At 44.2% G+C, this 72,089-nt stretch overlaps 2 protein-coding genes across 2 annotated transcripts; one reads left to right on the top strand and one right to left on the bottom strand.

The window, feature by feature from the left end:
* Positions 1-16,703: 16,703 nt before the first annotated feature.
* LOC119181657 (uncharacterized) lies at positions 16,704-33,074 on the top strand. The gene is made up of 7 exons (XM_037432904.2): positions 16,704-16,965; positions 18,790-18,992; positions 22,207-22,283; positions 24,950-25,040; positions 27,616-27,774; positions 31,161-31,277; positions 32,798-33,074. Exons 1-7 carry the CDS (start codon positions 16,704-16,706, stop codon positions 32,939-32,941), a joined length of 1,053 nt encoding a protein of 350 aa, XP_037288801.2. The 3' UTR covers positions 32,942-33,074.
* Positions 33,075-35,393: 2,319 nt separating this feature from the next.
* On the bottom strand, positions 35,394-68,639 carry LOC119180609 (uncharacterized). The gene is made up of 15 exons (XM_075875745.1): positions 68,470-68,639; positions 67,063-67,089; positions 66,389-66,415; positions 65,720-65,746; positions 63,915-63,941; positions 63,200-63,226; positions 57,462-57,488; positions 53,985-54,011; positions 53,088-53,114; positions 43,521-43,547; positions 42,020-42,043; positions 41,149-41,172; positions 39,582-39,605; positions 39,414-39,453; positions 35,394-35,543 (listed from the first exon to the last, which is right to left on the bottom strand). Exons 1-15 carry the CDS (start codon positions 68,582-68,584, stop codon positions 35,501-35,503), a joined length of 513 nt encoding a protein of 170 aa, XP_075731860.1. The 5' UTR covers positions 68,585-68,639; the 3' UTR covers positions 35,394-35,500.
* Between the last annotated feature and the right edge of the window lie 3,450 nt (positions 68,640-72,089).

Raw genomic sequence — 72,089 nt, 5'->3', positions numbered from 1 at the left:
ACGATATGCCGTTTATCTGGGAAAACGAGCAACAAGCAGCTTTTGATGAGCGGTGACAGCGCATGCAATCAGCGCCCGTTGCTCATTTCGACGACGATACTGACATGGAGGTCCATACTGACGGTGGTAACGTTGGTCTCGGCGCGGTGCTCGTTTGGCATCATGGTGACATCGAAAGAGTGATAGCCTACGCCAGCTGCTCTCTATCCCGTGCCGAGGCCAATTATTCCACTATGAAGAAAGAGGGCCTCGCAGTCTTGTGGGCAATCGCCAAGTTTCGCCCGTACCTTTATGGTCGTCCCTTCAAGATAGTGATGGACCACCACGCCCTCTGTTAGTTGGCAAGCCTGCGTGACCCTTCAGGACGGCTAGCACGGTGGAGCTTGCGGCTGCAGGAATTTGACATCACCATCGTCTATAAGTCCGGCCGTAAGCATGAAGACGCTGACACAATACCAGTACTTTGGCCCATATGAAGTGTTACGCCGCGTCAGTGACGTGAACTACGAAGTCGTTCCTTACTCAACGCCACATGCACGGATCAGGACACGACCGAGGCGGGACTTCGTTCATGTGTTGCGCATGAAACTATTTATTGCGCGTTGTTCGTAACCTTTTTCTTCACCGTAAACCACTCTTTGTGCTTTTTATTTATTTTTGTAAACTTGCCTTGCATCTTCGTTCATTGACTTTTCCTATATTGGAACGCTCGTTAATTTCTTCTTTCACCTTAATCGAATTTCCTGTTTCTTTTTTTTTCACGTGCCTATGTTGTAGCATCGCGGTGGTGCTAGGTACTTTTCTTTTCCTTTTTTTGGGGAATTTTTTTTAAAGGTGGGATGATGCGACCCGCACGTAGTGGGTCGATGGCAAGGGTGGCTCTTAATCTGGAGGAAAAAAAAGATAATCGCGTGCCTATTCTCTGCTCGAGAGCCAGACGCGACTGACGCATCGCCCTGGAGCTAGCTGCTCAATGGTTTGAGCAGCTAGCTCCAGTACTTCTGAATCATCGTGATAATATAACCGGGCAGTTACGCGTGGGCCGTACAATACAATACATCCTTCACTAAGTCAGCACGTGGCCAGCTCAGGCCTCGTAGCTCTTGCAAAGATACAATTTGCTTGTTTAAACGAGTATGAAAAATTAAAGAAATAATTAATTAATAAATATTTAATGTTGTGTGGAACGTATTTCATTCTAAGAGCCCGTTTAGGGCAAGTTGGCATTGTTGAGTGCAATCGGTAGCAATAATTGCCGTAAAACTGTAAGAGGGTATAGCAGATTGGACGAGTTAAAAAATGCTCATGACGGCCAGCGCAAACTAAACACGGAGGAAAGTAGAAGCCGACTACACAAACCCTGTGTCATTGCTTTTTTCTCTCGTCTATCACGTGTTTTGCTTGCGCAGGCTGTCATGCCACAAAAGTTTCGTTATGCGTCACGTTCAGGCTCAAATTGCAAATGACGACAGTTTGAAAAGTTCAGCATACATTTTATGGAGTACCTCATTGCAAGCATAAAGAGGTGCATGTTTCATAATATCTTTGAAAATTTCGGATGTGTGCGGTAATGCGCTAAATGAAATATATGGCCTTGTGATCCTATCGGCTTTCTCAGAGCACGTCATTGGCCTTAGGTAGAATTTAAACAAGCGATATCAACTTTTTATGCCTGCGACTATCTGCAAAGTTTTTGCAGAGGTTAGTCGAAGAGAAACTATTAAACTCAGGCTGGTAGGTTAATACTAAATTACGTGCTATGCGTAGCGATGACCATAGCCTAAATAGTTATAGTAACTCAGAACTATTGTTTTGACAGTGATGCGCTCTACCTCATCTAAACAGGTGTACGACTATTATCATTATTCTACTTGCAGTTCAAAGGGCGCGGTCTGCATGCGGTACCTCGTCCTAATGATTGTGATGTTCTTCAGCATGTTCCTCTTTGGAATCGCATTCTATTTCGTCTTTCTTCACAAGGGTAAGTGAGCTGCCACAATACAAAATTACCGATATTACAACGCCAGGAATGTAGTCTTCGAGAGTAGCCATTGAGAAAACCGGCGTCTTCTTAAACAACATTAATCCTTACCTGACGAATCACAGTTTTCCACCTTCATTCAGGAGAATTACGGCTTCGGTTTTCTCTCTAAGCAATATAAAGATTATATGACGAATGTAGAGTTTATTACTGTTAGCCTGAGGGAAAAACTGGCTCTAAGACTGCTGTATGCACGGAAGTGCTGGGAGTGTGTCAGATTTGGATTAACATCGCTCACGAACACACGGGCACTTCGAAGACGTGTCTCGTTAGAGGAGTTCCCTGCGTAAATATAGTTAACTTTGTCTTAACGCATGCCCTAATTAAATAAGTTTTTTACGTGATACCGCGAAAAAAAACTTTCATTGAACTTTGGAGCACTTGTGCTTCAATTTACAATGTTCTAAAACGTACAAAGGCCGCTATGGGCCGCTAAAACAGGAAAACGAACAAGTTTAGCGTTAGGTGTGTGGCAGTTCTTTGTGGCAGTTCGTCGGTCATTCCTTCTTTTTGCCGTTTCTTTGCGTCGTAAATTTCACTCGTCAATCGCTGTGGTACAGGGGTTATGGTGCTTCTTTGATGGAGGCCAAGTGGTCGAGGCTTATGTACTCTGTGATGTCAGTACACGTTAAAAAAAGAAAGACCATGGTTAAAAATTTTGGAGCCCCCCACAGCGCGAACTCCCATAATCTTATCATGTAGTTTTGAGACATAACACCCCGTATATTATTATTGTATGGGAGCTTTTATTGTATGATGTACGAGCGAATAAGTCGCATACACGGAGACGTTTATTTTTGGTGAACTTTTTTTGGGCGGCAGCACCGACTGAACTTAGCTCACGTGTAGTATAGTTAATAATACAAAAGGTGACTTAAAACGTGGTCTAAATAATCACCTGTTGGCTTGGTTTGTCAAACAACACACTAATGTTATTGTTTGGAATGATCAGCGACGCAAGGTTAATTTTATTTTAAGATGATGGGTTTCTTCCTTGAGGATACGTTTCTGCATAACCTCTATCTCTTCCCGTAACATGCTTCATTTAGCTTAACAGGCGATTTTTAAAAATGACTTAGGTGATTTTGAGCGTATCTATCTATCTATCTATCTATCTATCTATCTATCTATCTATCTATCTATCTATCTATCTATCTATCTATCTATCTATCTATCTATCTATCTATCTATCTATCTGTCTATCTGTCTGTCTGTCTGTCTGTCTGTCTGTCTGTCTGTCTGTCTGTCTGTCTGTCTGTCTGTCTGTCTGTCTGTCTATCTATCTATCTATCTATCTATCTATCTATCTATCTATCTATCTATCTATCTATCTATCTATCTATCTATCTATCTATCTATCTATCTATCTATCTGTCTGTCTGTCTGTCTGTCTGTCTGTCTGTCTGTCTGTCTGTGTGTGCGTGTGCGTGTGCGTGTGTGTGTGTGTGTGTGTGTGTGTGTGTCAGCATACGGCTTTTAGCTCTCCTGGCCGTTCCGGTAACGGTATCGGTACCAAAATTGGTATGGGATAACATGACTGTATGACAAGCATGAGTGGCTAGTCATAGCATGGAAATCATGACATGTATGTCATGAATGTCATGATTCACATTTCGTTGTCTTGGTGCTTTTGCGGTGGATACGTTCACCTGACATGTTTCAAAACTGGTGTGGTATGGCATGACTGCATGGTGAACACAAGCGACAGACGCTAACGTGGAAATGATGACATACATGTCATGTAAGTCATGACTACACGGCACGCTCATCGTGCACCCGCGGCCTTTTCGCTAGCTTCTCATATACCATATTTGGTATCACAGGACGTGAACGAATGACGAAAATATGTGATTGGTGTAAACATGATAATCTTGAGATGCGCGTTATGTAACATGACTACATGCCACGCTTATGATGCGCTCGCTGCCGTTTCGCTAGCTCCACACATAACAAATTAGGTATTACGGGACGTGAATGGATGATGAAGGTATGTGATTGGTGCAAACATGATAATCATAAGATGCGTGTCATGTAACAACATGTCTACATGCCACACTCACGATGCGCTCATGGCCGCTTCGCTAGCTTCACACATGCCAAATTGGGTATTACGTCACGTGAACGGATGACAAATGTATGTGACTGGTGTAAACCTGATAATCATGAGATGCGTGTCCTGTAAGAACTTGACTTCATGCTACACTCAAGAAGCCAATACACATCCCGGCTGTGGCGGCTGCATTTCCGATGGAGGCGGAAATGTTGTAGGCCCGTGTGCTCAGATTTGGGTGCACATTAAAGAACCCCAGGTGGTCGAAATTTCTGGAGCCCTCCACTACGGCGTCTCTCATAATCATATGGTGGTTTTAGGACGTTAAACCCCACAAATCAATCAATCAAGAAGCCAATACACCTCTACGCCCGGCGTGCGTGTGCGCCGCCGTTCATTTCGTCGCCGGCGATGCCACGCCGGGCTGCGTTGCTTTGACGCATGCGCGTTTGAGCGTGCCTGGCGTGCCTCTGTCACGAAGGGAAGCAGACGCGGTGCTGTCTGGGTAACGTCGTTGGCGCGAAATGCAGCATGTCGCATTTCGCGCCGGCTGGCGCCGGGCCGTGCCGATGGACGCTGGCCGCGCCGGTTTCGCCTGGCGTCAGACTATGGAAGGCTCGCGTTTTGCTAGCGTAGCGTCGCTGCGCCCAGCGTGCGCGCGCGTCAACGTTACGTGCCCTCGAAACAGTTTCGCTAGCTTCGCATATACCAAGTTTGGTATTACGGAACATGAATGGACGACGAAGCTATGCGACTGGTGCAAACATAATTATCATGACACGTCAACATACCACGCTCATGATGCGGTCGCGGCTATTTCGCTAGCTCCACATATATTAAATTCCGTATCACGTGTCGTGAGTAGACGACGAAGGTAAGTGACACGTCCAAACGTGATAATCATGGCATGCGTGCCATGGGAAACTTGACTACATGCTACGCTCATAGCACGCTTGCGGCCGCTTCGTCAGCTCCACATATACCAAACTTGGTATCAGGTGACGTAAGTAGATGACGAAGGTAAATGACACGTCCAAATATGATATTCATGACATGGAAGTCATGCACGGCATAATTTACCTCCGCCTCGTAACGTTGTGCTAATTTTGAATTGACATATCAACCTTTCACATTTGTGCTTCTCATATCGTCGATTCCCACTCTACACGGGATCTGCAATTTTTTTTTTCGTTTATTTACAGAGAAAAAGAAGACCGAAGGTGAGGGGAACTGGCAATTTCTCACAATGCACAGTCAGCATTAGTTGTGTGCCTTGCCGTCAAATACAAAGAATACCAATGCCTTCATCTTTTTTTCGCAGACCCCGATGTTATTTCACCTGAACAGTGTAAGTGAACTCTTGACTTGCTTATTGTTTTTTTTTCTTTTTATTGATATGCAGTGCACGTGGCAGCCTTCAATGCTTGCCCGAATTTCGGTTTGCTAGCGTATACTCTTCTTTATATGATACACCTTGAACACCCCAAAAATGACCCCTGAATGTAAGGACGACTGATCCAATAAACATATCCAGGAACCTCTAACTGACGCGGTTACGCATCGTGTAATCAGGCAGAACCTCAATTTGAAATCGTTGTTACATACAGTTAAAAGGTGATATAAAGAAACCCTAAGTCACACTGTTCCCGATGTAATGAATCTTCCATTCCCTGCATATGCCCGCAACCTTCGTGCCCTCTTTAACCCGGAATAACGAAACTAACGTGGCTTAGAACTCGAGGTGACAAACCTGTTCATAGAATAAATCAGTGAAACGGGGTGTATTCTTTCAAGTGGCAAGTGTAAGGTTCCAGCAAGTTAGACGCGAGCGCAAGATGAAGAGAGACGCACGGTACAAGAATTATTGTCTTTGTTCATTTTCTGCATTTTTTCACATGTGGACGGTCACACGTGGGGCAGTGTGGCCGTTGCGTTAATGCACGCTTAACTTATCCGTGCACAGAACTGCAGTTTCGGCGGGAAACAGAGTTTTAATTTTAAAAATCGCGAAATATTTTGCAGAAAAGGATTTTATGGCAACAAACAAAAATGGGCAACTTTAGTTCAAAAGATATGAGGTTGTCACTTGAGGGGACCGCCAAGCAGTAAGGGTACCATGGCCGCTTCGGTGAAAGTACAGGTATTAATTTTTATATTCCTTGAAATTAACTACTCGTACATCATAGATGATTTCCTGCACTATCAACAAAGTAGGGACAGCACATACTTCTATATTTATAAAAGAAATTCTCGGGTCCACCGTCTAGCGTGCCTTAAAGAAAGCACCAACCGGAAGAAAGGAAAGTTAACATGTCATACTGAAGCCCAAATGAAGTACCGTAATTTCTGTCAAATTGCTAAATGCTTTAAAATATGCACCATTTATTATCCGACAAGGAAAGATCACGTGTTTGAAGAAAAAAAATAAAAAGGTGGTCACTGGAGGTGACCACCGTGTTGGAAGGAGATTTAAGGGAGCACAATTTGCTAAACATTCCGAGCACTTCACGTCTGGCATCGCACTGTGCAGCACGTGTGGCCTTTCACTTGTTTTTTTTTTTGATACCGAAATTTTGTCGAAACATAGTCCCCATATAACTAGGGAAATGACAAAAGTGTTCCATATTAAACGAATAGCTGACGCATGCGTCCATGAGGCACCGATATAATTCATAGAAACAAAGTTCGCATATCTTCTCAGCACATGTACCGTTAGTTAAATCATACGCTATGTAACCTTTTTTTTTCAATTTTACGACTTCTGTGTAATGTTGATATGTTTCTTTGTTGTTTTTTGTCGCTTCCACATTCACGTGTTGTTCAAATAAAACTTTTAGCTGCGAGTCTTCACTCTTCTGTATCCCTTATATGCTCTTCCGTTTCCATCGTTCTCACATCGTAGCCAAAAGTGCTGCCTCACCAACTAGAACAACTTTCAAAACATCATCATCCTTATCAGCCTGACTTCTTACACTGCAGGACAAAGGCCTCTCCCATGTTCCGCCCGTAAACTCCGTCCTGTTCTTGCTGCTGCCATTTTATACCCACGAACTTCGTAATCTCATCTGCCCACCTTACTTTCTGTCTCCCCCTAACCCGTTCGCCTTCTCTGGGAATACAGTTAGTTACATTTAATGACCAGCGGTCATCCTGTCTACGCGCTATACATGCCCGGCCCATGTCCATTTCTTCTTCTTGATTTGAACTATCATATCCTTATCCCGGTTTGTTCCCTAATTTACTCTGCTCTCTTCTTGCCTCTTAAGGTTACAACCAACACTTTCCTTTCCAATACTCGCTGCGTCGTCCTCAATTTAAGCTGAATCCTCTTTGTAAGTCCCCAGGTTTTGCTCCGTAGCTAAGTACTGGCAAGATGCAGCTGTTATATACCTTCCTCTTGAGAGATAGTGGCGATCTACCAGTCATGATTCGAGAGTGCTTGCCATATGTGTAACAGCGCCTTCTTATTCTTCTAGTTACTTCAATGTCGTGGTTAGGCTCCGCAGTTATTACCTGTCCTAAGTAGGCACAGTCATTTACAACTTCAAGTGCACAGCTTCAAGTGCACTATTACTTATGTCAAAGCACTGCTCTCTTTTGAGGTTGTTGTTCATTACTTTCTTTTTGTCAGGTTAATTTTAAGACCTACCTTCCTGCTCTCATTGTCTAACTTCGTAATCATGAGTTGCAATTCGTCCCCTGAGTTACTCAACAATGCAATGTTAAACTGCCAATACCGTATAGGCATTTTAAGAGCCTCGCGCTTGCTTAGAGTTGTTTCTGAATGAACGAAGTTTGTACGGCAGAGTAAGGTCATCTGATCTTCGAAAAGCGCTGTCAGCGCTCAAATTTTTTCCTGTATGTGTTAGCTGATCATGAATACACGTTATACGGCCTGGAAACACTCGCAAGTAAAGTCTTGACCTGAAAATTTTGTTCGAATCTCTGAAGTGTTCCTACTGACCCGAGAAAAATTGCTGAGAATATCGGGGCTACACTTGTAGCTATGTACCTACGAATAGTCATCGTCCTAAGGTCGACTATATTTTCCGCTGACTGAAGGCCTCTCCTGATTTACTGTAATGAGTCATGTTCTGCGCATGGTTTTCTATACAAACGTACTGCCGTGCGATCTTCCTTTATGATTCACCTAATAATTTGTGTTGTTTTACGTGCCAAAATCTTGATATTAGTACGCATGCAAGCCTAAGTTTAGGGCTTAGAAAATCTCGGGCACCTTGGGTGCGTTGACGCACACCCATTCTAAGTGCACGGGTATCTATGATTTGACACGAATCGAAATGTAACCATCGTTGGTCGACATCGAACCCGCGACTTTACGGTCAGCAGCCGATCGCTGTAGCTACTGTGTCACTGAGGCGTCTGAATGTATCAAGCCTGGTATAATGACCAATAAATCTGACAAAGTACCTTGTGGATCTATGCTGACGTATTGAACTGCGTCGCTTGTGAACTTGAGACAAGGTTTATTTTGTGACGGCTTGTATAAATTGGTGTTTCCTTTTTTTTTACAGGCGACATAATTGATTTTACACGTAAGTCTTAGTTACGAAAGAGTGAGATACATAGAAGCTTGTTGTTTCTTTGTTTCAGGGCAACATTACTATAACTAACAGACAAGAAAACTAAGATGAGTATGAAGGGGGCCTATTCATAGTAATTGTGCTATAAATATGCAAAAAGTAAAGTGGATGAAAAGATAACTGGTCGCTGGCGGGGAACGGAACCTTAGACTATGGAATGAGAGTACGTGTTCCAGTGCTTGAAGTTGTCGGCTCGGAGGTCACAAGTTCGGTTCCTGCCATGCCAGCGGCAAGCTATATTTTAATCGACTTTACTACACACACACACACACACACACACACACACACACACACACACACACACACACACACACACACATATATATATATATATATATATATATATATATATATATATATATATATATATATATATATATATATATATATATATATATATATATATATATATATATATATATATATATATGAATTACCCCTGATAACTTCCCCTAGTGCTTCTTTCTTGCTTCCTTGTCTGTGACTTTCTAATGAGTTACGACATCGTATCTTCGAGAATTCGGTTTCACATTCTTTATTATCACTGACACGCGTGAAATGTGATCTATCATTAGTGATCACTTTACAAAGGCTGTTCTGTGAGACAAAAAAGTTTCTTTTTCTCCATGCCCGTCCATGCTTCACCAGCTGAGTGCCTAGACGAGACGGCTGTTGCGAACTGTGTTACAAAAGGTGTGCCACTGAACTGCAGCTATCTGCATTTCACTTAGCGTTTCATGGCCTCCGGAATCGGCATATATTCTTTGGACCAATCTGCGATGTCAACTGTAAACGTCGTCGCGTCACTTCACAATGACGTGGCGAAGCCGCCAATTTCGGTGATACGTAACGTCATCGCGCCATCACACAATCAGCTCGTTATGTAATACCATCATTGCCTCCGAAGAGGTCACGTGACTTTTTTTTTTGTTCGGCGATGGTCGCCACAAAATAAAGCAGGGGTGCCATTTACAGGTATGTGCAAAACATATTCTGCATCGGCGCAAGTGTTATGGAAAAGCTTAATCTTTAGTGTGCTCATGATTTGGCGGGTAATCATGGGCTGGTTTGTTGGCATTATTTTGTTGAGTGCCTATAGAAGCTGTTGCGTTCGTTAAAATGATATAATTCAGTATATGAGCTCCAATTACAATGCTTCAAGCGGTTGATCGGTTGACGCATCTACCGCGTGCAAGCTTGCCCGGCTAAGACCTTTTTGCTATCAGTTTCGACATTTGTGGACATCAGTACTCGTGCCTTTGTCACCCATAGTGTCCTTTGCCCGAACTACAAGAGCGAGCGACAGTGTTAACTTTAACGGCTGGTTTAAAAAACATCAAAGGGCGGCGAGAAGGGAAGCAACCCCCCCCCCCCCCCCCCCTAAAAAAGCAATTTCACTCGTGAAAGCATTCGCTTTCGGGCCATTTTTTTTACATGGCTTCAAAGAACGTCAAGCTGACCTTGGAATCCAAACTACAACTTGTTTAGAATAAATATCTACGCGGACCGAGGGAGAAAAAAATGGAGCGTGGTCTAGCGAAATTTCAGCTAACGCCGTTACTTGAAAGAAGGTATTGCACGCATCTCGGTGTGTCATTTCCGAAAGAGATTCGACTTGACATCCAGACTGATGCTGATCTCTAGAGGATTTGACAGCCAGACTGATGCTGATCTCTAGAGTGAGTAGAATCAGGACGCTAGTTATTATGCGGAGCTTTTTTTGTTTAAACACACGGCGACCCCACGGCGTGCCTCGCGAAATAAATGCCAAAGTCCACTCACGTCTGTGTAGCTTACCCGAACGAACCGTTACCAATCGCAAGGGGCGGCAAGATGATGTGGGTACCATTTATAGAAGTTATGAAGAAAATGACCTGCATGCTGTGCCGCTAGCGATGGGGGTCCGCTGGCTGTGTGTTTCTTTATACCCCTGATCCTCGTGTGATCACACTTGCGCAAGCATCTAAGCGTTGGTACAGTCACAACGAGAAAAGATTAGCACTAGTGACCGATAATCGGATTGCGATCAGTTGCAACCCGTGGTACGTTTGTCCCCGAGTACGCCGATGCCGAGAGCGTCATTGTTTATTATCGTATAGTTCGTATACTTGCTTAATCGCGTATTTCAGCCTGTCATTGTGTGCTTCCTTGCTCTGTGTATGTGTTCTTTCATGGCTAAGAAATGTAATTAAGCGTCAAGAAAATTTCATGTTTCAAAGCATGGCAGGGAAGACGGTGGAAAGCACTTCAATAAAAAAAAACTACTTTTTTTTGGGAGGGGGGGTCGCTGTCCTGTGCTTGCTGCTGCAATTTTATACCCACGAACTTCGTAATCTCATGTGCCCACCTTACTTTCTGGCTTATGCGATAAAGATAAAGCGACCCGCAACTGTTCCGGTAAAGAAGAAAAAAAAATCATGCGCGCGCGCAAGTATGCTGATAACAAAAGCACAAGCGCTTATTTGAGATGTGGGCTTCCGAATGGTCCAAAAGCAAGACAGGCTGCTTTGTGCCGGCCATCCCTGCATTGGAAATAGAATGCGCTCGACACTCACGCTATCGGAGCCCTCGAAAAGAACAGCACCACGTGCCGCAATTTTCCCGCATCGGTCACTGCTGACTTGAGTGTATTTTTTTCCCGTTGCGACCTTGCACCTGTTCTGCGTACCACGCAGTGTTCTTTGCCATCTCCACGCCTGCATGTTTCTACAAGTTTACCAGCTATCTTAACACTTGAATGTTATATGCGTTAATGTACCGGTTCAGGTATCTCAAAGTAGCTTGCTTTTATTCTTTCAATTGTAGTGTGCTGTTCTACGCCTGTCGTTATTGAACAGAACAGGTTTTGCGCAAAACTCAGTGTTTCGGTCATGGCCAAATTATGTAGGTCGTGAAACTTGGAGCGAAAAGTGGTAGAAGATCTATTGTCACAGACATCAACAACCATTGTGCGATTCAAATGCGACTATAGGCGAGAAGGAGGAAAATAAATAAAAGCCATACCGAAGAAAACTTTTTCTTTAAAACACTCAGATTTTATATACGCCCTAGCAAAGTAAGTATATTCTGTATCTAGCACTTGACTAAATACTTGATTGACCCATTTCTTAGTCCAGGACCAAAAATGGGGGCCGTACGCAGAGAACCTGCTATTTGGAGCTAGTGATAGTTCAGCACATTGTTAGGACGAGGCATCGCTCAGTTTCGAGCGGCGGTCCCACGCTCGCCTTCTGTAGTTCAGTTTTTTGCCTATGTGTTGCTTACTGCCTTGACGCTTTGGAGCTTACTAAGCTCACAGAATATTGCGGCGTCCACAGCTTCGTAAAACAGACGCCTGGCGCACTGTAGATAGGCGCCCGCTTTGTTTTACCTGCGGAGGTGTGGGCCACATTTCCTGCCATTGCTGGCAACGCGTAGATATGTTTCAACCTCTTCGGCAATGGTCTGACGATCGACGCGCCAACGACGGCTACGCACCACGCCGGGACACTCATTCTCAAGGACTCCCCTTGTATCAGTCCCTATTTGACAACCGCTGTGCCAATAATGACGACAGTGTGCCTGATTACCAGCCAGGTTTGGGACGTCGACCACGCTCTCCGTCTCCGGCATATTCGCTTTCGTCGCGCCACCGAACTACAGCCGACGTCAGTGGAAGGAGGTCACCAAGTCCACGCCGGGGAAACTGAAGGCGGCGACCTCCGGGGGTGAGGTTGCAGGCCGTCAAGGCGACGAAAAAAAGCCCCCGTTATTTGTACCACAGGACGCCGTAAAGCCGAGAAGTTGTAACACCGACGAAACTGTGACCACAGATCTTACCGTTTTGGTAGACGGACAGCAAGTAACAGCCTTAGTTGACACCGGCGCCGACTTTTATATCATAAGTGAAAACCTTGCCGTACGCCTCAAAAAAGTGAAGACTACGTGGACGGGACCTCACCTGAGGACAGCAGGCGGCCAGCTGTTGATGCCTGTCGGAAGGTGTACAGCAAGACTCGACATCGGTGGCTCTTCTTTCGTGTTCGTGGCGACGTTCGTCATCCTCACCTCGTGTTGCAAGGACTTGATCATAAGGATGAACTTCTTAAGAGAATATGGTGCCGTCATCAACATCCCGGACCGTTCAATTACATTCCGCAACAGCCCTGGTTTAGTTGACTGTTCAGACGCAATAAGCAACACTTTACGTATAATTGATGATGATGTGGTCGTCCCGCCCCGGTCATGTACTCTTGTTTCAGTAGAAGGCGACGAAGCGTTTGATGGCGAAGGCATTGCTGTCCCAATTGGCTCGCTGCTATTTAGTCATGGCATTTTGGTCGCACGAGGTATCGTCCGTCTCACTGGTGGACGCACGAATTTACTTCTGACGAACTTTAGTGCTGAGCGCCGGCACCTTTCGAAGGGCACAGCTATCGCTTCGTACGACAATATTGTAGAAATGCGAGGCAGTTTATGTTTGTCGGTATTGGACGAAGAGCCTTATCAAGAACCAGAACCCATTCTCGATGTCGGCACCACTCTGTCAAAGGACGAGCGACAGAGACTTCTTCAGCTGCTAGCCGAATTCCGCGACTGCTTTTCAACGACATCACGAGTTGGTCGAACACCTTTGACAAAGCACCGAATAATCACCGAGGACACGGTGAGACCTATTCACCAGAACCCTTATCGCGTAGCTTCAAAAGAACGCGAAGCCATACAACAACAAGTCGCAAAAATGCTTGCTGATGACGTCATTCAACCGTCGCAGAGCCCCTGGGCATCGCCTGTAGTGCTAGTAAAGAAAAAGGACGGCACCCTGCGTTTTTGCGTGGACTACAGGAAGCTGAATCGGGTGACCAAGAAAGATGTGTACCCGCTCCCACGTATTGATGACTCCCTTGACAGACTTCGGCACGCTCGCTACTTTTCTTCCAATGGACCTGAGGAGTGGTTACTGGCAGATCGAGGTAGACCCAAGAGACCGAGAGAAAACCGCTTTTGTGACCCCAGATGGTTTATACGAATTTAAAGTCTTGCCTTTCGGTTTGTGCTCCGCGCCCGCAACTTTTCAAAGGCTTATGGACACAGTACTTTCGGGATTGAAGTGGAAGACGTGCCTAGTCTATCTGGACGACGTTATAGTGTTTTCGACCACTTTTGACGAGCATCTCAAAAGGCTGGAAGTTGTTTTACGTGCCATACGGTTCGCGGGCCTAACATTGAAACCAGAAAAGTGCCATTTCTGTTTTCACGAACTTCAGTTTCTCGGTCACGTCGTCAGCAACGCAGGTGTCCGGCCCGATCCTGGAAAAATTGCCGCCGTCGCACAGTTCCCAGTACCCTCCAATAAGAAGGCTGTCAGACGCTTCCTAGGCCTTTGTGCCTATTATCGCCGGTTTATCGCAGACTTCGCCCGCATCGCGTCGCCACTAACTCGTCTCACAAGAGATGATGTTGCCTTTGAGTGGAAAGAAGAACAGGAGGCTGCCTTTAATGACCTGCGTCAACGTCTCCAAACGCCTCCTGTGCTCGCCCACTTCGACGAAGAAGCCCCGACGATGCTTCACACAGACGCTAGCAATGTAGGTCTTGGGGCTGTGCTTGTGCAACGGCAAGAGGACACAGAAAGAGTGATCGCCTATACAAGCCGAACGCTAACACGCGCAGAGGCTAACTATTCAACAACAGAGAAAGAATGCCTCGCCGTAGTATGGGCAGTAATGAAATTTAGCCCGTACTTGTATGGCCGACACTTCAAAGTTATTAGTGACCATCACTCCCTTTGCTGGTTAACTAACCTAAAGGTCCCACCGGCTGATTAGCGCGTTGCAGCCTAAAACGGCAAGAGTTTGACATGACGGTCGTGCACAAGTCAGGCAAGCGACATATGGACGCTGACTGTCTGTCCCGTTCACCCATTGAGTCGGCAACCCTACCCGAGGAGGAGGAAACGGCATTTCTCGGTGTCCTCGACACGACCGCCATTGCGCAGCAACAACGTGACGACACTGAGTTGCTTGGCTTAATTAACTACTTGGAAGGCATATCTCAGAAGGCGCCAAGAGTTTTCGCAAGAGTATTGTCACCGTTTTGTTTAAGGGGCGGAGTACTTTACAAAAGAAACTTTTCGTCGACAGGATCCGCCTATCTGCTCGTCATACCAGCAGCCCTTCGTACCGAAATACTCAAAGCATGCCACAACGAGGTGACCTCTGGCCATTTGGGTTACATGAGAACGTTGGCCAGAGTACAGCAAAGGTATTACTGGCCGAGACTAACCACAGCCGTGAAGCACCACGTTCGTACCTGTCTCGACTGCCAGCGACGCAAGTCACCACCGACTAAACCAGCTGGCCTACTGCAACCCGTGCAGGTCCCAACAGCTCCATTCTACCAGATAGGCATGGACATTTTGGGCCCACTTCCTATTTCCACTGCAGGAAACCGCTGGGTTATCGTCGCGACGGATTATCTGACCCGTTATGCCGAGACAAAAGCTATTCAGAGAGGTACAGCAGCAGAGGTGGCAAGATTTTTCATCGAAAATATTGTACTGAGGCATGGTGCACCAACCGTCGTGATCACAGACAGAGGAACCGCATTTACGGCAGCTCTCTTGGATCACGTCCTGATGCTGAGTGGAACAACGCATCGTAAGACCACTGCCTACCACCCACAAACAAACAGGCTGACGGAGCGTCTGAACAAAACCATTGAAGACATGCTTTCGATGTACGTAGACATTGAACACAAAAATTGGGATGAAATCTTGCCATACATAACGTTTGCGTACAACACGGCCAAGTAAGAAACGACCCGCATGACCCCGTTCAGCCTCGTTCATGGACGAGAAGTACGAACTATGTTAGATGCGATGCTGCTGCACGAAAGTGACGACATCGACCCAGACGCCAACACGTTTACGGAATGCGCCGAAGAACCTAGGCAACTGGCACGTTTACGGATCCGCCAGCACCAAGAGTACGATGCAGGCCGCTACAATGCTCACCGCAGAGCAGTTGTCTATCAAACTGGCGACAAAGTATGGATTTGGACACCCGTACGGAAACGAGGACTATCAGAAAAAGTCTTAAGAAGATACTTTGGGCTATACCGAGTGCTGCGACAACTGAGTGACGTCACTTACGAAGTTGTTACCGACAATTCGTGTAGTACCAATCGTCGCCAGCACCATCCTGAACTCGTTCACGTAGTGCGCATGAAGCCTTACGTCAGCGAGTGATTGCGTGAGACTTATCTTTTAACAAAAACTGCATTACTGACTTCCATCGGGTCGATGCTCTTTGAGAGGGAGGCAAATGACCCATGTCTACATGTGGACAAAAACGATGATGAGGGGATTTAGCGGACACCAGGTAGTGGGCCTCTGGCTTGACGCGAGAACGAAGAAGATCTTGTGGCTCAGCTGTTGAGAACACGCTGCTTTTGCTGCCTCAAGGCGTACTTGTGCTTTGTTCCCGTTGTACTGCGACAATATGTAGATAGCTGCTCCTGTGACTGGTGACTGCATTCGTTGGGACACGGCCTTCGTGCCTCCGTTATGCATGATGGTAAATACTGCACGCTACGCAAAAGAACGCTGTTCTCTAATGTTGTCAAAGTTATATTCTCAAGGCTGCGGCCTCGCTACAGTGTTTTTTTTTGTAAGTTGCCAAACGTCAGTTTTAGAGCTGTAGTGCTGTTGTTCTCGTGAACAGTTGTACCGCAATTTGACAGCAAAGTATTAGGTACATTTTAAAAATACACTTTTTGGCTAATTAAACAATCTTCATTCTCCAATGTTTCTTGTATGTCTTTCATAAATCTTGCGCACACAATCGATGAGCTGAAAGGCGCGATGAAATCGCGCAGTAAATAAAATCATGTAAAAATCAGCAATTAAAAAAACTTTCAGTTTCGCGCGATGTAAATAAAGCAAATGGCGACGTCGTCACCGGTTGTTGTTGACCCGTCGTATTTTATTTTTTTATTTGCTGCTAGTTGTCCCCGCGATACGTAGATGATGACGGTGATAACAATCCGCCAGTTACTTGATACACGGGCTCTTGCTGAAGTTACACCACCAGTTTACGTACGCCTTCGTTTCCACGACGTGAAAGCTGACGCACCGTTTGCCCTCGTAGCCGTGAACGAGAATCCCCCGCTGATATGTTCCCTGGATGGTCACGAAAAAGTGCTGAAGTACCCGGAGCTCCTCTGTTCGCACATCGTATTCTTGTCGGCTGTTGTGGTCAGCGCCAGCCAGGTGAAGCCGGCAGATGGACGTGAGTGCACCATTTGCATTTTGAAGGGGAAAAAAATGACGGTTTCACCACAAGGGTGAAGCGGTCAGCGTGACATCGATGAATTGGGTGTTTCTGATACTATAAGCAAGTCTAGCAGATAACTTTTGTTTGTTTCATTGATTTGGCACAACTCTGCAAAACGGGGGTCGAAGCGAATACAGCCGCTCCAGGGAGTGGAGCGGCGTTCGTGCTCTGTGTCGTCCGAATCGCAAACTAAAACATGTACAACACGCGTATGAGCCGTCTAATGAAGGCTTCCGAGATATTGTGCTCCAGCCGTCAAGACCGAAGTTCTCTTGCGACCCCAGCGACACGCCAAAGGCGGCCTTTCATGCTTTTTCTCCCGATGAAAAGCGGGCGGGGGCGTTCGATGACTCCTCTCTGTATGCTTGCCGCGGAGCCATCGATGACAGGCCTCGCGCGCTGCTCGATCTTATCGCAGGCGCGCTTCTCGCGATATAGAAGGCCATCTCGTTAACTATGTGCTGCAGCCGTGCTCGTACCCAGCCCTCGCGCGCTTACACTATAGCGTGTTTAGCATGTGACGCACTGGGTGACTCTACGAGTTGGACTTTGTAATCAAGTCGACGGCGACGACAATAACCCGCTGATAGTGTCTCGTTGCCGTAAAATGTGAGAAAAGGAGCTGTCGGGGCACCAGGAAAATTCTAACGATAAGTACATGCAATAAATAGATGTTCGAAAAGCGTAATGATGGACAAAATAAAACGGTACATATCCTTATAAACATTGTAATATTAATGTTCTCACTTCGTTCACTTATTCGAAGAAAAAGAAAAGGCGCTTTATTACGTTCCACAGTGAAACGTTTCTTTTTTGTACTCCGCTGTGGCTAGGCACCGTACAGACAGGCTGCATCTGGCACAAAATAACCGAGTGTAGTATAGCAGAGTGAAATTTACCAGAACATATAAGAGTGCATTACGAAATGTAAATTCGGTATCCTTCTATATAGGAGCTCCGCCATATTGGTCTAGTAGCTAAGGTACTCGGCTGCTGACCCGCAGGTCGCGGGATTGAATCCCGGCTGCGGTGGCTGCATTTTTAATGGAGGCGAAAATGCTGCAGCTCCATCTGCTTAGTTTTAGGTGCACGTCAAAGAAACCCAGGTGGTCAAAATTTCTGGAGCCCTCCTCTACGGCGTCTTTGATAACCATATGGTAGTTTTGGGACGTTAAACTCCACGTATCAATCATATCCTTTCATAGCATGCGAATTCCGAAAAATACACAGGCCGAGTGCAAATGGGGCGCCTAAACAATTTTGTATGGTCTTGTGGGGCCGTTGGCTTGTGTAATTTATGCTTTGTGTTTACCCAACCAGCTACACTCATATCAATACCTTTTGTTCTCATAAAATAATTCATTGCCTTGCGGCTTTCGTTTGTGCCCTCGTTCAGCGATGGAGGCCTGCGAGCTCACATTTGAGTACACCTGATGAAATCACCCCAGCTAGTCAACATTCTCAAAGGTCTGCCCTGCGGTGTCCCTAATATTCATAGGGAGTTTTCGGAACGTACAATTTCAGTAATTTTATGCCTCGGTGAATGAGTGGCTAGCGTGGTCCACTGCTGATCCAAATTTCACGAGTTCGATTTCGACCGCGGCGGTCGCAATTTGGTGGAAGCGTGGTATAAGGGCGTGTGTACGTACGTGTCAACAGACACCAGATTGTCAAAATTTCTGAAACCCTCCACTATGGCGTCTCTCATAATCATGTCATGGCATAGTGGGACGTCAAACCACAGGTGACAAAAATCGCCAGTTAATATTATTGTTTCAGTGGATGCTGGCTTGCGGCGATTCAAGGATCTCAGGAGGATTTACGGCCGCGTAAAGAAGCTGTTGTCCTTCAATGTGGCCGAGATAAGCGCTTTCAGCATGAACGACATCCACACGGCCTACCTCTCGATTGCCAGCGATTGGCTCGATGGCATCGACATCCGCTACATGAGCGGCAACGAGCCGTCACTCCATCTCTTTAAGGTACGTGCAAGCCCAAGGGCTTATAACACCAGTTAGAAACACCGTTTGGCTGCACGGGTTAAACGATAAATGCGATAGCGACCAATTGAACAGTTCGACAAAGAAAGGGCTGCAGAGAACACTTCTGGGAACATGGCTTGTTGCTGCAATAGTTGGTTCATATACTTAAGAAAACAAAACAAAAAAAAAAGGCGAAACAAGGACAGGGACGAAGTGAATACACAAACTGACAGACATGAACGCCAATTTCCAACTGCTAATTAAAACAAAGCACACCAATTTATGTTGACTGTCGAGCTAGGTAACCTCACTATAGATTTATGTAAAACTAGCGATTCATCGCGAGCCACTGATACAGAGTCAGGGTGCGCGCTGTAAAACGCAGTGACTCGAGCGGCGAAAAGATGCCAGAGCGCATGAACACGTGCTAAGCAAAACAGGCAGCGCACAGTCAAAACTTTAAATGTCTACAGACCACAAGCTATCTCTTAAAAAGGTGCCTTATTTGTGACTTCAATCTAGTGATGTGGCACGAAAGCATGGCTGCTTGCTTTTTATCAGGAATGCCTGAATTGTCTCCTTTTCAGCGCGGCTGCTTGCTATCCGAAGAAATGTGGTTTGGTTGAAAAGTGGCGTACGACCACAGCGCTTACATTGGTCGGCCAAGTGCTTGCCCATACTGCTGCTGACCGCGGATGCAATATGAGCGAACACTTGGCAGACTACTGCGTGCAATACGTCAGCAGAAACAATATGTCAGCAGAAACATTGGCCTAATTGGCCGATGTACAGCCATGTCTACTGTTAAAGGGAACACCTGTGTGCCCAGTATGTTTAGATTACGCTGTTTTACGGAAGCATATTAGCTTATATATTGGCACTTGTTGTTGAAAGTCCTGACTCATCACACGCTGGTGATGAGCATGCAAATCGCCGCCGCGATGGTCTAGTGGCTAAGGCACTCGGCTGGTGACCCCGCAGGTCGCGTGTTCGTATCCCGGCTGCGGCGGCTGCATTTCCGATGGAGGCGGAAATGTTGTAGGCCCGTGTGCTCAGATTTGGGTGCTCGTTAAAGAACCCCAGGTGGTCGAAATTTCCAGAGCCCTCCACTACGGCGTCTCTCATAATCATATGGTGGTTTTGGGACGTTAAACCCCACATATCAATCAACAATGTGCATGCAAATTGTTCTCATAACCACTTGCTCTTAGAAGGCCAACAATGTTGATGCTGTGTATTCGTGTTCCCCTTGACAGTGGATGGTACTGTACGCCGCGTACAGCAGCTTAGTTGATTATTATACAGAACATTGCTGACATACTCAGTGTATCGTGGGGCGTGGTTCTCGAAGCATGCCGTAGCCTATCAAAGGGCAAACTCTGGCCAGTTGGCATGATGTATAAAACACAATGCGCACACTACATCTGTCTGCGATCTTTTTAGGCGCACGTAATACCTTGCGTTCACCAGCTCTTGCACAATGTACAGAACGCCTCGTTTGGCTGCCTGTGGCCTGGTACCCATTTTTGCAAAACGAAGCTCAGCACACTTCCCGCTGTTTACTTCACATCCTTTAACCTTCTTGACTCGTACTTGAAATTGGCTCATGAAGTTAACAAAAATCTCTTGTTTTATCCGATACAAATGTCAAAACATAACAACGAACAAAGTCACAGGTGTGTTTGAAGCAGCAAGCACGAAGACTAGGCAAATCTGCGCACTAACCATTGTCCCAAAGCGGCCCCTCAATGAAACATTCGGCGCTTTCACCTTGAAAAAACGTAAACAGAGCACTTGTTCAACCTTGCAAAAACGAAGTCTACGCGTTTAACGATATGGTTCTTGTGAGCCACATTGTCCCAATTGAGCCACATTGTCCCAATTGTGGCTCAACGATCGCAGCGCCAGAGTTCCCTCTACTGAATACAGAGTTTTATTGCAGGGTACGAAACCGCCTGGGGCCCCACATGCGTGGGGGTGCGGTGTTGCGTAGCCAACAGGACCTAGTTCTAGAAACGTTGAACCGGAGTGCCTCATAGTGGCGCGTATACGCGAACGCGAGCCGGACGAAGGTCACACGTGCTCACAGCGCCATAGCGTCTTGTCTTGTATGAATTGCTTTTTTTAGTTTTACAATTTAAAATGTTGGAGCAAGCACGCATAGTGACATGCAGTGAATCAGTTCCAATAAATCATTCCAAATTAATATGACAAAGTTATCAACTCGAGACGAACATTTTTTTTTTCCGTATGTGCCACAGTTGCAACGGAGGCCACCGATGCATAGCAATCCAGGCGAGCGGTCGTTGTCTGACAATGGTGCTACTATGTGTTAACGGCGTACACAAATAGGCTTGTAAGAATCAGCGTCGTCTATTTCCGTGGACCGTGAGAGTTCATCATGCCGCCGTTGCGTTGTCAGCGTTGCAACGTGCCCTGTGACCAGCTGCTCTACCTTGATGGCTTTGGCCAGCCTCAGTTTAGCCTGCCGTAAACGTGCGTGACGTTACGGGTAACATGATCCGCCAAGGACACCTTATCTCAACTATAGGAAGCCAGTGGTGGAAGCGATGTTTGTGGCCGCGCGGACGCACAGCCCCGGCGACTCGGGGGCGACCCATGTGCTTGGGGCTTCGCGCATGTGCAGTTCTGCCGCCCCAACGTCTTCTTTAAGCAATTCGCTTGGCTATCCAGCAATAAACCTGTCCAAGTTTAGGAAAATTGATGGTCCCCACTTCCTCATTTGCCCCATTAGCCAAAGCCGTAGGAAAACGGGAAATGAATGCAAAAAATAAGAAATAAATAAGAAACAACGGAATAAATAAAACCGTTAAGCGATTATGTGCTTCTCATAGCCACATTCCTCTGGTTCCCGACTTTTTGCGGGTAAACCTGTCAAGTAAACAATAAATCAATCGATCGATCATTGTTCAATCAATTATTGTTCTTATAAGCAGTTGTTATAATTAAAAGGCCCGCAGGCGTTAAAGGGACTCGGCTTGTACAGCGCAGGTTTAAGTGGTGATCGTTGGGAGATACTTTCGTCCTTCCCTAGATATGAAATATGGTGAGTGTAATGTCGAGCATATAAGTTTGTCTGTACGGGCTCAAAAAGTAAAATCCTGCTCCGTTCTACAGCTTACCGTTGATTGTACAGAGTACAAAAAGTAGTATTGTAATGCTCATTATGTACCATTTCCCATCGTCTTTCCAGGATCTGCGGAAACTCGCTGACGGCAAGGGCTATATCATTCACGGCATATTCGACAGCGTCAAGATGGACGTGATGAAGTAAGCCATTGTCAACCTCTCCGGTGACCAATAAGACACGACGGATAAAGTTGTTCACCGAAAAAAAAAAACATTAATGAGGGAAAGATAGAAGAGGGAAGTGACGAACACTCATTAGTGTGGTATTATCAGTAAAGTCGACATTTTGGCGTGAAGACTGGTCTGAGTAGTATTATCTTGTTGACACGTTAGCACAGAATGAAGTGGGATATTGTTGGTGGTTCACGATTTGTTCTTGCGCTGCAGATAACGAGGCAAGTTGTGGACTGCAGGACAGGTGGCCCTGTAGTTCACACTTGTCCTGTAGTTTCTGTATCGTCCTTGTCTGGTCATCGACAGCGCTACGAGAAATCATGACACGCCAGATTCTGCACCATTACTTGTTCAAGTATTCCCCATAACCAGGAACAGAAATGATATTCACACTGCCCAACTATTACTTTTACTAGAAAGGATGGTGTGTTTTTCCCCCTGATTTTGGCTACCTGAAGTAAACCATGGCGTTAAATTATAGTACCTAGATTTTGTTTCCTTCGTGGACCCAATGAAATGTCACCTCTCGCGTTACGATCGTGGTCGCGTTAAAATAGAACAAATACGGTGGTGCCCTTGCTGAAGGAATGCCATTTTCTCATACCCAAATTTGTAATGCAGATGGGCAATGAAAAGAATTGCGAAGATGTGAAGAGTGTGGCGCGCTGTTCTCACCACGCTTTGTCATTGGAGGGAATAAGAAGGTGCTGGGTGGGACTCTAGAGGCATGTTACCCCTATCAAGGCTACAACCACTTGAAAATACGTGCAATACAGCAATTCATGCAGTTGACGCATAATCGCGTATTTCGCTTCCATTTCCGCTGTACTCGTATGGTAATGTGGTAGTCAGTGGCAACGAATGGATACCAAGGGGAGAGATACGCAGCCGAGACAAGACGAGGGTTGGTAATCGACATTAAACTGAGAAAGGCAGCCGAGAACTACATTAAGCTGAGCTAGTTTGTAACGAATCATATTTTCAGAAAGTAGGCGCACAAGCAGAGACACTGGGAAGGTCGTTTGATCATGTTACGGTGTTGAGCTTGCACGTAGATCTGCTCCTGTTAAAAGTATGCAAAAACAAAATGGCTTGTTTTACTAGACGATGGCCCAAGGTCGATTTTGCCTCCCGGGACTTCTCTAATGCCTGATTATATTACATTATTAAGTGATCTAGCTGTTCAAATTGAAACTTTAATGTTTTAATGTACCATTTCATTTCTCCCTTTCCAAATGTGGCCTCAATGGCCGGGAAGGTGACCCGGGCCTTTGAGCAGAGCAGCACGATACCTTTGAAAACTGTGGTACCGTAGAGGTTTCTCCAACGCTAAGATGTGTCGTAAATGTTTTTAACAGATCTAAATCTTGCTGGCTGACCAACATATCAGGCTCCCACGGTGAACTATTATATAGTTCATGCAAATGATTAGTTAAATTAGCATACTAAAGTTGTTTCTTGAGCAATTAGCATTTATTGCTCGAGCACATAGAGAGCTGTTCTGGGTAATCTCGTTTTCAGTGCTTCGTAATATCACTGCCCCACAACAAGGGCAAAGATTGGCGAGTATAGCAGACTTATTAGGTAGATTCATTTTCATTCGCCTTTTTTAAATAAATATTAGTTTAGTTAAAAATTATATGTGTTTTTTTACATAATTTGTATTCCTCGTATAATGCGTCGCGGCTGCAGCTGGTGAACTTTTTGATCGTTTTCGTACTTTATTTTGGGTAAATACGGGTGAAAACGTTGGAAATACGTGTATCGATGGCGGAAATGGCTGTAATGTTCTATTAGAGAAGGCTTACAACGCGAGAAAGGTGTTTTAGAAACATAGTACAACGTAGATGCCTGTACGAAATAACTGTTTGAAATGCCCATTACCTATTTTGGATACGTTATACCAAACTTTATGATTGATATATTTGGCAAGGTAAAAGAGCCTACAAAGAACAAAGAACACGTGCGCACCTGTTACGGCTATTGGTAAAAGTTTCTGAGATCACTCGGAACGAACTGCAAGCGACAGTGTTAAAAGTGTAGAGGCCAGTTATGACAAGTGTGTTATTGCAAATGCCTTGAAAGAACCATTTTGTTAAATGTGTAAACTTAGTTCTTGCAAGGCCGAAGAAGCGCTCTGTTTACGTTTTTTTAATGTAAAAGCTCCAAGTGTCCCATGAAGCGGCCGCTTCCTCGTAATACGTCTGACGAAGGAAGTGCCATGAAAAACAAGTCACCTACGCCACAGATGACGTCAAGATGTGACGTCATAATGGCGTCACACGTCATGTAAATTTACGATGTATCCATGACATTATTGTTACGTTTGCAACGCAAGATTGCGCTGCGATGCCTTCTCACGTCATCTTCAGTTCGTCAAAGCTGTACCGATTCTGGAAGTCCTGCAATTCCACGTGACGTGGGGAAGGGTTCCGGTGGGGAGCGACAATGCGTTCGACTGAAAACGGGTCCGTAATTTACTTTGCGTCTCTCACATTCCTGTTTGTTGTGTTTTGAAAGAAGTCTGGCCGTGATTGTCAATTGTACTGCAACACCAAGTGTGCACCAGTCTACCGGCTTTTACAGAGAATGTGACATGCGGCCGAACATTTTTTGTTTACTTTGTGCTCCAGGGACTTCCACATCGCCACACTACGGGTGTACAAAGAGCTGACGCCACCAGGTCCCTTCAAGGCCGTGTCACCACAGCGGACTGAAGATGTGGTAAGTGCATATACTCAATTACTTCTATTGCGTTAGCGCACGGCGACTGAAGACGGCCGTAGGCCAATCAGTCAGTCTACTGAAACCGACACGTTCTGCTTCAGATAGCGTAAGTACGTAAGGCAGACATGAAACAGACGTGTGTCCACAGGTGACACATGCACCATGTCCCATCTGTGTCCCACTTATTTAGGCTAAAAACTTGGATGCTTTATTGAACGCGTTAACCGACTAGCGTCTCGTGCAGGTGTCCTGTGTGAGAATTCCACACCAGTACCGTAAACATGTGTGATGCAAAAATAGCATCAAGTGATGACGTTACTACGTGGCGCCAACATGACGCCAAAGATCGCCGAAATTTGTGACGTCAACATGACTTCACATGGACATCAAGCACGTCACGTCATCGCATGACACGATTTACTCGATATAAAACCCACCAGTGCAGCAAAAAAATCTTAAGTATTCAACCCTTAAGTGACTAAGCGATTTCTCTTGTGCTACCTTGTGCCATTAAGTGTCTTATTGCATAAAGCTGCGAGGGTACCTTTATTCGTACTTAGACGTTTATTAGTTTGTGACATGCCTGGTGAAGAATTAGTGCCGTAATATACATTTACCTGAGCTAATCAGTCGCGATGTGCGTGCACATGTGAAATCATGGAGCCCAGAGGTACACCTCTTGTGAAATTTCGATAGCGTGGTAGCTGCCCGCTGTGGCTCTCCTCCTTTAACAGGCATTTCCGGGTCGCTCTTCGCGAACGTAATAATAAAGCTAATTGAGTGTCTCGTATCTAAGAGAAGATATGAAACCGAATGTGAAGCGCACATGCAGTTAATGATGAACTACATATAGACGACATTTGTGATGATTGATTGATAGATTTGTGGGGTTTAACGTCCCAAAACCACTATATGATTGAGAGACGCCGAAGCCTAGTGGGCTCCGGAAATTTTGACCACCTGGGGTTTTCTAACGTGCACACAAATCTGAGCCCACAGACCTACAGCATTTTCGCCTCCATTGAAAATGCAGCCGCCGCAGCCGAGATTCGATCCCTCGACCAGCGTGTCAGTAGCCTAGTACCTTAGCCACTAGACCACCACGGCGGGGCAGACGGCATTTATGTCGGATTGAAAAACATTCATTAGTGCGTAAGCAATGCCTGTAGGTTTCATATGCTAATTATTATCCCGGCCACTTCACGAACACATGGGTATGCATAGCTCAACGAAATATTAATGGGCCAGTCAATGAGCTCCGACTTTTTTTACGCCGCCCAAACAAGCTCGCACATCTTTCCTACACTTGACGAACTTCCTTTCACGCGTAGGGACGTTAACTCGTCGATCGGTGACGTGACGCAGCACGCAGCTCGTCCATTGGTCTCAACAAAGAGTAATGAAGTCAACGTCACCGATCACCGATTTGACGTCACTGCGCGTAGAAGGAGGTTGGTCAGGCGTAGGAAGAATGCGCGAGCCTGTTTGGGGGGTGTAAAAAAAAAAAAGCCTGTTGACTGGCCTTTACACTGCACTGGAAACTGCAGGTAGTTTGGTTAGTTTGGTTTTCCTCTTACTTTGTATTTCGCCAATTTTCTATTTCCAATTTAGCGCAATGTTATAGCCACATACATTGGGTGGAGTAGCTTCTTGATTGTTTCTCGTAAAAGCAGAGACGAGAAGCATTGTAACAAATATTGTAAACCTTTATTTCATGTCCGTTCAATCTCTCTGTAAAATCTCGGCGGTGGTCTAATGGTTATGCTGCTTGTGTGCTAGCACGAAGGTTGTCGGGTCAAATACCGGCCGCGGCAGGCCCTTTTTCCTCGGAGGCAAACTGCAAGAGCGATGTTTGCTCAAATCTATATGCACTCTAAAAACCCGATGTTGTTGAAATTTCTGCAGCCATACTATATGCCGTACCTCATATTCACTTCTTGGATTCACGGCCTTAAATGCGAACAATTGTTGCTATGGTGTTGGGAAGTAAAATCCCGGCGAAAGTTAGGCTATATTGTCACGTGCTTGCTCAAGAAAGACGACGGCAGTTGTGCATGTGCCATGAAGGACTACGAAATGGACGAAAAAGAAGAACTTGATTGCGCGTTCTAATTAAAAAATCGACCTGCTTCTGGTGTCTCGATCTCTACGGCAAGACCTCTGTTTTGACGTCGTGACAATATTAACGCCTGAGTACTACGAACTCATGTTTTGAATTTTTTTTTTACTTTTTTACATTGCATCAAATTAATTTCACAGTCAAAACACAGTAATCATATTCCCCTAGTCTAGCAAATCTATAGGTATTGACTTGCATTAACCACCGGCTTCTTGGCCAATCCCCCTTAGTGGTTGAGAGCCACAAAAGAAAGGAACAAGCAAGCAAGCAATCTCTGCGGCAAGACCTCTGTTTTGACGTCGTGGCAATATGGAGCCGTTATCGATTTAACTGTAGTTTCAGTGTTTTCTCGGGATTGTTTAACTCAGTCACCGTTGGTTGTATGCGTGTCAAATTCTTCGTGTGCTGTCATATACATAGCCCTCATAATGATGCACATGACGATGTGTGCAGGAAAACGGAGTCAGTGCGTACGAATCGGCGGTAACTGGTGCCAACCTAAATGCGTATGGAAACCACTGCATTGCCTTCACCTTGGCTGCCGTGCAGTACAACGGGGCTCGGGCACTCGGCGATAACGCCGTAGACTTCGCTAAGGTGCCGTATTGCTCGGTGAGTGGATTTATTCATGTGCAGCCAGTCTAGGAGAAAACAAATCTTGTTAACCACTAAGAGACCACCGCTTATACCTCTAACCAACGTGCCACGACGTTGGCGTGACATATTTTCTACACCTTTGTTTATTTTATCAAAATACGTAAAAGTGACTCCCGATTCCGGTGAAGTCAGGCACTTGTGGTGAATTTGTCAGTTTATTTTGCAAATAGTGCATGAGCAGGACTTGAAGTATCACATTTGCGCCATCTTTCGTCGATGCCAGCAAAGGACAATTCAAAATGAATGAGAAATGGGCGAAAAAAAAATCGCGTCGTATCCACGAAGTGAATGGTTACTAATGGGTGAAGCTTCGGGTTATTATTCGGGCAACCGCGAATACCCTCGTACATCGTCCACTCGATCATGCAAATGAGTGGCGACGCGTGTGTACAGTAAATACAATGTTGTTTTATTGGTCGTTACTCAACTCCGCGAGGACCTTTCGTGGCTGAGAGCTCTATCACGATTGTTTTTTCTCAATGGCAGAAAGAAAATGTGCTTTTTAGCGCGCTGGTTCTTCGTCGTCGTCATCGTCACGTCGTGTCACGATGGACGGCAGACAAAGCTCGACACGGAGGAACTTTGCCCCTAAACAAATATCTATTGATTGTTATCAATTACAGTATCTGTCGTCATGGTATTCATTTATCTGTCTCCAGTGAAATTGTCGTGATAGTAAGCACTTGCCAATAGATATAGGTTGCGGTTGGAAAAACTACAACTACGCTTCGGAGCGGTGTCGAACAACTGCCTTGCCCACTATGTGAGTATACTGAATGGGCGACCAAGCTGCCTAAAAACACTTTTTTTTTCGGCTGAACACTATCTCTGAAACAGACTTCCTCGTGCTATAAGCCGGCTGCGGAACATATATATTTTTTTGATGCTACAAAAGTTGCTGCAGATATTGAACGGGCTATAGCATCACGACGAAGTTGTTGCCGGAACTTGTCATCACGGATTCCAAGTAGTGGCGCTGGTCATATAGAAAAAGTGCCGCGCTAGCGGTTTGACAAAGGTTTGTAGGCAGTGTTTGCCATGGTTTAGCTTGAAAATGAAACTCACTCAAAAGGGTGTATTGTGTGCGCTGAGCAGAGACACTCGGGAAAAGTATTCTGGACCACAGAAAGTTAAGTGCGTGGGTTGCACACCCTAAATATGTATATGCTGAGATACCTTTGACGTAGCGGGATATTTCGGTGATACTTTGAAAAATGGTTGAAAAAAGGGTACCGGATTACAGATACACTGGTAAAAATACTCGATTACATTTTTATTTCGAGGAGATTGGTATATATTCTGCTAAGATACTTAATAATTAAGTCAAAAAGTTCTAAAGAGGACTGCAGCGCACCGGAAATTTCCCTTCTATTTATTAATCTCTTCACCTTCAGCACCATCGAAGCATTACAGAAAGGTGGGGGGGAGGGGTTTTAGTTTACAATGTACGTAATGTGTAACAAAGGCATATTTACAGGTATATATTGCATTAAGAGAGTACACTATATCACAGCAGGAGCAAAATTAACATTAAAATCGATGTATTTGGTGACAACAAATTCGCCTATACTAGAGGAACAGCAAAGTAAAGTAAATTACTCGAATCACGAACGAACACCAGTGAATTGAAAAAAAGTATGTCTCTATTTTACAGGACATTAGATCTGTTTTACTGAGAAAGTTGTGGCCTTAGTTGCACTTAAGCAACATAAGTTTTTCACATAGCATGTCATCTAGCTGCACCGCCGATTTGGCCATCATACAAGACCTACGGAAGAAAAAGGGCTCTCTACAAATGCAGACGAGCACAAATTTGTGTTGTAATGAATACATACCACCTTCATAGCCGGATGGTCTTGCAGCATAGCGATATCTGTTTTGGGTCACCTATGTACTCTACAACTTGCGCGCACAAGTGGCTGTGTTCGTACCATTCAGAGTCCAAAGTTGGTCACCATCTTGTGAAATCTCAGCCATCTGACCCAGTCGGTGCCATGCCAGAGGTTTAGAGATTTCTCTGTCTGTATAAGCTGGGCATAATCTTTCACGCGGAATGAAGCCCCCTATGTTAAGACAGCTATATTGATGTTTTTGCTTCCTAAAGCAATGTTGTATCTGGTGAGAGGTCTTAAGCCCTGCCAAGTCTATCCTGCCAGCTTTGTGAAATTTTGACGTAGGAACGTCTACGTCGGCTCAGCGCACCCGCTCAGAGACTACAGCCAGCACTCATCGCCTCGGACGACTGAGTCCCTTTTAAAAAGCGTTGTTACCACCACCGACGCTACCCCCATCTCAGCAAGCCGCAACAGACGAAGTCGGCTGATATGGTGATGGAGGAGCCTGTTGACACAAAAGAGCGTTTCGCAATTGTGAATAAATTAGGGACGCACCCTGACACGCTAAGAGGTTGGCTTAAAGCGAGCCAAAGATAGACATTTTTTTGTTCACTCACGCTGTCACTACTGGAACTGCTTATGGCGATTCCATCGCTTTGAGTATTGTACGCTTGTGAAGTGTTGCAAGCCTCTGTTTCAAGACGGTATATACGCGGGAGGTAAGCCACTGTTTAAAGACGGTATAGACTCGGGGGACGCCAGGTAATGGTTCGCTACGCGAAAAAAATTAAGCATTCTGCACTCGCCTTGAGCAACAGTGACTTTGGTTGGCAGTCGTCGACAAAAGTACCTATACTGACATCAAAAGCGTCGCAGGCTATACCACATCAGCCACACTATGCTTCAGGGAATACCATCACCTATCTTCCCGTGTCACCGAGAGGCAGCGAAACTTTGCTTGTCTTGGGGCACAGAGAAGGAAATACATTCATCCTTCCAACATAGAAACATGCCTCAGTTTATGTTAGACAAAAGAAACGTAATGAGGTGCTGGTGTCAGGGTAGTATAACGATACAATCAATAAATCGTGAATGTATTTCTTTTTTCACACAAAAGTGCTTTTTTTAAGTGTACCTCGGCAGAGAACTATAGACACCAAAATGTATCCCTTAAGTATTATCCTGATACTCTTGTATTGCAATATTGCCTTGTCTCGGGTAGAGTTTACTCGCTAAACAAGGGGCTCTAATAAAAAAATAATTTCTGAAAGGCCGAGGCATGCATAACTACCTCGTGTGCACTTGAACTGTGACACTATCCATCTTAATAAATGCCGCACAAAGGGCTCATTTTTCAACATTAGTGTGAAAAGTAACTTTCAGTGGCAGTGGTTCGCTCTGTTAAAAACAAAAAAAAAAAACATAGCAAAGCAGAAAGACACAATAGAGAAAACGAAGTTACTCACACATGCATGACGTAGTTTCTAATCGCATTATTATTTTCAGGATGAGTATGAGAGAAAAGGCTCTGCCATGAACCCAAATGGCCATTCCCATTTTGTACGGAATGATAAAGTGGACTCACTGTTTGTATTTGAGGTTCCTAAAGATTTTAAAAACAAGGTACGTTGAGTGGTGTGTTGAAGATACTGGCGCTGAATATATCGCTATTAAGTAAGGTTTGGTTCCATAGAAAAATTTGGCAGATCCCATGTACCTAGGAATCAACGTTATGCGAAGCATGCGGATGGAAGGTGACCGTGTTGCAATTTGTTTAGTGAGCGCACGTCATGGAATGCCGCTAAATATATGTACAAATGTTGCACCCACAGGCACATGTGTAAGAGTTGCAGATATATATATATATATATATAACCAGTTGTTCGCACTTGCGCAATGATGCTAACTGGAACATGCGTCATAGCAACACCAGACGCTGATATGAAGCACTGATGCTTGCGAGGATGCTGGCCCCGGACACTGCTACATAAATCAACTTCAGCGCATGGCACCTAACTACAATTGACGTTAACCCGACGGGACGGTTGTATCAAAGGAACCCATATGTAGTGTTAACAAATTTGGGTAGGCAGCACTGCAATAACGAATGACGTTTCATGAAGATTAGCGTCTATTTGAAAAGTAGTATTTGAAAAGTAGTTCCGTCACCTGGCGTAGCTTTGTGGTGGAATGCTTGATTGCCATGTATAATGCTTGGGTTTGTTCCTGCTGAGACCTTGACATTTATTCTTTGCATTCGTTGGATCGACGCTACCAACGTCGTGAATTTCGTTACGCTCCTGCGTTAAAATTGTCCATGTGTGTCCTCGTCGTTCCTAAGTAGATAAGTGTTAATCAACTGTGGCACATACCCGCGTACCAGCGGCGCATGCTTGCCCGTGGGTATGAGCCAGTGTCTGGCGGGAAGTGTTTTACGACCTACGCGACGAGATTGTGACTTTATTCATGTCTTGACGAGCGCGTCATATTCGTCAAACCATTTTATCCTCCCACTCTGATTTAGGTTCAGGCTATGTTAAGGGGGTGACCACGAGAGCACCAAAACGTAAGCGGCTAGATGGATAGATAGATACGCTTAAAGTCGCTGAATTTCACTAAGAAATGCTTCGCATTTCGAAATGGACCATCTCCCTGAAGGGAACCATAATTGGATGCGAAGCAGCAGCGGTGTGCATGCCGTTGACCCGACTAAAATGGACGTTGACGCGGGTGCTGGAAGAATGGTTTTATAGTTAAACTCAGTATAGCCTTTACATAAGTAAACGTTTCTTTGAATCGCAAAACCACGGGAGATGGGTTGGGTTTCGTGTAAGTTTCATGGCACATAATAAGGCGCGCCGTCGAATACGGCACGCCTTATTGTGACTTTGTCACGTTAAAAACTCAAACTTCTTTACTGAACTGTATATGTCACTGGACGTCACCACGGCCGAACCCTCGCGAAATGCCGTCACGTCAGCTTGCCAGCATTTGTCAATCTGCATAATTATGTCCTCGCATTCCTTAACTCCCAACAGTATTCCGTCCACATATCAAAGCACCAGATTCATTTTCATGCTATCACTTACACACAAGGAAGATGAGAATTTGTTTTATTTTTCTCTTTCTTCCGTGTCTACTAGGTCTTGAAGATCAGCCGTTTGCCGAACGCTTGCCTAGTCATCGACGACGTCTACTACGATAGGCACAGATGCTCGTGCGACGATACCAATTTTAAGCTGCTGAAGACCGCTCGCAAAGTACTGTGGCAGAGCCTGAGGGGATAACATTTGAGACGGAGTGGCGCGACTCTCAGAACTGCACCCGCCCACCGAACGCTATATTATCAGGAATGACGAGACGTCAACATCGTGATTATTTGGGACTATGCAACAATAAATATATATTCGTTTCTGTTAATGCCTCTATTTATAATTTGGGATATTAGATTCCGCCGGCGAACAGCGCTCATCTGTTCTATTTTTCTTTTAATCTGGTTGGGGGAGTTTTTGTGTGCTATTTGATTATGCCTCAAGCTCCCTAATCAATTGCACATTTGCGCAGGACATGTGTGTCAGACATTTTTTTTAAAATTTTTTTCCCGTCACCCGCTGCGGCCAAAAAATGGTTACCATGCCCGACTGCTGACTAGAAGGTAGCGGGATCGATTCCCGGCTAGGGCGGTCGCCTTTTGAATGAAGAGTGAATGCTAGTGACACGTGTATTTATATTACTCGTTAAAAACACCGCATGTAGAAAATTCCGGAGCCCTTCACTATGGCGTTCGGCATAATCGTATTGTGATTTTGGGGCGTAAAAGCCCAAGAAATTTCATTAGTTTTCAATCGATAAGTATTTCTAGTGGGCGCGCCAACTGCTTGCCTACTTTGTGTGCGTATCAATCAGCGGCGCCATACATTTTTTGGAAGTTACCTAGTGATATACTCTGCATTAAAATGCCCCTAAAGTGATCCTGAAAGGGTTTTATGAAATTTTGTTGGTGTTTGGGCTAGAGCATCATCAAACCATTCGCACCACAAATTTAGTGACACGTCGTGTGCCAAGGCCGTTATGGACAATTATATGATACCTCATTTCCCACCTCGGCCTTGCCTCTTAAACCCATGAAACATACTGACATCACTGGCGATGGCAGAGCTCTCATGACCGCACTCGACGATTTGAGCTTTGCTCAGTATAGACCACCAGTACTGTATACGCCGATACGTTGCGCGCAATCTCGGAGGCCATCACGCAGTGCGCGCGCAGCATGCGCGCCGTCTGGCAACAAAGATGAAGATTGTGGAGTGATTGATGCCTGCTCCAACAGGTGCCGCTATCCTACCACACGATCTTCTACGCATTCCACAGCCTATCAAATTAGGAGGCTCGGTGACGTCGCGTTACCAGATCATGAAGTTTTGTGAAGGGGGGGTTGTAAACGCGTTTGGCAGAGTCGCAGAGATCTTATACTGTTTAAGCAGAGAGCTCGAATTGATCTTTAAATGACCCTTAGGACTTGGTCTACTGGCCCAGTGTGTTAGTACAAAATCGTCAAAAACGTTTCAGGTGAATGTATTTGTAGCCTTTCATTTTACTTTCTGTTAGATTAATTTGGCTCTGTCCAACAAAGAACGTAGCCCCTCTAACAGCTCTCATTTTTATGCGCATGCTTTCATTGTGTGATCACACTAATACTTTATTTACTGTCATTTTTCTTGGATGCGAATAATGGTTTTTTCTGCGTTGCTTTTCCCGTATGTATTTTCATTTTCCAGAAAATGAACGTAGATTTTCGCTTGGCAAATAACGTCAAATAGGTGCCTCTCAGAGCACGCAGCGTTTCTGAATCAGTCATGTTCTGTATCACTATATGCAGTGCCTTTACGCGTTAAACCCGCATAGAAAACAACTAAAAGCTCAATTAGGGTAAAGCTGAGTGGCGTCTTTCGTAAAAAAAATGTCGTCCAGACTTAGGCATGTACTTCTTAGAGCTACGAGCACATACTCCGTCTCGCGATGTAACAAGCGACCGACGGAACAATGTCTTCAGATTCAGAAGAGACTGCAGATGCTTCAATTTGGTATAGTTTCTTGAAATACGTGAAAAGAACAACTTACCCACACGTTTGAAAGTGCTGGCTTTTCAGTTAGGACAAGCTATAGCGATTACTTGACTTGAAGAGCAAGTGGTCTATTCTGGCAAAAGGCGCACCACTGTGGACTATATCAGTAGGGTTTCCTTGTTCTTGGTATATATTGAAGGCCTTCAAGAGTGCTCTGGGTACGACACTGTCGCCCATGCCACTTAACATGGACAGTCCAGACAGCCCCGTCGTGCACCTTTCTATTAACTATTTTTTCTGAGGGCCTTGTATTGGAAAACTGAGACCAGTGTTTCTCTCAACGGAGCCCGACTTCTTACCCACAGTCGAGCTACTGCAGGATACTGCTGACCTGCAGGCCCCTGGATTGAATACCGGCTGCGGTGGCCGCATTTTCGATGGAGGCGAAGATGCGTTAGGCCCGTCAGCTTAAATTTAGGTGCACGTTAAACCACACCCGGTGGTTAAAATTTTCGGAGTCCTCCACTACAGCGTTTCTTATGACCATATCGTGGTTTTGCGACATTAAACCCCTGGAATCATTTTGAACGATGCGTTAACGCAACGGCAATGTACACTCGCAAGTTACATATGCAAGCTTCGGTGTACGTACAGAGAAAAAAATAGACAAAAGTACGAACACACAAAAAACAAACTTTAATAACGAAGTTGTGGCGACGCCTAGGTGGGCGCGTGCGCAGCGCTACTTTTTGTACCACCGATTCCGGAACGAGTCCGGCGCTAAGTCCAGCTGGATCTGCTCCTCCTGCTGCTGACCTTTCTTCTGCAAGATCGAAATTGAGACAGTGTGACGTCATGCCCAATCAGCCTACATCTCCGTCACTTCACCGATAATGCCGTAATCGTGCCGGCCAATCGATAGGCACGAGACGACTGTCTCTTACACGAAGAGATTGCTCATAATACAAAAAATAGTGATGAACAACGTTTTTTTAAACGAATTTCGCATCTTGATAGTAAGCCATAAAAGTCTGTCGATGACTCAGCCCTTCTATCACCAGTAAAATTACATCATAGCTTTCTTTCCTAGAATTTTCCGGAAACGTAATTAGGTATACAAATGACAGCTGGCCAGAAGTAAGGACATAACATAATTATTACATTTGAAAAGTAATCAAACTGCTTTGAAGTTGCTTCAACTAAAGTTATGCGACGTTATCTAAGACTTCAGATCGAATGCTGCACGGCTTTCCTGTATATTTTGGTCGCTTTTACGGCTGCAGTTTGGTAGTACGGCCAACTTGTCTTCGTTATATTGTTATGAAAAGAATTTTTAGGACGTAATGGAAGTGGACACCCTATACTATAAAATGTAATTGGGAAAATAATGTGTATTTTTTGTGGTTACTGTTTGGATGTAAATAAATAAAACACTCGTTGTGACAAACTATGTTATTTCATTAGTGTATTTTAATTTCACTTAAGTCGGTTAATTATCTGTTCTGCTAGAAATACAATGAATCAGTTGTCTGCGACTCTACTTTGGCTCAAGTACTAACGAGTTCTTTGAGAAATGATGGTTAAAATATATATCCGTAATGAATTGCTGCACAATTTTTCACAACTACTAAGTACTTTTACGAAAGTAGAAGCTCTTCTGCATGTTTGCACCAAGAGAACAAATTGAAGGCATAATTGGGATAAAAATGGCTAGCTTATTGACCTAGTCAATAATGCTGAGCTACTTCGCGAGCCATAAAATTTATCGTGCAGCACACTTAAAAATGCACCTGTCCGCCCGAACGCTTTCTAATGTTTGAGAGTGAACATTTATTATAAAATGTTATTCCGGGCTTATTCCTGGTTTCTCATGAAGAAGGCGTGCCACGTATGACATGGGCTCACTAATGTGGAGTGTCTTGGAAAAATTGTATACATACCTTTTGCTGTTAAGAGAAAAATACATAAGGAGGTAATGAATGTCCATGTAATCAGAATAACGTAAGAGCAATGCTGCATTGTATATAACGGATGACATATTATGGCAAATTAATTAAGCTCTGCGAAATTAGTTTGCCATAACATTGTATGGCACTGTGTGTTCCCCCTGTTAAAAAAGGAAAAGTAGTCCAAAAGCTCAAGACGTAGTCAGAAATTTTGCCAAAACGAACACAGACAAAACCGTGGGCAAGTACAGGCAGATTATGGAGAAACGTTGCCTTTGTTACATTCTTTTAATCTACGAACGTTAACGCAATCGAAACCGCTTTAATTAAACACAAATGACGCAAACATGTATAAGTGACAAAAGCATTCGGGGTTCTGGCTAACATGTTTTACGATGAAGTGCTATAGCTGTAGTTTAAGAAAGATGTACCTGCGCAGTTGCAGCTGAAAAATTATCGCAGCTGAAGTAAAAGTAGGAATGTTTCAGTTCATTTTAGCAATCTTTTGTAAAGGCATGTAAAGCATGAAGCTGATAACACTCCTATCGTCGTCCAATCTTTCTGCTTAGAATTTCGTTGCATTTAACCAGTTTTCGTGAAGATAATCATTAAGCTTGTCCGCTGGTCTTTTTTTTTTCCCGGCAGGAGAAGCAGCACTGTGCTTTTTGCTAAATGTACCACTATTTTTTTTATCAAAAGAACCTTAGTACTGGTGTATCTTCGTCAGTAAGTGACTCATTAATAGACAATGGTACCCCCCCCCCCCCTCCACTCTTACACACGTGTAGACACAGACGTTGCCACCTTAGTTCAAGTTGCCCATACAAAAGCTGTGGGACTCCTTCCACGAAACGAAAGAGACCGAGTTCGACTGTTAATTGTGATCGACATGCCTGAAAGCACTTGAGCTGCCGTGATCGTTTGGTGGCTTGAGTATTCGCTGGCGTTGACGCAAAACATGTGCTACACATTGCTATAAAATATTTACGATATGCCAGGCAGGCCCGCAGTATGGCGGAAAGAGGTTGGAAGCCTAGAAGCCCCCGTACCTCAACTCCCGAGATTTCAATAGCGGACGCAATAATTATTGAACGATAGGCACATTTCTCAACTTCGGTCAACACCTTCAGAGAGTGCCGCACTTTTCTCGAAAGAAGCTTCTGGCTTGTGGCCTTGTGCCACGTATTTCAATCGTGGCCAACTAGCCAGGCCAACATTCTTCTCGCCAGCAGCGTTAATAAAGGACTTTGGCTCATTTTAGTCAAACATAACAAAGTCGACTTCTCCTTCGCCTGCCTGCTCCACTCGCTAGGTATTTGATATCGTTTGAGTAGATGCTAAGCAACACAAGGGGGGCGCAGTGGCTGGATAGATGCGAAGAGCCAATGGTGTCGCTCTCTGAGTGCTCATCAACGCCTGCAGTAAACAGATATACCTCATAAGATATCATGAAACCATATTCTCATAACCTGAAGACACGTTAGCGTTAGATGATCACGCTATTGATCTTGTCATTTGTGTTGCATTTCATTGTCCAGTAGGCACAGGCGTGCGCAGGGTTTTTCATAAGGGGGGGGGGGGGTGAAGGTTCCTCTTAGCGCCCCCCCCCCATTATGTCAGTGTAAGAGGCTGACTTAGCGTCCCCCCCCCCCCCCTTAAGTGATGAGGTGGGATGGCGGCAGCCCCCACTTTCCCCCGGGTCCATTGTTGGACGCCTATGCCAATAGGTATGACTATTCGGCCTTAGCCCATTTTTTTTGTATATGACGGCAATGCCCTTGTTAACGTGTGCAAATGAGTTTAAATTGCTTTGATGGACATGAAGGATCATTTTTTATTGCTGTAGTAGAAACAAGATAGAACAATAAACTTACGCCTATTATATCGTAGCACTCGGCTGTAAGGAAAAGTGTACAAGAAACTACATAAATACTTGATACACTTGCGCTTCAAATAGAAAAACGTTTTTTTAACGAAATTGATTTGAAAAGACGAAATATTGACGTTATGTTTGCCGAAAATGACTTGCCTCATGAGTTTAAGTTGAATATAACTACAAATAAGTATTGGAATTCGTAATTGCCTTTCCAGAGGGCCAATAGTAAAACGGCCGGGCTTGGCCTTACTGGCACAACGTGGGATCAGCCCGTTGCGCGCTGACTCACGCAGCTTAGGGCTTTCAATAACGCGTTGCATCATTTTATCCGTAATCATACAAACGATGTTTAAAAAAAGTGCAAAACATTGTTTATAAGATAAACCATATGTCCTACTCCGCTATTTTGGTATGCTGATTTATTTTATGCAAAAACTCCAATTGATTTGGACCCTACTTCCACACTCATTTTGTTTGTTTTTAATTTTGTTATTATAACGTAAATTTCCAATTAGAAGCAACAGTAAGAAGAGCTGAGGATTAGGAACAAGTTCACAAGCAACTACAGTAGAGTGATAAATTGAAACTGGTACTTTTCAATACTTTCTTGCGTGGCCTATAAGCTTTCCGCGTTCTTGAAATGAAAAAAAAAATCAAACACTAGTTAAATATTGTTGTGGAAACTATGCGCCTACGATGCGTCTCGAAGAACGATGCCGTTCTTTGAAGCTCTCGGAAGTATTATTTATGGCTTTCCTCTCGTAGCTCTGATTTGAACAGTTTACAGTCGCTCATGTTTCTCATTGGACGTTTTGGTTGCTAGCGTTAAGGAAGCTGCTTCGTGAAAACCAATACCGAAGACTTCACTTACGTGGTATCACTGGACACGGTGGACACGTTGTCGGCTGGCACTATTCAGAAAAAAAAATGGCATAGTTAGTTGCATCAGCTCGTATGGACACTTACCTAGATATATAAGAAGCTGTTTCAAAACTGGTATACCGTTTGCTGTATCTAACTTTGAGGTCAAGCTACTCACCGTCATTTGGGTAGATGGTGTTTCCTGGAAAGAGATAGGGAGTGTTAACATTTTTTTTCACCGATATTTTTGTAATGGGTAATCAAGAGGTGGGCTAAAGTATCACCCAAGTCACTGGTAGAAAGATCGAGGCTTCACGTTTATTTTAATTGTAATTTAATGCAACACAGTCATCAGAAGACTTTCTATTGACGTAAAACCACACTTCCTACTCATGCATGTCTTTCGCAAGGTGTATATTTGGGCTTAATTCACAAATTGTCACGCTAGTATATTTGTTACCAAACTGCTGTTTAGGTTACAAGAGTTATTGTATTTTTTTTCCTTACTGCGCAGTGCTTTTTTGTTCAGACAGTGGCATAAGGTGTCTTTAAAAAAAGTACCTCAAACACCCAATTGTACCTAACCAGATGGTCTAATGAACAGAACAAAATGTGAAGAAATAGTAAGCCAGCTCTCGTTAGGGGCAATTTGGAAAAAAAAAAACAGATTTGACTTGCCCAAATCTGCGTAAATTTCTGGGCCTTATTTGAAGGGCAATTTTATCGCATTCGATTCGAACACACTGCCTATGGGGAAGCTGGATTTCCGGTTAATGCTTTGTGATAAACAGATTGCCACAATTTGGTTTAATTAAATAAAGTGTTAGTTGCAACACCAAGCTGGTCGAGTTATTCAGCACAAACATCTTCAAAACCCGTTTCATTCGAAATTACGTCCCCAGTTCCTTCACGCCGTAAAGATGAAGAAGGCACAGAAATAATAAAAAGATGGTGGATCTTCATAAATAATCATGATCGCAGTCTTTCTCAAGTACTAAATACGTGACGCACGCATTAGTGTCTACAGGAGTACTTGTCCTATTTCTTACGCCCTCACATTTAAGGCGTAAAGTAGATTAGCGGATGCGAATGAATGCATGTTCTCGTTTGCCTTTCGTTGCAAGCAAGAATGATGATGACAACCACAGGCTACAGCAGAGGGAGAAGTAGGAGGAGGGAGGAGGAAGCAACAAAAGGGAGAAGGCAGGGAGGTTAACCAGAAAGACATCCGGTTAGCTACCTTACACTAGGGGATTAGGGAAGGGGACAAGAAAGACGAGAAAGAGGGAAGAGAGGGAAAAAAGTGCACAAAGAAATGTTTCTGGAGAAGTAAGTTTTCATCGTCTCTGCTGGATAATCTTGGTATGAAATCTACAAGCACACTAATTAGTCGGAATCGCTGCAGAATTTTCGCGGACGCTTTTTTTACTGTACAAGTCATCGAAGTTTCTTTCGTATGTAATTATTATTTCGCATGTGGAGGATAAAAGCTTTATATTGGGTCAAGAAACTACCTTTATGATGTTACATAGAGACAGTTCAGTGCGAATATGGAAGTGCTGAAGAAAATAAAACAGTGATTGCTTTAGAACAAACTGCGAGAGACAACCATTGCTAAGGTGGTCGTCAGTTTGCAGAAGCACTAGCAGGTTTCATAGTCATGTCGTAGTATGTAAGAAACTCAGAAAGCAGGGCGAAAGCCAGCTTACACGAACGTAATATCAATCAAACTTTTTCTCTCTTACCGTCGCAGGTGCCCTGGTGCTCCTCTGCCAAAACATGAACATAAAAAGGTGCGTGTCAAACAACCACTCATATATACCATGTATCGAAATGAATTTCAAAGCATCAAAGAGCTTGTTATGCCTTAACTCCTTAACTTGAGGTTGTGATGCCTAACTCCTTAACTTCCTACTCCTTAACTTGTCGGAATGTGATCCTAATTTTAAAAACGTGCTTACGCCCGTACACATCTTCACGTATGTATATAGAAAAAACGATAAAATTGGCTATAAAAATGCGATAGATAAAAAAGAAGTATTTGTTATACACACAAACGCAACAAAATTGAAACGAAGCCACGGCCGAGAATAGCGCGTTCAGTTATGAAGCCGGAACCTATAAACTATTTAAAATATTTTTTTACCATCCATGAAATTTTCGGGGCGTCACAAGACCTCTTGCAAATTTAAAAAGCATGCAATGTAGATCATAAAATATGCCCCACACTATGGTAAGGTTACTTATTACTGCAATATGAACTACAGATAATCAATGATATCAAGATATAAATACACAGTAAACGTAATTTATTATGTCGTATGAGCTTAACCGACAAGCATGCATATACTAAAGCCGGTACCTCTCGGTAAAAGACACCTGTGAAGTACATATGCGGAAAGGTTGCAGTGAATTAAAAATTAATTGTACGCATATTTGAAACTATGCTAATAAAAGGAGAAGAAGACACGATGCAAACATTGCAGTAACTGCTTTATAAATGTTGTAAAGAGGGGAACCCCTTGAATCGGTTTTAGTGCATTAACCGCATCCTGCCCCTTTATACCCACGTGCATAAATACAAAGATGGAGCGGTGTAAAAGTTTGATAGCTTACTCCTTCGGGTGTTGTCGCTGTTGGCTGTAGAGAAGTACAAAATAATTACTTACACCAGTCCGGGACTTCGAAATTTATTTTAACAGATATGATTTTTCCTTGAGCTTTCATTTTCAAGATTGTTCCAGCATATCAGCGCCCCACCAATGTTAACCTCCGTTAAGTTTCTACCGTCGCTGGTTTTCGCCAAGGCAAATCACCGTAATTATTCAACAACTAAATAGTCTCTATAACCTGACAGAGTTTTCACTGGAACTCTGTGCCCGTTGTCAGTAAAAAGTACCGCATCAGATAATGACCGGCACTAGTTCGCCGCTTTGCTTTTAGCCGAAAGAGCGTTAAAAGAGAATAACATCGTTAACCAGCCCCTGCAGCTTAGGAAGTAAGACGTCACAAGGCGATGCTTGAGGATGCCTGTTCGACTCCCGACAATGGTGACCACATTCGAATGGTGCACGAAATGTAAAAATTACCCACGTATTCAACGCTTTATGTTGTCATGCAACGTGAGAAAAGTTAAGTTCGTGATGGTTAGTTTTTGTAAAGCAGCGCCGTAAACTGCAACACACTAGTCTTCTACAGTGTACGTCCTACATTTAGTTGCAATATCGTGATTTTGGGATGTTAAATCCCACATGTATTGTCAACATTTAGTTGCTCGTCAGGGTTATTCAGGTGCAAAAGACGAACCCGCCGTCCCCCAGTAAGGCGAGCCTCATAACAACGTGGTTTTCGCAGGTAAAAATCAAAAGTTGCTTTCGTTTTCTTGACCAAAACTACAGTTTTTTGATAACAGTGTGGATTCAGCATGTAACAACTTGGCCTCCTTCAAGTTGCATGTTATATTGGGGCATTCTAGGCTCCACAAAGGAATTGCAAACGTTCAACCGAGTCACAGCGTGCAACATGGTGTTAGTGGAATTGAAAGTATATCATGCTACTCTGGAAATTTATATACCTTTTTTACGGAAGTTTTATTCCCATGAGTTGAGGTTAAAAATGTTTGCCGATAAACACACATATGTAGGAGGCTTCTCTTTATACCTGCCGTAAAAAAATAGGGAAATCAACCTCTCTGAGGTTCGCAAGTTGTGTTGGTATTTCTGAATCTAAAGAAGCTGTGCAGCCTCTCAGAATATGCGCACTTAAATATGTCCTTAATGTCCCAAATAGAGCCAGAGATTTCGTACCCATTCCTAGTTATAACTAGCACTTTATACAGGACGACAGTTCGAGAATTATTACGGTTAGATATGTTATCACGCGTACGCAAATGTCGTCTGACAGTTGATTCTATGTGTTAGACAGCTGGAACCCGGGCAACATACTGCCTTCCCACAGTATAGTGACATGATTTGGCCGCAAATAATACATTTTTATTTATTGTATTATTTGCGGCCAAATCATGTCAGTAAGCAAGTACTAACTAGGCCAACAATCAGTATTGTTCCCACAGTATAGCACTACGAAACGTTGACCTATGATTCTAAACACTGCTTACCTCTGTAGGGCTTGTTTCCGTAGGAGCCTGTTGAAAGTTGAAAAAATGTGTAAATTTAGTGCTTTAGAGCTTTCTGAACTCCTCACATTTTGTTTTGCACTACAAATAAATGTGCAAGTTTGCACCTTTTGTAAAATGTAAGCATTTCGCAGCGGAGCAGTGCTGGACGTGACGATTAATGGCTATTCACGCTCAGGTTCTGTAATACACCCACAGATGGCACAAATTCCTAGGCCACCGATGGAATGATAGCCGCAAAGTGAAACGGTTACACATCGCTCGAGCGTGCACAGTGCCATTGACAGGGCCTAATGTCGTCCCGCCAAGACTGGTGGTCAGATGAGCCGATTCATCCTCATCACCCACCCTCGCTGGTGCATGAAGCGGTAGCCGCCCAGTGAAACGGGTAAGGGCCGTACCACGCGCTCCCCACACAGCCGCAACGCACGTGTCGGTACACCTGCCGCACGCAAGCGGGGGACAAATAAGCCAATTGGCGATGCTCTTTCACCCTCCGCAGCATCGCCAATTGGCTTATTTGTCCCCCGCTTGCGTGCGGCAGGTGTCTAGGCATGTACAGTGCGGCTGTGCGTATAGCGTCCTAACAGACCCTTAGGGCCGTTCCACGCGCTTTCCGCACAGCCGCAACGCACGTGCCGGGACCCCTGCCGCACGCAAGCGGGGGACAAATAAGCCATTCGGCGGCGCTCTTTCACCCTCCGCAGCATCGCCAAATGGCTTATTTGTACCCCGCTTGCATGTGGTAGGGGTCCCGGCACGTGCATTGCAGCTGTGCGGGAAGCGTATGGAACGGCCATAGGGGTGACGCTATACGCACAGCCGCACTGTACATGCCGGGACACCTGCCGCACGCAAACGGAGGGCGGAAGAGCGTATCGGGGACGCTCTTTTAGATTAAAGGAAAAATTTCCTTTTATCTCGGTGTAACCGTGGTACAACTCACTGTTCCTGGTGGCTGTAAGCGAGAAAATTGTAGCAACGAGAAAAATTATGCAGCCATTAACTCTGCCACACTGTGAGTTTGCAACGCTCAATAATTCGAAGTAACCATCTCCACATACATTTCCGTCTAAGGATAATGTGCGAAATATTTTTATCGAAGGGGTGATTATAATTTCAATATTAAAATCGAGCACACCAGTTACATGAATATTGAAGCTGTGGCCGTAGGGCTTTTTTTTCAAGGAGCTCAGGTTGTAGTTTTGTGGTAGAGGAGTGGAAAAAGTTGCAGAAGTATATATATATATATATATATATATATATATATATATATATATATATATATATATATATATATTAGTTTGGGCACTTAGTATACCAATCCTCATCTGTACATTATCATCATTATCATGTGTTGCTCATGCATCCTCATCGTTGTCACGTAGCATCATCATCTTGGTCCGATCATCTCAGCTGTCGGCTGCCGGTTCTTCGGGCCTAATAAAGGTCTTCCAAACCAAGACTCCATACGTGGTGGATGCGCTCGCAACTTTTGAGCGCTTGATTGACACCGTACTGCGTGGCCTGAAATGGAAGACTTGCCTATGTTACCTCGATGACATTGTTGTATTTTCATCGACGTTTCCTCAACATCTGCAACGCTTGGACGAGGTCCTGACTTGCCTTGCGGGCGCTGGTCTTCAAATTAACACCAAGAAGTGCCATTTCGCCAGCAGATCTATCAAGGTCCTCGGTCATGTTGTGAGCAAGGACGGAATTCGTCCAGACCCTGAGAAAACTGCTGCGGTGCTTCGATTCCCTCGCCCTGACAAGCCGAAAGATTTGCGAAGTTTCCTTGGTCTCGCCTCTTACTTTCGGCGATTCATACAAAACTTTGCCTCCATAGCCGCACCACTACATAAGCTACTTGCTTCTGGTACGCCCTTTCAGTGGTCTCAGGAATGTGAATCGGCTTTCGACAAATTGAAGAGTGCCCTCACGACCGATCCTGTACTTTCTCACTTTCACGATGGTGCACCGACCTTCCTCCATACAGACGCTAGCGGCCACGGTTTAGGAGCCGTGCTCCTCCAGCGCGACAACTCTTCGCGAGAGCGAGTCGTTGCGTACGCCAGCCGCGTCATCTCCGCAGCCGAGAAGAACTACACGATCACCGAGAAGGAGTGCCTCGCCATCGTTTGGTCAGTGCAGAAATTTCGTCCCTATCTTCATGGCCGCCATTTCACCATCGTGACCGACCACCATGCTTTATGTTGGCTTTCGACACTCAAGAACTTGTCGGGACGCCTCGGCCGCTGGATTCTACGCCTACAAGAATATGATTTTGACATCGTATACAAGTGTGGCAGAAAGCATAGCGACGCCGATGCTCTCTCTCGCTGCCCACTACCAGCGGCTTCCCTCAGCGTTTCCGCAATCACTTTGCACAACACGCCCTCGGAGACCACGTCTACGGCGGTTTCCTCTCTCGCCTCTATGGACCAGCTGCCTTCGGACGACCCGCACGATTTTTCTTCTCGACAGCTGGCTGACCCATACTGTCGACGTATTATAGGCTACCTCACTGGCAGTTCCCGTCCACCTAATGCGAGGCTCCGTCGCCAACTCTCGCAGTTTAAGCTGGACAACTCGGTGCTGTACCGCACAATTTACCATCCTGACGGTCTGCGCTGGGTTCCCGTTCTACCCCGATCGCTTCGGTCCGAAGTCCTCAGAGCACTTCATGACCATCCGACGGCAGGTCACCTTGGTTATCATAAAACCTACGATCGCCTTCGAAGTGGGTTTTATTGGCCAGGTATCACCACTAGTGTAGCTCGGTACGTTGGGTCCTGCACTACCTGTCAATCTAGAAAACTACCCACATCTGCTCCAGCCGGTACACTACAGCCTCTTCCGTGCCCAGCCACACCCTTCGAAGTTGTAGGCATCGATCTTTATGGCCCCCTTCCAGTCAGTGCTGCTGGAAACGGATGGATAGTAACAGCCGTTGACCATTTGACGCGCTACGCCGAGACGGCATCCGTCACTACCGGTTCAGCTTCTGAAATTGCCGATTTCATCCTCCGAGCCATTATACTGCGTCATGGTGCTCCACGTGTATTGCTCAGTGACCGTGGAAGGGCCTTCCTTTCACAACTAGTGAACGAACTTCTTCGCGCTTCTGGCACAACTCACAAGACTGCCTCTAGTTATCATCCCCAAACTAACGGCCTCACTGAGCGATTTCACCGCACTCTTTCTGACATGATCGCCGCCTACATTCAACCAGACCACAAGAACTGGGATGTAGTCCTACCATTCGTCACTTTCGCCTACAATACGGCTATTCAGCGGACAACCGGCTACTCACCATTTTACCTAGTTTATGGACGCTCCCCTACTTCTCTCCTGGACGTCTCTTTCTTTACCTGCCATGTGAATTCATCTCCATCCTCTTCAGAGGAATACATTTTACGGCTCGCAGAGAGCCGCCAACGTGCTCGTATAAACACTGAAGCCCGACAGCAAGACAGAAAGCTGGTTTATGATGAATCCCATCGTGCTGTATCCTTTCAACCTGGAGACGAAGTGCTTCTTTTGACGCCTATTCGCACACCTGGTTTGTGCGACAAATTACAGCCACGGTTTATCGGGCCGTACACAGTTCTTGAAGAAACTTCACCAGTGAATCATCGCGTGACGCCACTTGTAGCCCCAGCTGATCGCCGTTATCGAACTACCGAGGTCGTCCATGTCTCCCGTATGAAGCCCTTCATGCGACGTTCTTTGTCCCCTTGACTTGCCGCGGCCAGGCTGGCCGCTTTCACGTGGGGGGAATTAGTGTGGGCATTTAGTATACCAATCCTCTTCATCTGTACATTATCATCATTATCATGTGTTGCTCATGCATCCTCATCGTTGTCACGTTGCATCATCATCTTGGTCCGATCATCTCAGCTGTCGGCTGCCGGTTCTTCGGGCCTAATAAAGGTCTTCCAAACCAAGACTCCATAATATATATATATATATATATATATATATATATATATATATATTGTCACAACGCGGACACAGCAGGAGTTCGATATAAAAGAGCTCACTTTAATTAAAAATGAAAGGCGCTCGTAAAGAGGACCGGGCAAGAGCTTCGTCTTCTTCTCTGGCTGTGCGAGCTATCCTCTGCAGGTTGAATGTAACATTTGCCTCCCTCCAGGAAGAGCATCGACCCGATGCTCGGCTACAGAATACGCGGTGTATGTAGTTGACGTATTACGCAACTGGCTCACTGCAATATGGCTTCATCCGCACAACGTGTACGATTTCAGATTTTTGAGCTCGCGAGGAACTGTCAGGGATGACCTCATAATTCACGTCACTTAGGCGTCGTATAACATTGTAGGGACCAAAGTACTTCTTCAATAACTTTTCACAAAGGCCGCGTCGGCGAATAGGGCTCCAGACCCACACTTTCTCGCCTGGTTGATAAGTGACGTATCGGTGTCGCAGGTTATAACGTTGTGCGTCATAACTCTGCTGTCGGGCGATTCGCACGCGTGCTAGCTGCCGTGCCTCTTCAGCTCGTTGGGTAAAGGCTTGAACATCCGTGTCTGTATCCTCGCAGTCGTGCAGCAGCATGGCATCAAGCATTGTCGTCACTTCACGGCCATAGAGAAGACTAAATGGCGTGCTCCGCGTAGTTTCCTGCTGCGCCGTATTATAAGCAAACGTCACGTATGGTAGAACGTCGTCCCAATTTTTATGATCCACGTCGATGTACATACTAAGCATATCAGCAATTGTCTTGTTGAGGCGTTCTGTTAAGCCGTTGGTTTGTGGGTGGTAGGAGGTAGTTTTTCGATGCGCTGTTCCACTCAACTCAAGCACTGACTTGAGGAGCATGGCCGTGAAAGCGGTACCTCTGTCTGTTATTATAATTCTAGGAGCACCATGCCTCAGAACGATATTTTCAATGAAAAATCGTGCCGCTTCTACTGCGGTTCCACTTGATAAAGCCTTTGTTTCTGCGTAGCGAGTAAGATAGTCCGTAGCGACAATTACCCACTTATTTCCAGTATGCGAAGTCGGAAATGGTCCAAGGAGATCCATTCCGATTTGTGCAAAAGGCATGGTGGGCACTTGAACTGGTTGCAACAATCCGGCTGGTTTTAAAGGTGGCGATTTTCGTCGTTGACAATCGAGACACGTGCGGACGTAATGCTTTACAGTGCCTGGAAGCTTCGGCCAGTAGTACTTTTGTTGGATTCTGGCCAATGTGCGCGTGTATCCGAGGTGGCCGGAGGTTGGCTCATCGTGGCAAGCGCTCAGGATCTCATCGCGAATGGATGTCGGGACGACAAGTAAGTGGGCATTTCCGCTGGGGGCAAAGTTCTTCTTGTATAGGACACCACTGCGCAAGCAGAATGATGGCAGGCTCCTTGCAAATATCTTGGGAACGCTTGTAGACTGCCCGTTAAGAAAATTAATAAGAGGGAGCAACTCACTGTCTTCTTTCTGCTTAGACGAAATGGTGACCGTGTCGACCACTCCTAAAATGCCATGTCATCATTTTCTGAGACATCATCTTGCTTTATAGGCGACCTGGATAAGCAATCAGCATCAGAGTGCTGTCGTCCCGACTTATAGACGACTGTCATATCGAATTCTTGTAGGCGTAAGCTCCAGCGCGCTAGCCGACCGGATGGGTCCTTCAAGTTGGTCAGCCAGCAAAGAGAGTGGTGGTCGCTGACTACGTGGAAGGGACGGCCGTAGAGGTATGGGCGAAACTTCAGAACTGCCCATACTACAGCAAGACATTCCTTTTCCGTTGTGGAATAATGGGACTCGGCACGGGAAAGTGTCCTACTTGCATATGCAATCACTCTCTCGGCTGAGTCTTGCGACTGGACGAGTACAGCGCCTAAACCTACGTTGCTGGCATCAGTGTGGATCATGGTTGGAGCGTCCTCGTCAAAGTGAGCAAGCACAGGGGGTGTCTGCAGGCGCTGTCGTAGACCGTCAAATGCTGCTTGTTCCTCTTCGCCCCATAAAAATGGAACATCGTCTCTCGTTATGCGTGTTAAGGGCGACGCTATGTGCGAGAAATTGGCGATAAATCTGCGGTAGTAGGCGCAAAGGCCAAGAAAACGTCTTACGGCCTTCTTTTCTGTTGGCACCGGAAATTTTCGGACGGCGTCGATCTTGTCGGGGTCCGGACGAACACCTTCATGGCTCACCACATGTCCTAAGAATCGGAGTTCCTTGAAACCGAAATGACATTTCTCAGGTTTCAGCGATAAGCCAGCGGACCGTATTGCTCGAAATACTAATAGCAGCCGTCGTAGATGTTCCTCGAATGTTGGTGAGAAAACAATGACGTCGTCGAGGTATACCAGACACGTCTGCCACTTAAGGCCTGATAGGACGGTATCCATCAGTCTCTGAAATGTTGCTGGGGCTGAGCACAATCCGAAGGGCAAGACTTTAAACTCGTAAAGCCCGTCAGGCGTAACAAAAGCAGTCTTTTCTCTGTCCCGCTCATCGACCTCGATTTGCCAATAACCGCTTTTCAGGTCCATCGACGAGAAGAAGCGTGCATGCCTCAGCCTGTCAAGTGAATCGTCAATACGCGGTAGTGGGTATACGTCTTTCTTTGTCACGCGGTTCAGCTTGCGGTAGTCCACACAGAAGCGTAAGCTGCCGTCTTTCTTCTTAACTAGCACTACCGGTGATGCCCAAGGGCTTTTTGACAGCTGAATGATGTCATCATTGAGCATTTTCTGGACTTGTTCTTGGATTGCTTCGCGTTCTTTCGGTGCCACGCGGTATGGGTTTTGTCGAATTGGTCTTGCCGTCTCTTCCGTTATAATTCGGTGCTTTGTCAGTGGCGTTTGATTTACTCTCGAGGTCGACGAAAAACAATCTTCAAACTGGCCGAGAATATCTAGAAGACTCTGCCTCTGCGCTGGCGATAAATCTGTGCTCACGTCGACAGGCAGTGGTGTTGAAGCGGCCGGCGTCTCTGCCTGTGGTACTGCGAAGCACTCGCGGAATTCTACAATTTCTTCAAAGTATGCAACTGTGGTACCCTCTGCAATGTGTCGACGCTCGTTGCTGAAGTTTGTCAACAGGACCTCTGCTTGCCCAGACACTACACTGACGAGACTTCTGGCAATAGCGATTCCTCAAGAGAGTAAAAGCGTCGATATTTGTTCCGCGACACCTTCTCCACTATGCTGCGTGTTACACGTGACAGAGACGAGGCGGCATGACAACGGTGGCATAGTCACGTCGTCAATCACGCGCATGGGCTTGCGCTGCAGCGCTGCGCTATGGTCCGCTGAGAAGGTCAGTACACCGTCCGGTATATTTATAATGGCACCGTACTCCCGCAGGAAATCCATACCCAAGATGGCCTGTTTACAACACTCAGAAAGAATAATGAAGGTTGCCACGTATGATGAATCCCCGATCTTGATTCGTGCGGTGCACTTTCCGGTAGGTGTCAACAGCTGGCCTCCGGCTCCTCGAATTTGCGGCCCCGTCCATTCCATTTTTACCTTCTTGAGTTGGTCGGCCAGATTCGCACTCATTATTGAAAAGTCCGCACCAGTGTCGATCAGTGCGGTCACGTCGTGACCGTCAATTGAAAGTGTAATGTCGGCGGTGACAATCTCGTCTTTCGTCGGTTCATTCGAAATGTGTAGCACTTCATGCGGCGGCAGTGGGGGATTTTCAAATCTTCGGCAATTCGCAACCTTCCCCCCTAAGGTCGCTGCTTTTAGTTTCCCCGGCGTGGACTGGGAGACCTTCCTCTCGCCATGTCCGTGGTGCTACCTCTATTAGATCGGGGAAAATGACCTGGGGAGGGCGAGCGTGACCGGAACCCAGGAGAAACGTCTCGCGGGATCGTCGCGCTCGTTTCAACGTTGCGTCTTCCATCGAAATAGCGCCGAGGGGTAGTGGACGGAAATCCTTGATACCCGGCAACGCGATGAGGACAATACCGCACGATGTGGCCTGCTTCCCCACAATGGAAGCACAGGGGCCTGTAGTCAGGGGTACGCCATATGTCAGTTTTGCGGAGTGGGGGTCGCATCGGCGTCGACGTTTCCCTGTAGTACCAAGGCACTGTCGGCGGCTGTTGCTGGTGGTACTGTTGAGGTGGCGGCACGTTAGATCTAGGCTGTCGACGGAGAATGTCTGCATATGTTGGCCTAACTATTTCAGTGTTCGGCTCGGGAAGTGAAAGCGCTTGCCTTATTTCTTGGCGAACAACTTCTGTGACCGACGCAATCGCGCAGTCATTCGGTGTGGCGGCGAGCTTCTTCACCTCTTCTTGCACAATTTCGCGTATCAGGTCACGCAAAGAACGCTCGTCAGGAGTCACCGTGGTCACGGCGGTTGCGCTGATTTGTCCGCTGTTGTTTGGACGGTCGTACTGGCGGTACCGTAGCTGTAGTGCGCGTTCTATGGCGGTCGCCTCCTTCGAAAATTCGTCGACGTTTGAAGGTGGGTTCCGTACGAGACCAGCAAACAGCTGCTCTTTAACACCACGCATGAGGTGGCTGATCTTTCTGTTCTCGGACATGTCGGGATCGGCTCGATGAAAGAGACGAGCCATGTCCTCAACAAACATAGCAACAGACTCGTTGGGCTTTTTAATCCGCGATTCAAGGAGTCGTTGTGCATGCTCCCGCCTTTCGGTGTTTGCGAAGGTGTCCAGAAACTTCCGCCGGAACTCGTCCCACGTTGACCACACGCGATTTGTGAACCACGTGCGAGCCCCGTCTTGAAGAGGGAAATACACGTACCCCAACTTCTGTACGGCGTTCCACCCGTTAACGTTGGCTGTGCGCTCGAACTCCTCAAGCCAGTCATCTGCGTCCTATATGAGTTGCCATGGAAGTCCACAGGAGTTTTAGGGGTGAAAACAGTCACCTGTGTCGTGCTTGGGCTCGTCATGGTGGGGCAACTGCTTCCCGGCGCGGTCATGTTTTCCGTCCAAGGACCGAACTCTGGGCTCAGGCCTAACAGGCGGCGGCTGGCGCGGTGAACGGGTGTTTCGACGAGCGGAAGTCTTTGTGGACTAGATCCCGGGCTGTTGGAAGGTGTCCTGGACATGTACCCAGCTCCTCCACCAGTGTCACGACGCGGACACAGCAGGAGTTCGATATAAAAGAGCTCACTTTAATTAAAAATGAAAGGCGCCCGTAAAGAGGACCGGGCAAGAGCTTCGTCTTCTTCTCTGGCTGTGCGAGCTATCCTCTGCAGGTTGAATGTAACATATATATATATATATATATATATATATATATATATATATATACATTGATTCTTTTAAATTTTCAGAATTTCAAACAAAGTGCACGGATGAAAATCAATGACGAAAAAAAAACAATTTATTGATCACGATGCAATTCTTGAAATAGCCATGTTATCAACACTTCAATCTGTTCTGTCGCCAAAGGATTGTAGCTAAGGCTTCCTCTGCACATGCTTGTGAAAAAATATGCATGGATTATCACATCGCTTAACATCGCAAGTGGGGCTTTTGTGCACTGGCAGCGCCTGCTGGTAGCAAGAATGTTTCAGTTTTGGACTTACCGTAGGGTAAGACGGTGGTTCTGAGGACTGCAAAGTGAAGGAAGGATCATTTTACAAAAGTATCCCATCAATACTTTTTTTACGAGTTGGCTTGACGTTGTAAGAACAAAGTACTAGCGCGAACTGGAACCAACAAAAGAAACAACTCCCAGGCGCAGGCGTTGTCAAGACAAGAATTAACACATTCGGAAGAATTGTTACAGGACCAGAATGAGCTTGTGTGTTGGATATATATGAGCGTTACAGCTCAGCCTTTTCTACCACATGAAATGTGGATGAGAGGGCACATTGACGTGCCTCGGCGGGAAGGGACAAGCTTCATTTGGCAGCTCGTGTTTGCAACATAAAACGTTTGTGCAGGCACACAAGCTTTTTTCCTAGTGAAATTTAGTCGTCTGTTGCATCTTTCACATTAGGTCATGTAGAGGCCGAAGTTTTGTGCTGTATATAGCTTTAGGTACTGCTCACTTAAAAGCGGCAGTGCAAAAAAAATGTATATGCCGGCATGTAGAACATGTAGAAAGTTTGATGAGTTTAGTTAGTTTCATATTACGTACTGCGAGAATTCAAGATGAGAGGCAAGTTAACATGCCAGGCAATGGATATTTTAAACAGCTTACGTGCTTAAGAACGAGCTACTTCACATTGACTTCGAATTATTCCTGGGAAGACGCTTAATACAAAGTCATGCCTAACTGCGGCCGAGAGTTTCCGATGGAAGCAACACAGAAAAATTATTTGGAAACAATCGGCGTTTTTTTTGTGGAAATATGAGCATGCGTGTTTACAACTTGATAGGAGGGCAAAATATTATACAGTTGGAGTGATTAGGTAAAACTTATGCTTTGACGTTGACTCATGATGGTTACTTTAGGAATGATGAATATGAATACTCACCACTGTGGGGCCTGTAGTTACTGACGGCTGTAACACACAAGATAATGAGACATGACAATAATTAACTTCAGCGGTTGCACCAACGTGAGCAAGCAAGACGTCGTGTTTCCGAGACGAACCACATTTACAGGCAAATAAGTTGTTCATTTTCGTCACATTTGCCTCTATGCTTTGTGGTTCCGTTCAAGTATTGTCATACGGTACCGCAAGTTTTGTAGGGTAACCTTTAGTGTATTGTTTTCTAAAATAGCGCTCACTTATAGAAGCTCGTGATTTTAAACGCGACACGTGAAAGAGTTTGATTGGGGTGCGTAGCTTCGCATTGCATATTACGAGATTCGCAGCGAGGAGTCGATATGACGGGTTAGCCTACAGAAAATACTGAAGGCGCAAGCACATCAGGAGAAGTTAGTTTTTCACGCAGGTTTGTGCTTATCGCTGTAGCGACGTTTGATATAAAGTCTAATATTTGTGTGACCAGTTGTTTCTGATGGCTGTGAGAAAGGAATTGTTATAGAAAAGAAACTAAACCTGGGCATTGTCAGACTACATTCCAAACGTTGTTTTTTTTGTTTTCAAAGTACAGCCTGAAGACTACTTTGAAGAGAACGACAGTGCTCAATATATGTTCGCCATACCAAGATGCCATGATGGCCTACAAGCTGTGCCATTCGTCTGCCAATTTCTTCATGTATGTAATAATTGTTGGAGTCATGCATCCCGAAACACGCTACAATTATGAGCGACGCCTGAGTGGAGGGCTCCGAAAATTTTTGCCATCAGGAGTTTGATGTCCACCTAAGTAAGTACACAGGCCTTCAGCATTTCGCTGCCATACGAAATGCAACCGCCGTAGCCGGGATTCTATCGCGAGATTTTCGGGTGAGAATTCGAGCAGCATTGCCACTAGACAAGCAATGGGGGGTCCTGAATTTGTTCAAAGTGATGGCATGAGCGGAACCACGGCTGCGTGGTCACGCATTTCAATAGGCTCAATAGCGCTGTAGTGACACTTTAGCTCACCGTCAAATGCGTCATAATCACGTGACTAGAGCGCGGACTTTAAGAATGACGTCATCAGTAAACCGGCACCATCACTGTCGTTTCCGGTTCTGGAAGCAGTGACTCCGGCAAACGATAGAGAAACTCGAAGTGGCATGGTGTAGGTTACTGGCCCATTACAGCGACACAAACGCTGACACTGGAAAAATACCTTGACCTATGCAAGGCCAGGCGAAACCTCTTCCTTTCTTTGATATTTTGGTAGTGGTGTGACGTCAACCTTGACGTTACAGCTCAAGTCGCATGACTTGTCCGCGTGTATGCAAACTTTTCGGTATGGAAACACTGCGCTGTTCTCTCTTGGCCGAGACTAAAGTGGGATCTGTGCGTGGATCGAGCCACGTCCTATGGTCTATGCGAAAGGCACATCGTGGTGGTGCAACATAGTGCTCACGGTGATGACGATGATGAAACTGATCATCACTATGAGCAGGGTTCAGGACACTTCACCTTTCGCCACATTCGTACACTTTCCACCGGCTTTGTATCGTTCTTTGCCCCGAAAAAAAGAATCAACGTGGGAACAATCCGAAGAAAGGGTGGCGCAGGCGAAAGTTTCCTCTCGAACGTCCGACTTCCTTCTGTCTCTCCGTTCATAATCACTGCCAATCAATCTTTGCTGCAATCTGCTTTCGGCTCTATCATGCTGCCTTGTTCAAGTCGTGCACCCGGATACCTGGACGTTAAACCCCACATATCTATATCTAGGGTTATAGGGAAAGACGGAAATTGCGAGTCACTACTGCGGTTGTCGGCGGAGCTCGCGTACAGTTTCGCCAATAGTAAGTGGACTTGGTTTCTTTTTTCGCTGAGTAGGGTGCACGATTTCCCAGCTGCCTGTTATGTTTTATTCGACCTATTTGATTTTGATGATTGATATGTGGTGTTGAACGTCCCAAATCCACCGTATGATTATGAGAGACACCGTAGTGGAGGACTCCGGAAATTTCGACCACCTGGGGTTCTTTAACGTGCGCCCGAATCTGAGCACAAGGGCCTACAACATTTCCGCCTCCATCGGAAATGCAGCTGCTGCAGCCGGGATGTGATCCCGCGACCTGCCGGTCAGCAGACGAGTACCTTAGGCACTAGACCACCGTGGCGGGGCATAGGGCCTATTTGTATTTTCCCAGCATATAGAAGGTGCCCCATGCAACATTAGCCAGAGTTAAAAATATGCCGTAACAAGTAATTACGACGCGACCAAACGCATGTTGCTCTCCGTTGCCTGGAGTTGGTCGGACTATTTTTTGTGTTCTCAAATACTGTTTAATCATATTTGTTTAAATAACTAACTTTAAAAGGAACGAAGATGGATAAAGAATTTTAATGAGAAAGAAGCAGTTTGATTTGTAAAACGTTCAAATAGATAGTTTTGAACTTTATATCTCTTTAGTATAAGTGTTTTTTTCGCCAATTACAAATGCCCGCAAAATACATAAAAATATCACGTGACAAACCCGCTCGCGCGGACGTGCGGACTGACGCGCGAGCGGGTTCGTCACGTGGTATTTTGTTGTGTTTAGCGGGCATTTTCAATTAGCAGAAAAACAGTAATATGTAACAGATATGAGCTAAAAACTATCTATTTGGACGTTTTGCAAACTGATTTACAACTTTTTCGTTGAAGTTCCTTATCCATCCTCGTTCCTTCAAAAGGTAGGTAAAACAGATCTGATTAAAAAGTATTTGAGAACACAAAAAAAATAGTCTAACTCCAGGCAACGGTGAGCAACAGGCATTTGGTGGCCTCGTAATTACTTTTTCTGGCATATTTTAAAACTCTGACTAATGTTACGTGGGACACCCTGTATAGTTACATTAGAAATCATCGCGCCCACCAATGCACGTTTGTCATTCACCAATGGCGTGTTTGTCGATGGCGTTTAGTAGTCTGTGTTTGGTTATTCACCAAAAGTGGAGCCAAGGTTTATCGCAGCGCCCCCCCCCCTCCTCCGTCTTACTAAAAAACTTATGGGGCATAGTTTGTGCCCCAACCTGACACCCGCCTCTCATGTGTGCACATATATGATTGAGAGTGTTTAGGTCAAATATACGTTGCAGGAATCACATGTGATGATAATTATGTACTGCCAAACGTGCCTTCAAACAAGTGGAGGCTGCCTTAAAGACAATATTAAAAATGTCAATACTGAAAGTATAGACATTTCTTATACATCATTAAAAACGTTTTCAAGAAGAGAAAAGTTCATTGTCCCCGCTTCTTTTGGGCTTGTTTTGGGATGAGTATTCGCTTATTGGCTCGGTAGCATGTGACTACACTGTGTGCGGGGTAATACAATTGATTTGGACTTCATACGAAAAATGAGGACAGTGGTAAAAATGTCCTTTATAGGTGTTCATACAATTGTTAATACAATAAAGTTGAATTGAAAGGCAGCATAAAACACTCACCGTATGTGTACCTGGGCTTTCGGGCGTCTGCAAAAGAAAAGACCAAACAATCATACTCAGTTAGGCACCAAGATAACCCAAATTTAAAATCACCCAATCGGCTGTGTTTTTTATTAGTAATATTGTCTGATCATGACTTACTGATAAAATTTTCAATGTAACATTTTCTTTTCTCCTCCTCAGTTCATTATCGGTGCGGTATGCAGTTGATGTTAAACGTGTTCCCTGAACATGCAGTGGGTGCACTATAAACTGCAAACTTGCGAAGCAGTGGCAAGGCCTCATTGCCGAGGTTTTCAATCTGGCATCGCACGCTTGCGAGATCCATCGTTGAGCGCAATGCAGATAGTGTAGTGCCCTTGCCTCTGTCTACGCCTCTCAAGGTAGATTGTATGACTAAGTATTACACCTGAAGCATGAGTGCGAACATGCTTGCTTATTTACGCAGGTGACTTCAGTCAACTGTTAACATTACCAAAGAAAAATCAGTGTACAGACGTAGAGCCACGCCTTCCTTTACGCTAGGTTCTAACGTCAGGCCGACTAAACTCTTTGCGGCAAGGGAGTTTTAATTGGCAAAAACGAATGCATGTGTGAACGAGGTTGGATATATACAATGTATACAATGTAGTACACGTCGTTGGGCGAGTCCATGCTTTTTGTACAATGTGTTGCTGAGTGGGCTGTACGATAGACGTACAGCAGAAATCTCACATATAAACAGTGGCAGGTTACGGATAAGTGTCAACAACCATACAACCACACGACTTGAAGATCTGTACGAAAATTTAAAACGTGGTGTTTCCCACAACGTCCGAAGTATGTGTACGTTAATATTTCAGAAGATGCATGTTCTAGAGGAAGTAAATGCATGAAACTAGTGTTCTGAAGCTGAAAGATGCCATCGTTGGTCCATGGTGTATGGAGCGCGTCGTCATTGTTGTGGCCGTTGTTTGTCCTCCTTGTCGCTGTCGTAGTTGTCGTCTTCTATTGTCCTCACTGTTATTGTCTTTGTTGTGATTTATGTAGTCAATGTCGTTTGGTCTCTGTTCTCTGTAGAAAGATATCAAATATCAGCCTTTGCTTCGTATCAGGTGCCCTCCCAAGTGTAGAATGCAAGACAAGTCCATGAATTTTTGGTTTTGGAAATACAAATATCAGTGTATTCATCAGAACTAACACTGCACTGCCCACAATGGTACAGTGAGACTTGAGTCAATGTCGTTCAGTCTCTGTTCTCTAGGGAAACGTATAAAATGCCAACCTTTACGTCATGTCAGATGCCCTCCCCTGTATAGAATGCGTAACATGGTCGTGTAATGTTTGGTTTTCAAAATACCAATATTGGTGTAATAATTAGAACAAGCACTGCACTGCACACATCCTTGCAGCGTGAATCGATCAACAGAGGTAAAACGTGTATTGTACCAAGTATTGTACGTCGCGAGTCACAGACATCCAACTAAGCGGGGTATGCAATATAAATATCACCATATTGTAGTTAGTTTCGTTACTGGTGGTGGTGGTGGTGGTGGTGGTGTTGGTGCAGATTCTGGGGGTGGCCCTGGTCAGACCTGACCAGGAACTTCTTCGCCCAAAGATCTATTTCGACAAGTCATGTTTCACAAAGTGCTCCTAGGCCACAATTTGTCAAAAAGTTTAAAAACTCCACGGGCTGTAACTATGTAGTGTTTTGAGGCGCTAAAGTGAAGTCAAACTACATACCACATTGTCATACATACTGTGCGCGCGTATGGTCGCAAATGGTAGCGAAAGTTGGATCCGAAAAACGGCTCAGAGAGATTGCGAAAAAGCCAAGCAGTCGGGGTTACAGCGCTGTCTGCAGAACAAGCAGCCGCACTTTTCTTTTCGCATTTACCAGCCCTTTTCATTTTTGTATATTTACTGCGTTTACCTGTTTTTGCAATTCCTACTTATGTGTTGTATTGTGACACGATCTTACAATTTGTTACGGTCAGTGACGGGCTTCTAAGGCAAAATAAATGATGATGAAGGGTCATATGACGGCATTGGAGCTTTCGTATCATCGATGTTTTGAGCAGTTGGGCCGATAATTGCAGCCTATCCTTTCACGCGAAAAGAAACAGAGAAGGCGTGTGGTTGGGTCAGCCTAAATTATGCTTAATGACCACAACTTGGGATTGTGGGTACAAAATGCCCACTTTGTGCCGGTGCTCTTTCAAGGTTAACATTGTAGTATTTTTATTTATGCCTATGACGGTACATCGTTACTGAGTGCATGGATTCGAGGAGATGTAAAACAGTCGATCAGGCGATACATGGAGCACGAGACTACGTGTGAGTCTTGATGATAACGTTGATAATAACGTTGAGAAGTAACAACTGTTTCAAACACTTACTGTTTCGGTGCCTGGCGACTCTGGTGTCTATGTGGAAGCGAGTGAAAAAATTGAATTGTATGAAACTATTAGCTGGTAGTTGATGCTAGCGAATCAAGCACAACTTTGCTACACCTTGTATGCCCTAATTAGATATCTTACAATGTACTAAAGTGAGAGCATTATCTGTCCCTTAATTACCACAGTTTTTTAACACAACTGCTGTTTTTGCATTTTGCCGTTACTTAAGTCATCAAGCGCAGACAGCAAGAACTTGAACTTGAAGAACTCGCCAATAATGACGGTTTTTTTTTGTTGAAACGAGAAGTGAATAAGTGGAAAGCCTTGATGCGATTACTGAACAGCTGATTTATTTCTTGGTCTCCCGCGGAAGCTAAACAGACATCTGAGTTTTGCTTAATCGATGAACTCGACGCACAATAGTGTTGAATGAAGATTTTTTTTGTTTATAAATCAAACAACAATTCGCTAAGCTTTTGTTGCGCATTAATCTTCATTTGTAGGCTTCGCGTGTCGAAATATATGTAATCGCAAAATAAGAACACTATGGTTGACTTAAGCAAAAATAGCTCCACGTGTTCCAGCTTAGCTCCTCCTCTTTGTCATTAATTAGAAATCATACCACGTAAAAATCAAAGCTTTCTTCAAGAAGATTGGACTTTCATGGCAAACAACAATATTCTGACGGCATCAGCGAAGAGCATACGGGAATGTGATGTGAAGACGCGAAGGACAAGTCGTACACGAGCTTACGACTTGTACGTCACCGTGTTGAAATAGTTGATCTAGACTTACCGGTCTGAAGGTTTCGTATGTAGGGCCCAGATACAAATTATTCAAAGTGAATTAAGTACTAAACTTACCTGGATAAATATGCCTTAAAACTTATGCTTTGTCGGTCCTACAAACACTGAGGGAACTTGGATGTTGTATTATTCAATAACAATATGCTATGCTGAGATAAGTATTTCACTCGTATTAGGCAGCATTATTCGTGTTTTTGTGGCATAGAACAGTACAAGAAGCTTTCATTGATGCATACGCCATCGTTATGTTGCATGTTAACTAGACAAGATATATCGAATAAAGATGAAGGCAACCATAATGATAAAAGGGAAGATGGCACTAGTTACCAAACTAACCGTTTTACCCCCTTTTGCCCTGAAAGTTTTCTTGGTCGTGAAACAGTTGGCTGAAGAAGTTGGTATTACAGGCTTTTGGTTGTGCTCAACCATGAGACTGAGTTGTAAAACTTTGATGGGACCACTCACGAATGTTTGCAGGTGATGCGGAAAGCTAAAATGTGAAATCTGAGCAAGGATCTCATCAAGTCATTAGAAATGTTCAGTGTATGTTGCACTTCAATTCAAACCAACTAGCCCAAATAGCCATTCTTCTTCAATTGCACAATTTCACCTGGCCTGATGGCTTCGTTGAGGGTGTCTAAAAATGAAATCCCCAAAGTCAACCCAGTTCTAAGTTATAAATATGGTCTTGCAGAAACGCTCACATTGGAACTGCCAGTGACACGGCCGCATAAAAGAGGAACTATATGATGGAGAAGCGATTATCGTGTAATGGAGGCAGCTAATGTGTGAAAACTATGAGGTGCGCATCGCCAGAGCTTTGGGATGTGTTCTTGAAGAGCTGTCTGCCAATTGAACATGATCGTTTGAACGGTGTAGAATCAAATTACCAGTGCCTACAACGAAAAAGAGGGATCAGACAAGAGCATTCATGGCGAGCATAATCTATATTATACAGACAATGTTGCATACTAGCACAAATAAAAAGCAGCATTCTTCTTTTCGAGAAAATATCCCAACTACAGAGAATTTTATGGTCGATTTGCAATAACTAAACATCGGTATTTCATTCTCTGAACTAATTCCAGCGTTATTTAGGAATGAAACTACTAGTTTTGATTTTTTCGTTGATGTTTCTGTCGGCACTATGAGCTTATATGTAGTTAGTCATCATCATCATCATCATCATCATCATCATCATCATCATCATCATCATCATCATCATCATCATCATCATCATCATCATCATCATAATCATCATCATCATCATCAGCCTGACTACGTCCACTGCAGGACAAAGGCCTCTCCCATATTCCGCCAGTTAACCTGGTCCTGTGCTTGCTGATGCCGAATTATACCCGCTAACTTCTTAATCTCATCTGCCCACGTAACCTTCTGTCAAACACGCTGGAATTTGTCCACTTTGTGAGTGTCCTATAAGGTTTGACATACTATCATCGCTGTACGGCAAGCCACGCTACGTCAATAATATATCAACAGCTGATTGAAACACTTACTGTTTCAGTGCCCGGTGATATTGGTGTCTATACAGAGTCGAATAAAAAAAGCTTAATTAAACGAAAGCAGTAGTTGCTTTATGATTCTCGCAGGTTAGGCTATACTTTTATGCGTTTCAAATGTTCGCTAATTGAATCCTACAGATTATATAAAACGTAGCACAGTATTGGAGTCTGTACCACTATTTGCTTTGAAAGAAGTGAAGCAAAAGTACGAAAAAAAAAGAATGCTTCAAATGTTGGGCAGAAAGATGACCATTTCTACAGTTACGTATTGTTTGAGAAATAACGGCGTCACAATATAAAACATATTGCCAGTAAGCAATGCTTCAGGCCATTACTGCAGTGTCCAGCCGTGCCATCTTACAGATCCTCCATCACACTGCAGGTCTTGTGAACACAAGACTTGCAAACCCAGCTCTCACGGTAGGTTTGATGTTTTCTTGCTCGACATGTAAAACGGAACAGCAACTTTTGAGGTAACAACTGCATTTCATATGTTTGCCTGCGTTTGGGCAGATACCTGTGCTCACTTTAAGACAATTGGATTCCGTAATGAGTAGCTATAGCGAAAAAATCATTCGTAATGAAAGCCTCCTATGTAAGCTAGCGTTTTGTGAGACCACCGAACACCTACTTTGACAAAAAGTTTTACCGCTTATAGATCCGAAGCCTGAAAGCTTTTTACTAGCGTTTTATTGTCAACCTAAATCCATTCACGTTAGTAAAAAAATAGCTCGTCTGCAACGAATATTGCATAACAAAAGCAGTAGATCGAGGGTGGAAGCAATTCTAACACCATGTGTAATATCGCCCCCCCCCCCCCCCCGATACCTTCAATCGGCATCGAGTGGAAGGTGGCGACTTGGAAATAACTGCTTTGTTTAACGTGTCTGGACTATCAATGCAACCTCGCAGACTTAGATGGCACCGGCGAAAAACCTGTGCCAGTGTACGAGAACCCGCAAGAAAAAGCGTAGGAACGGTTTTCAACGCTTCACTTAGCATGCCTACATAACTTTAAAAATACTCACCGGGCCTGTAGGCTTTGTCTCTGGTGTCTACAAATGAAATCACGAAAAGTAATTGGAGTAGTAATTTTAACGATAAAAATATATCCTAGCTGAATGGTTCTTAGTTGTGCACCGACATAAAACGCGTTCACTTTTTGAGTGAGAATGGCATTACTTACTGAACCAAGCTAATGCGTCAAATGTGTCAAGCTGTCACGCACAGCACTTTGGATTTGATTTCAAATAACGATTTTTGTTGCTGAGTCAACGTCGTTGAATGAATTGTATTCAACTAAAGATAGCGAAATTCGTATGAAAAAACAAAGTAAGAAACGAGGATGACAGGCAAGGTAAGTCTATTAGTCCGCATAAACAGTGTTCCACAATATACTGAAGCAAAAAGCATGATCATCTGTATATCTGAGAATATTTGTTATCAAGAACAAGAACTGCGAACTTACACTGGGGCTGTATTTACAGTACAAAAGCCTAGTAATCACTACCTGAAATACCAGCTACTCAATACTTACTCTATCGTTTGACGAGCGCCTCTAAGTGCTCTCTTAGTTTTTTTTCAGGCAACAAAATCAGCCTTGGTCTCCTAACTCAATCAATTAATCAAGCGCATTATGACTCGTCACATTAAAAAGCAATCTAGAACTCGGAAACGAAAGTATAATATGACAGCACGATATGCCATGCAATTAAAATAGAAACAAACTGCTTAAATACTTACTGTTTCTGTGCCCGGAGATTCTGGGGTCTATGCGGTAGCAAGGAAATAAATGGAATTACACAAAAGCAGTTTCTCGTTGATGTTTGTGAATGAAACTATACTTTTGCAACTGCCATTATGCACTTATTAGGTGCTACACAAGGTGCGAAGCAGCACATTATCCGATCACGAACTATTGCACACTTTCGAAGATTTAGAAGCAGGTGCACATGAAATATAAAAGCTGATTGGCTTGAAGTAAAATGGACAATCGCTACACCTCTATCTACATTGGGGCGTAACAGCAGAGTTAAACATAAGGTACTACGCGTGTGATATAATTAACTACGCCGTTTCCGGTAAACGTTGATCGTTCTGAGAGATTATGGTTTTGGGCAATGGCAATTGTGGAATAAGATTGCGTGGTTGCCTGATTTCGAATGGTTCTTGTGGTCACTTTGGAATCGTTCGATTCTGTAATGAGCAACTGAAGAAGTACCTATGAAAAAGTCATTAGTAATGAAAGCTTTCTATGTGAATTAAATAGCATTTTGCCATACTGATAAATTATTTTAAAAGACATGATTATTTTTTGCGAATACGCTTTACTCCAACTTAACTGAATGCAGAAACAATAATTAGGATTTGGTGGCATGTTTACAGCATCATACTATTTGCATATCTGGGTGGCACATAACAATGAATAAAGTTTTCGAAAGACAGGGGGATGAAACTGCGCAATGAACCACTTTCCGTCACAATTTGGAGAAACAGACTTTTCCCAGAAAGTAATTAAAACACTCAATTGGTCCTACAGATTTTTTAACTCACAGGGAATAATCTGAACAGGCTGTAGAATTGCTACGGAACTACTAAAGACTGCATTCATGGCGTACGCAAAACCAAAATCACTAATGGGAAGAACAATAAGGCCTTAGAAATAACGAAGTAAAACTAAAACCTCGCTGGTGCTGTAGGCTTCGTCAATAATATATAACCCTGATCCCCACACGTACATTCGAGTTCAACGATGTGACTTTATCGCAACATAAACTCTTTTTGGGTGTGGACATTAAATATTTTCAGTTAAACGAGGAACTACATAAGCCTGAATGATTTTTGTTCAGTGAAGAGATTTTTTTTTCAATGGAAAAATAATTAAAATGTGCTTTTGTACACTGATCCGTTTTCTAAGTTTAACTAGTGTGCGCGCTCAAGAACATAAATTCTGAAAGGTTATGCAAAAAAGGAGGGCCGATACAGGGGCTGTAATAGTTAATAAATACACGATTTTATGCATGCAAAGTAAAATGATTGCGCTTAAACAAGACAAGGACGTGGAAGATGTGGACGAGCGTTCCATATTTTGCACTGGTGCGTATGTTTTTCGTCCCTGCCTAGTTTAGGCACAGGCACTTTTTTCTTTACGAGTAGGAATGAACACGCCAGCAAGAGAATTTTATCGAAGTCATTACAAACGTTGGTCCACGTCAGAGAGAAACGAAGAGATGAATGACTGTAGCTTTTCGCTAAAATTTCTTTTAAAATGTTTAGCAAAGGAGCCTGCAGTCGCGATGAGTACAAGTTGGTAGTCATTTTGCCAAATATGAAGCAGCTGAATGCTTCCTGCGGCGCATATTAGAAACGCCAATGCAGTTTTGCCTTGTCGTTTCTCCTCTAGCAATACAAATGGCCTTGCCAGCAGTTATACCTTTGGAATTTCAAACTCGTTATGATTTCATGTCTACATAGCTACTGTAAAAGCTTACCCACTATATGATTGAACAATTTTTCAATAAAAAGCAGCAACTTCTTCAAACACTTACTGTTTCGCTGCCAGGCGATACTGGGGTCTACGCGCCAGCGAGGGAAAAAAAAGTTTGGAATAAACAAAAGTAGTGGTTGCTACTCTCTAATCTTCATGAAAATTGGTGAGCACATGCAAGCTGAGCAATGCATTTTGGGCAAGAGCGGTGACACCACAACCCGCGAACTGATGATAGCTTTTCACACTTCTGCGAGAGGCGAGGCTTGTGTTATTGACACGTCAGTATCTTTATTTAAAAGCGAGCGTAATTTTCTGCACGGCTTCTTGTAAGCCGTTCGGTTTTGACCAGGTGACCATTTGACTACGTTCTTTCGCAAGTGTATATTTGCAGGGTGACGAATTATAAAATTCAGTTGAAAGTCTGCGCCTGTCCCTGCCCCATCTTTTCTGCGTCTTTGAGTTTCTTTGTGCACACCAGTTGACCTTGAATCATGAACCAACTCGGCCAGCTGCGAGTGTTAATTAATTAAACCCCTGCGCATGTCTTTTCTAACGAACTAGTTCACAGAGTGATGAGGCCATGTAGTATCCTTTATGTTCCGTACAATCAGAACAAGTAGGAAAATATTTATGCGACGACGAGGGAATGATAACGAAAATGAACGAGGCGAACGAGGATTTCATAAACTTTTTTTAGAACCGCTGCATACTTGTCAGACATACTCACCGGGCCTGTTGGCTTCGTCTCTGGTGTCTATAAGTGAAACGCCAAGGATATATTAGTTCTGCGCCAAACGTTGTACACGTGTCGCCAGAAAAACGCTAATTACGGCGCTGACCGATGGACTACGCAAACGAGAACGCCTTTTGGTTCAGTGAAGTTAGTATGTGAATGCTGTAAGGCCTGCATGGATATTGACTTGGCATTCTGTCTGGCATTTCAGGTATTTTCTGCCGTTTACATGACTGTGTTGGCTGCATACAGAATGAAAGTTATGATAGCTGGCGAAACTGCTATCACGATTGTTATGTCCACGTGTTCATAGAAATATTGTTCCAACATATGAACGAACAAAGAAGAGTGACAGTAATTTCTCCCAACATCTTTTTAAGACTGCGGAGCTTGTGGTATTCACTACGAATGCTTATTATTAATCCTTTTGCCGAGATAGCAGCCATTGAATAATTGCAGCTGTGTAATAAAAACAGTAGTGCATATTTTATTTGTTGATTTCCTAACAGTGAAAATGACACTGTCAGCAGCTTTTTGGTTACTTAGGTAATCAAGCACGTTATGAAACATATGCTCAACGGGTACTATGAAATCTTATGCACATTATGTCGGGATTATGATAGGCGATATTACGCTAACAAAATAATAACAACTGATCTAACACTTACTGTTTCGGTGACCGGCGATGGTGGTGTCTATGCGCAATCAAGGAAAAAAAAATCAATGAAAGTATTCAGTACTACTTTATGTGAAACACTGTAGCTATACTTGGCGATTTATTCTGTGCACTTAATTAATACAATATAATAACTGAGAACAGTGCCTTAACGTGTAGCCTTCTATGCTTGGGAGGACTTGAATACACGGCATGAAAGGAAGCATGCTTTGCGGATTTTGTGGAAAAATAGCCATTGCCACAGTTATATTGATTCTGAGAAATCAAAGCACAAGAAGACTAGACCATGTTGCGATTAATTTAACATGCAATGTCATCACTGAGAAGCAGAGCTCTGGTTTGAGCTAATCGGTACTGGTTCATAACCAGCGATATTTTTGGCCTAGATTGAACGAAAATGTCTAATACAAACAAAAAAAACTGGGCGCCAGACTTCAAGCTAATTTTATTTGACAGCGGAGAGAAGGTTTTATAGCACAAGTCAAGTGTTGAGTGAACGCGTGCCGCAGTTTTTCTTAACAACTAAGGAACCACAATGTGCTGCTGAGAAAACTATATTCTACATCTTGAAGGGATAGTGAAGCCGTGACTGAAGAAAAAGTTGCTAATTATTGTACCAAATGATAAAGTGAGGCACTGCTTTGCAATAAAGTTGTCTGGCGATGTGGGAGGTATAAAATGTAACGACCTCGTGTATTTCTAGGCATTGTTTGTCATCGAGTTAGTAGATCTGGAGGTCTTGCAGACAAACCGTGGCTGTGTGTCCGAATTGTACGTCAGTGTTTGAGCCGCTACTACTATATGCATTCAGATGTACTTAACAGCTGCTAAAAGTTGTTCATGCTGCGTCGTAATAGCTCATGCAATATTGCAAGAGCTTCCGCTTTGGAAATAGGGCACTCAGGGAATCATTGATGATGTCTATGGTTTATGCAGGAAATCGAAAAGTAATTACCTTCACTTCTACGACTGGCCTAGCGTTGGATATCTAATGGAAAGTGAGCTTCAAAGTTTTGCATTTTTGTTGACTCCAATATTACCTGTATCAATAGGAATCTTGTTAAAAGTTCGCAGAACTAAGAACCAGTTGTTAAGCTGTGATGACTTGTTTACAACATACTGCACGAAGCCTCGGGTGTCAGAAACCACTGAACGAAAACATGGGCAGACAGATATACAGGAGTTATCACTACTGTTAAGCGCTTCCAGAAACGATTTTTAGAGAGAAGCGTTCACCCAGAGTGAATTGCCCTTTCGTTTTTTTTTTAACGTGCCGGGCTATGAGAGTGTCCATTGAACCATCAAATATATGTTCTGGTCGCACAAAACCAAAACCAGAATATGAACAAGGATCTGATCAAGTTCTCAGATATGTTGAAGGAAGGCTATGGAAACTTACCGGGCCTGTCGGTTTCGTCTCGGGTGTCTAAACGAGAAATCCTCAAATCAACATCAATTTTAGGTCCATTTATTTGCATGTATTGTAATAGAAACGTTCGTTTATATGCCGACATCGATTGTTCCAAGTTATAGGCGAAATAATATATGAAAAAGAACTGTTTATGGTCGATGAAGAAAGTGCGTGAGAACTGTGATAACTGATATTGTCAGAACCTTCGAGCTCGCTCTACTATGCCAATTCTTTGGGAAGACAGAGTCATTCAACAGAAGATGTCACTGCTGTAAATTACTTCCAGACAAAATTTATGAAGAACAACAATCCCCTAGGGAGTATTTTACATTGAATTGACCGAAAAATATGTGCAGGCAACCAGTCTAACATTCTTGTCTTGGAAATGTACAGTCGAAAGGGTCATAGCTTATGCAAAAACGAAGGCACGACACCGGAGGTATGATAGCTATTACATTCACAAGTTTATACACATTGTTTCACTATTTGTATATAAAAGAGCATGATAATCTTTTTGCTGAAAACGTATTTTATAAAACTATACATGAAGTGAAGATGCTGCATTCATCCAAGAATAACTATCTTTATTTATTTTGCCGGAATAATCACCTAATAGTTGCTGTAGCGTTTTGGAAAGCTGTTGCGGGTTTCACTGTCTATTTTTTTTCTGACTAGAACTTTCAGTTGTCTATAAAGCATTGTACGACTTGTGGGCTTCATAACTAACGTAAAAACTGCTTGACACTACGATTGCGTGATTGTAGGCCCTGCTACGATAATAAAAAAGCGAAAAACGGTTCAAACACTTACTGTTTCGGTGCCGGGCGATTCCGGTGTCTATAAGGAAGCGACGACATAAACTGGCTTTAACAAAACGTGGCAATTGTTTGGAAATTCTTGCTAATGCAGCTGCATTTTCTCATTTCTTCTATGCACCAGTTTGGTGCCGTAGAATACATGGAACAGAGTACACCATCTGAGTCTGCATTACTCCATCTTTAGGTGAGCTTGAAGAGGTGCTAAGAAAGCTCAAGTACCTCATAGTTTGCCTAGGACAACCTCCATTGACAATATTAGGCCGGATTTAGGAAGCAGCTACATCAAGATAGTTACAATGTCGGAAGAGTAAAAACTGGGGTACTTTTAGTTGACGTCATTATGAGTTGATCGCTATATCAATATGCTGTCACTAGGGCGTACTTAGATCGTAATAGCTTGTGTCAGTGAAGCTTTCGCATACGGCTGCATGCTGAGTAATGAGTAGCATGCTTTAAACCGCAGGCAACTGCGCGTGAAACCATTTTGAGCTTGCTATGCACCCACTACGTGGCTTTAGGGGAAAAGGTGCAGTAACGTGCTTTCCTGTTGTAGTGGGTGGCCCGCTTAAACAATGAAGTTATGATGATCACTTAGTCGGACGCCCTATCACAACGTACGCCTGTACCACCCATCATTATTACTGCGGTATGTAATGTTTAATTGTGAAGCATGTATACAGGACGCGTGCGTTCGCAAATCGTTAAAGTTATACTGTCAGTGCTGTTTTAAGTATAGGGAAGTTATTTTTACAGCATTATCGAGCAGACGCGTGTCACTGTGGTGGAAAACCCGCTTGCCACCCAAGCGAACCGCAAGATCACTGGTCCTTAGGCAGCTAATTGTGACGTCTTTAGTTCAAGTCGCCATTAAAATTCCACTTGGTCTCTTTTTGGAATTCGGTCTGTAGCAGCTTCATCGAAGTTAATTTTTGCACTAAAATTGTGCTCGTTTGAATTCCTCGCTGATTTATTTCGGAATTAAAGAACAATGCTAGTGATCGCCGGAACAAGAAAAGCTGTCGACGTCAGTATAACACTATGAACCAATAAAGAATATTGTGGTAAAAGCAGCTCTTCATACACCTTATCTTTATACAGATATTGCAACAATGTAAAGAACATATTAAAAAAGTACAGTGATATAAGTAATTTGAAATAACAAGAAAAATATAAGGTAGGCCTATAAAAGAAAAGTACAATTAAATGACTCACGGGTCCGGAAGTAGTTTCGGGTGTCTAAAAATACGACGGCATGAATGTTTTTTTTTCATCAAAAGGGTATGCTTATCTAAATGTTAAATTGTTGAGCTATAATTCTTGAATGAACTTCAAGAATAGTGGCAGATTGTTACCGCAAATCGAAGTATATACGGCGCGCTTCCAGTTTTCATTAGCGTGTGGCACCTGTCGTCACAAAAGGATGCCATCTAAACAGAAAGAGCGGCTGATTCACACCCACTTTATTGACGTAACGATACGAAGCGTTGAGAACATCGATGTTCATGTTATGTTCGCGTGGGCCATTTCTGGATATCATTCGCACAAAAAGCCTCTAAAACAGGCCGTACTATAACTAAATCGTATTTGCTTTCTCGTGAGCATTGCATAGTTTTATGGGAACGCTTGACAATTTCTATACCATCAATCAGTTCATAGACGTAATTGGCTTCATGAGCTCAACTGCATAGTTTAATAATGCTTCCTTGCCATCTTCTTAATCGCTCGGAGATAATGAGCAGGCAAGCCTTGACTTACTGCGAGAATTGTACGTTAACGATACCGAAAAACCTTTGAATTTCGATGACACTAATCAAATTAGGCATTGGTGATGGAGAAAACTAAAAAAAGAGGCATGTGAGAAAGATGCTGTCGATTATTAGAGATGTCGAAGTAATTCTGAAGAAGCTCATCAGGCCTGATGGCTTTGTCTCTGATGTATACAAATGAAATGCACAAAGCTGCATAGGCAGTAATTTCAGCTATGCAAATATATCTTGATAGAAACATTTTTAAGGTATAACCAAAGAACATAGTAACTTGAAATACACAATAGGTGAAGAGTAATCTATCAATATTTACCGATGGCAGATACGATTGAAGAGCTCTCTGATGGGACATACTCTTGGACTATAGTTGGAATAGTACTGTATACCTTGTTTTCTATGTTTGACGTGGTCCGACTGTCTAGTTCAAGCGAAGTTCAGAGATACTTATCAGAAGCTAAATGTTGTTTATCTTATTACGCATTAGCTCAACCGAAGAATAACACAAGAGCTTCAGCATAACAATCAGGGGAGGCAAGGTGTTATTGCTGGTGTTAAGAGTCCACGCGGGAAGCGAAAATGTTAGCGTAGAACGCATGAAAAAAAAACAACAGAAAACGGACGATTAAAGAACTATCCAAGCTCTTAAAGCTTTTAAATTTTCACGAACATCCCTTCACAATAAGGTGAAAGGAAATAAGCATGATCTTTACTTGAAGAACATTGATACCAAGAACTGCAATTTTGTTGGCGCTCACTTTAACGTGAAGGCTTCTTCGTAACTTTTTTACTGTACTACCTTTAGCATGATGGTTGCCACAGGATAATAGATACACTAAAACTGCCGCTCTTCTTTGCTTTGTTGAAATTACGTCTATACCGCAACCTCTTGCATACTCCGGATATCAAACACGTTGCGATACTTTGGACTGATAAACACTCCAACTTTATCCTACTAGTTCTTGTTGCAAGGCCATGAAAATAACCGGTTAGAACACTTACCGTTTCGGTGCCCGGTGATTCTGGT

The sequence above is a fragment of the Rhipicephalus microplus genome, chromosome 10 (assembly GCF_043290135.1).
Source record: "Rhipicephalus microplus isolate Deutch F79 chromosome 10, USDA_Rmic, whole genome shotgun sequence".
NCBI lineage: Eukaryota > Metazoa > Arthropoda > Arachnida > Ixodida > Ixodidae > Rhipicephalus > Rhipicephalus microplus.
Note: the sequence above shows the minus strand (reverse complement) of the source record. Positions and strands in the feature narration are given on the sequence as shown.

Bases quoted from the DNA above. Each gene is read 5' to 3' on its own strand.
- LOC119180609 (XM_075875745.1), bottom strand. From the start codon at position 68,584: ATGTCGGCATATAAACGAACGTTTCTATTACAATACATGCAAATAAAT. The intron at 67,090-68,469 runs GTAAGTTTCCAT...GATTGCGCATAG, and splicing joins AGACGAAACCGACAGGCCCG to ACACCACCATCGCCGGTCAC. The intron at 65,747-66,388 runs GTGAGTATGTCT...GCTGGCGCGTAG, and splicing joins AGACGAAGCCAACAGGCCCG to ACCCCAGTATCGCCTGGCAG.
- LOC119181657 (XM_037432904.2), top strand. From the start codon at position 16,704: ATGACGGTGATAACAATCCGCCAGTTACTTGATACACGGGCTCTTGCT. The intron at 25,041-27,615 runs GTAAGTGCATAT...CGATGTGTGCAG, and splicing joins CACAGCGGACTGAAGATGTG to GAAAACGGAGTCAGTGCGTA. The intron at 31,278-32,797 runs GTACGTTGAGTG...CGTGTCTACTAG, and splicing joins CTAAAGATTTTAAAAACAAG to GTCTTGAAGATCAGCCGTTT.